Source organism: Scyliorhinus canicula, chromosome 1, assembly GCF_902713615.1.
Source record: "Scyliorhinus canicula chromosome 1, sScyCan1.1, whole genome shotgun sequence".
NCBI lineage: Eukaryota > Metazoa > Chordata > Chondrichthyes > Carcharhiniformes > Scyliorhinidae > Scyliorhinus > Scyliorhinus canicula.
This window is the reverse complement of record NC_052146.1, coordinates 183,418,572-183,490,476: the sequence shown is the minus strand read 5'-3', so window position 1 is coordinate 183,490,476 and position 71,905 is coordinate 183,418,572. Positions and strand designations below refer to the sequence as shown.

Here is a 71,905-nt window from a genome sequence, read left to right as displayed (position 1 = left end):
CCACCCCCACCTGAACCTCCCCCGTATCATTCACCTCGAGGTACCCCTCAATACTTGCTCGGACCCTCCTACACACCTCCTCCTCCGCCAACAACCCCACATCCAACCGCCACAACGGGCGCTGGTCCCGCACCTCCCCCATCTCCAACTCTATCAAATGCGGAGCGTGGTCGGAGATTGCAATGGCCGAATACTCGGCCTTCTCCACTCTCGGAATCAGTCCCCTACTCACCACGAAGAAGTCTATCCGAGAGTAGACCCTATGTACGTGGGAGAAGAAAGAGTACTCGCGTGCCCTCGGCCTCACAAACCTCCATGGATCCACCCCACCCATCTGGTCCATAAACCCTCTCAGTACCTTGGCCGCCGCCGGCCTCCTACCCGTCCTAGAGCTGGACTGATCCAGTGAAGGATCCAACACCGTATTGAAGTCCCCCCCCCATGATCAGACCTCCCGCCTCCAGATCCGGGACCCGTCCCAACATACACCTCATAAAGCCCACATCGTCCCAATTTGGGGCATACACACTAGCAAGTACCACCTTCTCTCCTTGTAGCCTGCCCCTAACCATAACATACCTACCCCCCTTATCCGCCACCACCTCCGATGCCTCAAACAACACATTTTTCCCCACCAGAATCGCCACTCCCCGGTTCTTCACATCCAACCCAGAGTGGAAAACCTGCCCCACCCATCCCTTCCTCAGGCGGACCTGGTCCGCCACCTTCAGGTGGGTCTCCTGAAGCATTGCCACATCTGCCTTTAGCCCCCTCAGATGAGCAAGTAGCCTCGACCGCTTCACCGGCCCATTCAATCCTCTCGCATTCCAGGTGACCAACTGAATCAGAGGGCGTCCCGCCCCCCTCCCCCGTCAACTAGCCATAGCCCGTCGACTGCCCGCCCAGGCCAGCACCCCCCGCCCGACCCAGTCCCCACAGCGACAACACCTCACCTCTGTCCCCCCGGCTCCCACCAGCTCCTTCCTGACCCTGCCAGCAGCAACCTGGTATTCCCCCCCCCCCCCCTCCAGGCTAGGAACCCTCCTAGCCGCGAACCGACCTCCATTGTACTTCCGTGGGTCAGCTAACTTCTGCTGACCCCGGAAACTCCCGACAATAACCCGACCCCTCCCAAAGTGGGATCATCCCCCAATCTATCCCTCCTCCAGGCACCACTCCAGCGCGGGGAAGAACCAGTTAAGGCCCCACCTCCCCCATCATCATCTCCCCCCCCCCAGCCCCGCAGCGCAGGAAACCAGAGGAAAGCCCGCGCTTTCGCACTGCCCCACCACACCCTTCTGACGCAGCTCCCAAATACCAGCTCCACTCCATACCCCCAACCCGACATAGAATACAACAAACACCCCCAACCCTCCCCGCAAGATACAAAACTCAAGCAGTGCCCCACAGCAAAAAAAAACATAACAAAACAACACCCCCATAAATAACCATATCAAAATTGCAAAAGTACAAAAAAAAACAAAAAAAGAAGAACACAGCAACAGCAGAATCCAGCACTAAGATATTACAACCGACCCCGCAACCCCCAACCCCTAGTTCAAGTCCAGTTTCTCCGTCCGCACGAAGGCCCACCCCTCCGCTGGGGAATCAAAATAATAATGCCGGTCCGAATAAGTTACCCACAGGCGCGCAGGCTGCAGCATTCCGAACTTTATCTTTTTCCTGTAAAGCACCTCTTTCGTCCGATTAAATCCGGACCGCCGCTTAGCCACCTCCGCACTCCAATCCTGGTAGATCCGTACTACCCTATTCTCCCAATTGCTGCTCTTCACCTTCTTGGCCCAGCGCAGCATACAAAGAACCGAAAAGTCCGTTTAAAACGGGAGCTCCCAAATGTGTGGCTTCCTACGTCATCGTCACCACCGGAACTTGTTTTAGATATGTTAACTACATTCTTATAATAAACTTTGTTTCGATTAAAGTGTCTAGAAAGTCTGATGAATTCACCTGAAGTTAAGGCTCTTGTGCTCATCCTAGCCAAATTAAACATAAAAGTTATAGGTCAGGTGAGCTTCATAACACACTTTGGAATATCTAAGCTCTGGCCCGTATCAACCCTTTGGAATGGCTATAAGTCTCTCTCAAAAGTCAACTTTCTGACATCTTCCAAATCCCATTGGACCATTCTTACAATTCCCACATTTTAGTTTTTCACTTTCTAAAGTTCTACAAGGAAACCTTAGTCATTCCCATCAGCATATTTGATTTAAAAGGGGATCAAACTTTTCCCCCCAATTCTGAGTGCGCAGTCTTACATTGAAATTTTAAAAATATATAGATTTAAAGTACCCAATTCTCTTTTTTCTCCAATTCCCCCACAACGAACAATTCCTCAAATATGGTCAAGAACAGTCCCCCACCGTTTCTTAAAGCCCTCCGCTGATCCCCTCAATTCAAACTTAACCTTATCCAGCTGGAGAATGTTGCTATGGTCCCCCAGCCAAGCTGCTGACCGCCGTGTTGGCGACCGCCAATTCAACATCCTTCGCCGGGCAACTAGAAAGGCGAAGGCCACAACATTGGCCTTCATCCCCTCCATCAGCTCCGGTATTTCCGATACCCCAAAAATCACCATCATAGGGTCCAGCCCAGCCTCTACCCCTACAATCTTTGATAATGTCTCAAACACCCCCTCCCAGTATCTCTCCAACTTCTCTCAGCCCCAGAACATATGTGCATGATTTGCTGGTCCTCGCCCACACTTCTCACACTCGTCCGCCCTCCTAGCAGAGCCTACTCATCCTCACCCATGTCATATACACCACCTTAAACTGAATCAAACTCATCCTCGCACAACAGGACTCCTCCTCTATCCTAACCCATTCTAACCCCTCACCTTCCCACCACTGCCTCACCTTCTCTGCGTTCACAGCCAATAGTGGTGCAACAGATTTGGTAACGCCAACCCCCCTTTCTGCTTCTGTCCCTGCAGCAGGGCCTTCTTCACCCTAGGTACCTTCCCATCCCATATAAACTCTGAAATCGCTGCAGCTAGTTTCGGGAAAAAGGCCTACAGAATGAAGGTTGGGAGGGTCTGGAATACAAACAGGAACCTTGGCAGAATGTTCATTTTTATCAACTGGTAGCTGCTCGTCAGTGTCAGGTGTAATGTATCCCATCTCCTAAAGTCCTCCCTAATCCCATCCCCAAATTTGTTAGGTTCCATTTGTGCATCATCGCCCAATCTCCCGTAACCTGAATCCCCAAATACCTCACCTGTCTCTGCCAACCCTAAATGGCAACACCCCCCAAATTGGCTACCCGACCTCTCTTATTCACCGGAAACACCTCACTCTATCCGACATTAAGCTTATAGCCCGAGAAGACCCCAAACTCTTCTAGTATGTCCATAGTTCTCCCCACACTCTCCAGTCCGTCCATTGCTAACAGCTTCAGGTGACAACCGGTGTTCCCTACTCCCCCTCACAATCCCCTGCAACTCTACTGACCCCCTGAGGGCCATCGCCAAGGGCTGTATCACCAGCGTGGACAGTAGCAGCGATAGCAGGCACTCCTGCCTCGTTGCCCTCTGCAACCCGAAGCTCCGTCAACTCATCTCCTTTGTCCTCACACTTGCCACTGGGGTCATTTACAGCAGATGCGCCCATGCCACAAACCACGGCCCGAATCTAAACCTTCCCAAAATCTCAAACACGTGCCTTCAAGGTACCATCGGGCAGCACAGTAGCACAGTAGTTAGCACAATTGCTTCAGAGCTCCAGAGTCCCAGTTTGATTCCTGGCTTGGGTCATTTTCTGTGTGGAGCCTGCACGTTCTCCCCGTGTGGGCGTGAGTTTCCTCTGGGTGCTCCGGTTTCCTCCCACAGTCCAAAGATGTGCAGGTTTGGTGGATTGGCTATGATAAATCTCTCAGTTGTAGGTGGAGAGTTCGATCCTCCACCTCAGAATCTTGTCATTCTTCATTTTGCCCCGCTGTGTGCTATTAAACATGAAGGCAACCGACCGTTGGTCAGTGAGGAGAGTGAATCGCCTGCCGGCCAGGTAATGCCTCCAATGTCGCACAGCTTCTACAATGGCTTGGGCTTCCTTTTCAATGGAGGAGTGTCGAACTTTGGAGGTATGGAGGGTACGGGAGAAGAAAGCCACGGTCCTGCCTGCCTGGTTGAGGGTAGCGGCCAGGGCAATGTCGGACGCATCGCTCTCCACCTGGGACGGAATGGACTCGTCCACAGCGTACATCGCGGCTTTGGCAATATCTGCCTTGATGCGGTTGAAAGCCAGGTGGGCTTCAGCGGGAAAAATGGTGGATTTAATAAGTGGGCGGGCCTTGTCCGCATAATTGGGGACCCACTGGGCATAGTAAGAGAAGAATCTCAGGCATCTCTTCAGCACCTTGGGGCAGTGGGGGAGGGGAAGTTCCAGGAGGGGGCGCATGCGGTCGGGGTCGGGCCCTAGGACTCCGTTTTCCATAACGTAGCCAAGGATGGCTAGGCGGGTTGTGGGGAAAACATATTTCTCCTTATTGTATGCGAGGTTAAGGAGCTTAGCGGTGTGGAGGAAATGCCGGAGGATTTTGTCATGGTCCTGCTGGTCATGGCCCCAGATAGTGACATTATCTAAGTACGGGCCCGTACTGGTCAACCATTCGGTCCATTTCCCGTTGGAAGAACGAGACCCCATTGGGGACGCCAAAGGGAACCCGGAGGAAGTGGTTGAGCCGGCCATCTGCCACGAATGCAGTGTACAGGCGGTCCTCCGGGTGAATAGGGAGCTGGTGGTACGGGGACTTCAAGTCAACTGTGGAGAAGACTCAATATTGCACAACCTGATTGACCATGTCAGATATGCGGGGGAGGGGGTACGCATCGAGCTGTGAGGACCGATTGATTGTCTGACTGTAATCGATGACCATCCGGTGCTTCTCCCCAGTCTTGATGACCACCACTTGGGCTCTCCCGGGGCTGATTCTGGCCTCAATGATTCCCTCTCGTAGGAGTCGCTGGACCTCCGACCTGATGAAGGCCCTGTCCCGGGCACTGTATCGTCTGCTCCTAGTGGCGACGGGCTTACAGTCCGGGGTGAGGTGAGCGAGGGTGGGGCGACCTTAAGGGTCGTGAGGCTACAGACGGTGAGAAGGGGCAGGGGTCCACCGAACTTTAAGGTAAGGCTTTGGAGGTGGCACTGGAAGTCGAGCCCCAGTAATAGGGCAGCGCAGCGATGGGGGTGGATGTAGAGCTTAAAGTTAGTGTACTCTACGCCTTGTACCGAAAGGGTGGTGGCACAGTGCCCCTGGATTCCTATGGAATATGATCCGGAAGCCAGGGAGATTTTCTGGGTTGTGTGTGGGTAAAATTGGGAGGGAGCAGCGCCTTACCGTATCTGGGTGGGTAAAGCTGTCTGTGCTCCCAGAGTCGAAGAGGCAGGCTGTCTCGTGCCCATTGATTCGGGCGGTCATTGTGGATTTTGTGAGGTGATGAGGTCGAGACTGGTCGAGTATGATGGAGGCGAGCCTCGGAAGGTGGTCGGTGGACCGGTCGGAGGTAGCGGTGGCCAGCATACGACCGGGTGAGTAGGGGTCCTGGGAAGGGGTGGAGTGTTCCCAAGATGACGGCCCCCATGGGTCGCGGGTGGCATCGAACGTGGTGTCAAAGATGGCGGCCCCCATGGGTTGAGTGTGGCGGGCGAAATCGAAGATGGTGGCCCCCACGGGTCGCACATGGTGGGGCCGCGGCAGTTGGGGCGGCCCTGACAGGCAACCGGCAGCGCTGCTGGGCCTAGGAACTTTAGGGACAGGTCGGGCCTGGCAGACTTTGGCGAAGTGGCCCTTCCTCCCACACCTGTTGCAAATCACGTTCCGTGCAGGGCAGCGTTGTCTGGGATGCTTACCCTGGCCGCAAAAGTAGCACTTCGGGCTTCTGGCGTTGGTGGGCTGCTGCGCGGCACAGGCTTGCGCCGCACTCGAGTAGGATGATGGCGGCGTCCACAAGGGTGCTGCGTGGTAGGAGGTGTCGGCCTCCATGTTCTGGAAACCATTTCCTGCGGGTTTGAGAGCTGCACTGTCTCTGGGAGGCCGCGTGTACCCCCTTCTAGCAAGCACTGGCGGATGTAAGTCGATTTAATGCCCGCAACATAGGCGTCCCTGATCAACAGCTCCGTGTGTTGGCTAGCCGATACCAACTGGCAAGCACAGTTCTGGCCGAGTACCCGCAAGGCACGCAGGAATTCGGCTTGTGATTCTCAGGGGTGTTGTCGCCTCGTGGCAAGGAGGTGCCTAGCATACACCTCGTTTACTGACTTTACGTATTGTCCCTTCAGCAACATTATCGCCTCCGTATACGAGGGGGCGTCTCTGATAAGAAGGAAAACTTGCAGGCTCACCTGTGCATTGAATATTTGCTGCTTTTGGAGGTTGGTGACGTCTTCGGTGGAGGATCCAAGGTAAGCTTCGAAGTAGCTTAGCCAGTGCACGAATGTTGCAGGGGCGTCGGCTGCTTGTGGGTCCAGCTCCAGGCGATCAGGCTTGAGTGATGAATTCATCTTAAAAGTTTAGTTTATTAAATTGATGTGCCATCAATGAACACAAGACGAGTAGTGAACAAAACTGAGGCTTTAATAAGCTAAACAGAAAGCCTCCTGGCTTCTGATCCCGAACTGAGGCAGGGCCGCAGGTCAGCCACCTTTATACCGAGTCCGAGGGGAGGTGGAGCCATCAGGCAGTGGTTTAACACAATACATGCAGTACAGTAACCGTTTACCACAATACATATGATAAATTAACAGTGGTTTACCACAGTGATCCACACACCAATGGGTCCTTCCCCTTCTTCGGTATTAGCGTGATCGGTGCCTGGGTCAGTGTCTCCGGCAGCTGCCCCTTTTTCCAGTGCCTCGCTAAACATCCCCAATAAATGTGGTGCCAACTCCGTCGCAAACTCCTTAAAGAACTCCGCTGGTTAATCGTCTGGTCCCGGAGCCTTCCCTGACTTCATCTCTTTTATGCTACCTATCAGCTCTCCAGCTCTAGCGGCTCCTTCAGCGCCTGCGTCCTCTCATGTTATGAACCTTACCAGAGGCTTGCGCCTCCATTCCCCTCTACTGTCCTCCATCCTCGCCTTCCAGTTCTGCACCCTTTAATTTCGCTCTAAATTTGGCCCATCCAAGATGGCTCCTTCTCCACTCATGACCTCGTTGCTACTCCAACACTGCCCCATGTCGCATCCCCCCTCCCCCACTTGGCCAACCCCTCGGCCACCTCCCTCATCTCACTTCCGTTCACCAGTATTACCTGCCAGAGTGGCAACTTCTGCCCAAAGGCTCCTCCTATCTACCCCTGCACCCCTTCCCCCACCCTTCCATCCTTGGTCTGTGCAAACGGCTCCCTGTGGACCCCACCCTCCCCCACACGAACAAAGACATTCAAAACCACAGGTCACCCCCTCCAAAAATAAAAACGCCACAAACGGTGCCGGATAGACATTTCTACCCCTCTTCAGCTCTGAAGAAGAGCCACACAATGCAAATTGTGTAAAAGTAATTACACAAAATAGAGATCCCCACCGATTCAACTTTTCACACAATAATACAGTGCAGAAGAGGCCCTTCGGCCCATTGAGTTTGCGCAAACTCATGAAGAACATCTGACCTGCCTACCTAATTCCATTTGCCAGCACTTGGCCCACAGCCTTGAATGTTATGACTAGCCAAGTGCTCATCCAGGTACTTTTTAAAGGATGTGAGGCAACCCGCCTCTACCACCCTCCCAGGCAGTACATCCTAGACAGTCACCACCCTCTGGGTAAAAAGGTTTTCCCTCAAATCTTGGTTGGATAGACTTTCAAATGAATCACACAAGTAACGCAATAAGGTGTAACCTTCACAACACTTCAAGTTTCCAGATTTGTTTGATAAACATGACTTGTTGCTTTTTATTCTTATGTTCATAGTCGTATGTTCAAATTCAATACTCCTGGCTAAAATGGAACACAAATTCCATCTTTGACACAATTAATGTGTCTTGTGCCTCCGAGTTAGGCAGAGGACATACTTAATAATAACAATAATAATAATCTTTATTAGTGTCACAAGTAGGCTTACATTAACACTGCAATGAAGTTACTGTGAAAATCCCCCTAGTCGCCACATTCCGGCGCCGGTTCGTATACACAGAGGGAGAATTCAGATTGTAACTCACCTAACAAGCAGGTCTTCTGGACTTGTGGGAGGAAACTGGAACATCCGGAGGAAACCCACGTGGACATGAGAAGAGCATGCAGACCTCACACAGACAGTGACCCAAGCCGGGAATCGAACCTGGGACCCTGCTGCTGTGAAGCAACCAATATAACTACTGTGCTACCATGCCTTTATGTGTGTACATGAGTTTTATTCATTGTTCTAAAATGTCTACTCTCATACTTACAGCAGCTTGCCTCAGTTACTTTATTATGCTAAATGACCACACCCAGATTGAACTAAATCAGACACATTGAGCAGTCAACATTTAACAGACACGTATCCATAGAGTACCTACAGTGCAGAAGGGCCGACCCTAATTAGGCCCACTCCCCCTCCCTATCCCTGTAACCACACCTAACCTGCACAGATTTGGACACTCAGGGGCAATTCAACATGACCAATCCACCTAACCTGCACATCTTTGGACCATCAAACACCAAACAATTGAGTATTAATTGGTTTAATTGGGGTTGGTTTAACTCACCAGGCTAAATCACTGGCTTTTAAAGCAGACCAAGCAGGCCAGCAGCACGGTTCGATTCCCGTACCAGCCTCCCCGGACAGGCGCCGGAATGTGGCGACTAGGGGCTTTTCACAGTAACTTCATTGAAGCCTACTCGTGACAATAAGCCATTTTCATATTACATCTTTCCTGCTTGTTAAACTAAAATACATTATTTTAAATTAAATCATCCAAAAGAACAAACGCGTGCATTGAGTAATTTCTTAGAGGTGAGCTTATCCATTTGCTTGAAGTACAGAAATAGCTTTTAAGATATGAAGGTCTCTGATGACGGTGCTGAGATCTTCAAATTTGAGGTTGTGATTCTCAATGATCAGCCCAATGAGGCAGATGATCAGCTCGATGGCTCATTGGAAAGGTAAATGTATCTTCATAATCATTGTCCTCAAATATTCTGGCCTGCTCACGATCAAGTGTCTTGCATTCGACATTGTATTTCCATCAACAGATAAATGTTGCTATCGAGTAACCACTTGATCTGCTTTAGTCTTGAGAGGGAAGATGCAAGTTTGTGACTGCGATTTGGCAGTTTGGTGAAAACCCATTATCCAGCTTCAAATTGTAATTTTCTTGCATGTGTTTGCTTGTCGATGTACACCTTCTTTATCTCGTTTGTTGATTTGTGATTTCTTTTACTTGCATTCTGACATTGCTGTGCTGCATTCCCTCCAAAGTCAATATATCCTTTTGTGGTAAAATGAACAGTGTCATGAATTTTAGGCCCGATATAAGATTGGACACTTGAAATTAAGAATCGTAAATTTTAAATTAAACCACGGTAAGCTCCAGACCAGTCTGATGGGAATTTGAACTTGTCGAAGATCAAATGCACTGAACACAGGCAGACTGCCAGGACATGTCTGGATCAGCTTGAACTAGACGAAACCTCCCATAAATACATCACTATTAACACCCAGAAGGGCCTGTACGAGTATACTTGCCTGTTCTTTTGGGTCTCGTTGGCATGCACCATGTTTCAGAGAGTCGTGGAGAAGATGAAAATGGGCGACATGGTGGTACAGTTAGACCAGAAGGCATAGGAGCAGAATTAGGCCACTCGGCCCATTGAGTCTTCTCTGCCATTCAATCATGGCTGATATTTTTCTCATCCCCATTCTTTTGCCTTCTCCCCATAACCCCTGATCCCTTATTGATAAAAAACCTAGCTATCTCTGTTTTAAAGGCACTCAGTGATTTGGCCTCCACAGCCTTCTGCGGCAAAGAGTTCCACAGATTCACCACACTCTTGCTGAAGAAATTCCTCCTCATCTCTGTTTTAAAGGATCGTCCCTTTAATCTGAGATTGTGTCCTCTGCTTTCTAGTTTTTCTGCAAGTGGAAACATCCTCTCCATGTTCACTCTATCCAGGTCTCGCAGTTTCCTACAAGTCTCAATAAGACCCCCCACATCCTTCTAAACTCCAACGAGTAAAGACCCAGAGTCCTCAACCGTTCCTCAAATGACAAGCTCTTCATTCCAGGGATCATTCTTGTGAACATCCTCTGGGCCCTTTCCAAGGCCAGCACATCCTTCCTTGGGGCCCAAAACTGCACACAATACTCCAAATGGGATCTGACCAGCGCCTAAGATTGCCTCAGAAGTACATCCCTGCTCTTGTATTCCAGCCCTCTCGACATGAATGCTAACATTGCATTTGCCATCCTAACTGTCGACTGAACCTGCACGTTAACCTTAAGAGAATCGTGAACAAGGACTCCCAAGTCCCTTTGTGCTTCTGATTTCCTAAGCATCTTTCCATTTAGAAAATAGTCTATGCTACCATTTCACCTTCCAAAGTGCATAACCTCACACTTTTCCACATTGTATTCCATCTGCCATTTCTTTGCCCACTCTCCGATACTGTCCAAGTCCTTCTGCGGCCCCTTGCTTCCTCAATAGTACCTGACCCTCTACAGATCTTTGTATCTTCTGCAAACTTAGCAACAGTGCCTTCAGTTCCTTCTTCCAGGTCATTAATGTATATTTTGAAAAGTTGAGGTCCCAGCACCAACCCCTGAGGCACACCACTAGTCACCGGCTGCCATTCTGAAAAAGACCTCTTTATCCCCACTCTCTGCCTTCTGCCAGTCAGTCAATCCTCTACCCATGCCCGGATATTACCCTTAACATCTTAACTTATTTAACAGTCTCCTATGTGGCACCTTGTCAAAGGACTTCTGGAAATTTTAATAAATTACATCCACTGATTCTCCTTTGTTTAACTTCCTTGCCCCTTGTAAGGGGCAGCACGGTAGCATGGTGGTTAGCATAAATGCTTCAAAGCTCCAGGGTCCCAGGTTCGGTTCCCGGCTGGGTCACTGTCTGTGCGGAGTCTGCACGTCCTCCCCGTGTGTGCGTGGGTTTCCTCCGAGTGCTCCGGTTTCCTCCCACAGTCCAAAGATGTGCGGGTTAGATGGATTGGCCATGATAAATTGCCCGTAGTGTCCTAAAAAGTAAGGTTAAGTGTTGGGTTACGGGTATAGGGTGGATACGTGGGTTTGAGTAGGGTGATCATTACTCGGCACAACATCGAGGGCCGAAGGGCCTGTTCTGTGCTGTACTGTTCTATGTTCTATGTTCTACTTCCTCAAAGAACACGACCCACAGGCAGCTGAAGCCAAAGGAATCTTTGCACACTGGCTCCGCTGCTTTGAGGCCTACTCGCCGCCTCCTCCTCGCCCACCGCCACTGAGGCACAGAAGCTGAGTCTCCTCCACGCCCGGGTGAGCCACGGAATCTCTGTACTATTTAAAGACACGACCACGTATGCAGTCGGTCGCGATCCTGAAAATACATTACGTGAGGCTGGTGAACGAAGTGTTTGCATGGCATCTCCTCACCACACATCGTCAATGCCCCAGGTAACAACTGGAGGAATATCTACGTGACCTGAGGTTACTCGCTCGAAACTGTAACTACAAGGACATCACGGTCCCACAGCACATGGAACTTGCCATCCTGGACACCTATGTGGCTGGAGTCCGGTCCAACTATGTCAGACAGCGCTTGCTCGAAAAGGGCGCCCTCGACCTAGAAGAGACGGTAAAACTATCCACCTCCTTAGAGGTAGCCTTCCAGAGCCTAAATGCGTTCCCCTCCGACCACGCGATTTCCTCGTGGGCGCCAGAGGCGCGACCATCACCCGACGCAAGGGTGTCCCAGGCCTGTGCCGCGTGGCTGCCCGCCCAACCTGGGGGTCGCCTTGCTATTTCTGCTGTCAGAACCAGCACCCAAGGCAGCGTTGCCCAGCTCGGAACGCGACCTGCAGCGACTGCGGCAAGAAAGGACATTTTGCCAAAGTCTGCTTGGCCTGACCCAAAGTTCCAAAATCGCAGGCCCGACTCACAGACTCACAGGCCCACAGACGCTGCAGCGTGGCTGCGTGCCTGCCGGTACAGCCCTCTTCTGATGTGTCATCCGCCATGTGCTATCCGTGGGGGCCGCCATCTTTAACTCTACCCAACACGTGCGACTCATGGGGGCTTCTAGCTTGGCCACCATCTTTAACTCTACCCGACACGTGCGACTCATGGGGGCTTCCATCTTGGTTTCCATCTTTAACTCTACCCGACACGTGCGACTCATGGGGGCTTCCACCTTGGCCACCATCTTTAACTCTACCCGACACGTGCGACTCATGGGGGCTTCCATCTTGGCCGCCATCTTTAACTCTACCCGATACGTGCGACTCATGGGGGCTTCCACCTTGGCCACCATCTTTAACTCTACCCGACACGTGTGACTGACGGAGGCCGCCATCTTGGCCACCATTTTGGTACACCAAGGTACCACCGACCACGCCGGCAACCCACAGCTTGGCGCTGTCACTCTCGACCAGTCACGGCCCAAACACCTCAAGAACTCCATGATGACTGTCCGGGTCAATGGGCATGAAACGGCCTGTCTGTTTGACTCTGGGAGCACGGAGAGCTTCATCCATCCAGACATGGTAAGGCGCTGTTCCCTCCAGATTCCCCGCGGTTCCCAAACAATCTCCCTTGCTTCCGGATCACATTCAGTGCAGATCCGGGTGTACTGTGTCGCGAACCTCGCGAGACAGGGTGCCGAGTACGCCAATTTTAAACTCTATGTCCTCCCCCACCTGTGCGCTCCTCTCTTGTTAGCACTGGATTTCCAGTGCATCCTCATAAGCCTGACCCTGAAGTTCGGTGGACCCCTACCCCCTCTCACAATATGTAGCCTCGCAACCCTTAAGGTCGCCCCTCCCTGGCTCTTCGCGAACCTCACCTCCAACTGTAAACCCGTCGCCACCAGGAGCAGGTGGTACAATGCCCAGGAGAGGACTTTTATCAAGTCGGAGGTCCTGCGGCTCTTGAGGGAGGGGATCATCGAGGCCAGTAATAGCCCCTGGCAAGCCCAAGTGGTGGTCGTCAGGAGTGGGGAAACGAACTGGATGGTTGTAGACTACTGCCAGACCATGAATCGGTACACGCAACTCGATGCGTTACCCCCTTCCCGGCATAACAGAATGGTTAATCAGATTGCACACTACCGGATTTTCTCCACTGATCTGACGTCCGCATACCACCAGCTTCCGATCCGCCCGTAAGACCGCCACTACATTGCCTTTGAGGCAGACGGCCGCCTCTTCCACTTCCACAGGGTCCCCTTTGGCGTCACCAACGGGGTCTCGGTCTTCCAAAGAACGATGGACTGAATGGTTGACCAGTACGGGCTGCGGGCCACGTTCCTGTACTTGGATAACGTCACCATCTGCGGCCATGATCAGCAGGACCACGACGCTAACCTCCAGAAGTTCCTCCAAACCGCCCAAGCTCTGAATCTCACCTCCAACAAGGAGAAATGCGTTTTCTGCTCAACCTGACTAGCCATCCTTGGCTACGTTGTGGAAAACGGAGTCCTAGGGCCCGACCCCGACCGCATGCGCCCCCTCCTGCAACTCCCCCTTCCCCACTGCCCCAAGGCCCTGAAAAGATGCCTGGGGTTCTTTACATATTATGCCCAGTGCGTCCCCAACCATGCGGACAAAGCCAGCCCACTTATCAAAGCCACCATCTTTCCCCTGACGACTGAGGCCCGCCTGGCCTTCAGCCGCATCAAGGCAGACATTACGAAGGCCGTGATGCACGCGGTGGACGAGTCCATCCACTTCCAGGTGGAGAGCGATGCGTCAGATGTTGCCCTGGCCGTTACCCTTAACCAGGCAGGCCCATGGCCTTCTTTTCCCGTACCCTCAACACCTCCGAGATTCAACACACCTTTGTCGAAAAGGAAGCTCAAGCAATTGTGGAAGCTGTGCGGTATTGGAGGCACTACCTGGCTGGTAGGAGGTTTACCCTTGTCACCGACCAACGGTCAGTAGCCTTTATGTTCAACAACACACAGCGGGGCAAGATCAAGAATGATAAAATCTTGTGGTGGAGAATCGAACTCTCCACCTATAATTACGATATCGTGTATCGTCCTGGGAAGCTCAATGAGCCCCCAGATGCCCTGTCCCACAGCACATGCGCCAGCGTGCAAGATGACCGACTTCGGGCCATCCATAATGACCTCTGTCACCCGGGGTCACCCGCCTTCTTCACTTCATCAAGGCCCGCAACCTGCCCTACTCCACCGAGGAGGTCAGGGCCGTGACCAGGGACCGCCATGTCTGCGCGGAGTGCAAGCCGCACTTCTATCGTCCAGACAAGTCCCACCTGGTGAAGGCATCCCGCCCCCTTTGAGCGCCTCAGCATCGATTTCAAAGGGCCCTGCCCCTCCACTGACCGGAACGTGTATTTTTTCAACGTCGTTGACAAGTACTCCCGTTTCCCCTTTGCTATTCCATGCCCTGACATGACCGCAGCCACTGTCATTAAGGCTCTGCACAGCATCTTCACCCTGTTTGGTTTCTCCACTTACGTCCACAGTGACCGGGGCTCCTCGTTTATGAGTGATGAGCTGGGTCAGTACCTGCTCGGTAAGGGCATTGCCTCGAGCAGGACTACCGGTTACAACCCCCGGGGAAACGGACAGGTGGAGAGGGAGAACGCGACGGTAGGTAAGGCCGCCCTTCTGGCCCTACGGTCTAGAAGTCTCCCGGTTTTCCGCTGGCAGAGGTCCTCCCCAACGCGCTCCACTCCATTTGATCGCTCCTCTGCACAGCCACGAGTGAGACCCCCCATGACCGTCTATTTGTCTTCCCCAGGAAATCCACCTCCAGGGTATCGCTTCCGTCCTGGCTGACAACACCGGGGCCTGACCTCCTCAGGAAGCACGTGAGGAGCCATAAGTCCGACCCCCTGCTCGAGAGGGTCCAGCTCCTACATTTCAACCCTCAGTATGCCTACGTGGTGCACTGTGACGGCCGACAAGATACAGTCCCCCTCCGGGATCCGGCACCCGTCAGTTCCCCAGCGACCATCACCCCCATACATCGAACACCGCCCCTGCCCCTACACGGCCTACACCCCCCAACGAACCCACCGTGATAAATCTCCAGACGACATGCTCCAAGAGTCAACGGGCCCAACATCCGTGCCCACAGCGAAGTCAGAGCTAAGGCAGTCACAGAGAACGATCAAGGCACTGGACAGACTCGATCTGTGAGCCCACTTCACCCCCGCTGGACTTCCAATTTTTTAACAGGGGATGAATGTGGTGAACGTATTGCTCCTACAATTCACCACTGTATTATATTGTATGATGTTGATGCCCTTGTGGGCTCCGCCTGTGGCTCCGCCCCCTCGGGGGTGGTATATAAATCTGCAGCTTGTAGGTGGCACTCAGTACAGAGCAGTTGCAGGCAGGCACAGATATAGCTTATTAAAACCACCGTTCACGTCTACTAATCGTCTCGTGTGAATTGATGGCCGCATCACAGGGCCTGTGGGGAAAAAGATCAGAGAGTACAGACAGTCCAGGGACTGTGTGGAAATGTCAGAGAGTAGAGACAGTCCAGGGGCTGTGGGGAAATGTCAGAGAGTAGAGACAGTCCAGGGACTGTGGGGAAATGTCAGAGAGTAGAGACAGTCCAGGGACTGTGTGGAAATGTCAGAGAGTAGAGACAGTCCAGGGGCTGTGGGGAAATGTCAGAGAGTAGAGACAGTCCAGGGACTGTGGGGAAATGTCAGAGAGTAGAGACAGTCCAGGGGCTGTGGGGAAATGTCAGAGAGTAGAGACAGTCCAGGGACTGTGGGGAAATGTCAGAGAGTAGAGACAGTCCAGAGTAGAGACAGTCCAGGGGCTGTGGGGAAATGTCAGAGAGTAGAGACAGTCCAGGGCTGTGGGGAAATGTCAGAGAGTAGAGACAGTCCAGGGGCTGTGGGGAAATGTCAGAGAGTAGAGACAGTCCAGGGGCTGTGGGGAAATGTCAGAGAGTAGAGACAGTCCAGGGGCTGTGGGGAAATGTCAGAGAGTAGAGACAGTCCAGGGGCTGTGGGGAAATGTTAGAGAGTAGAGACAGTCCAGGGGCTGTGGGGAAAAGGGTCAGAGAGTAGAGACAGTCCAGGGACTGTGGGGAAATGTCAGAGAGTAGAGACAGTCCAGGGGCTGTGGGGAAATGTCAGAGAGTAGAGACAGTCCAGGGGCTGTGGGGAAAAGGGTCAGAGAGTAGAGACAGTCCAGGGACTGTGGGGAAATGTCAGAGAGTAGAGACAGTCCAGGGGCTGTGGGGAAATGTCAGAGAGTAGAGACAGTCCAGGGACTGTGGGGAAAAGAGTCAGAGAGTAGAGACAGTCCAGGGGCTGTGGGGAAATGTCAGAGAGTAGAGACAGTCCAGGGGCTGTGGGGAAATGTCAGAGAGTAGAGACAGTCCAGGGGCTGTGGGGAAATGTCAGAGAGTAGAGACAGTCCAGGGGCTGTGGGGAAATGTCAGAGAGTAGAGACAGTCCAGGGGCTGTGGGGAAAAGAGTCAGAGAGTAGAGACAGTCCAGGGACTGTGGGGAAATGTCAGAGAGTAGAGACAGTCCAGGGGCTGTGGGGAAATGTCAGAGAGTAGAGACAGTCCAGGGACTGTGGGGAAATGTCAGAGAGTAGAGACAGTCCAGGGACTGTGGGGAAATGTCAGAGAGTAGAGACAGTCCAGGGGCTGTGGGGAAAAGAGTCAGAGAGTAGAGACAGTCCAGGGACTGTGGGGAAAAGAGTCAGAGAGTAGAGACAGTCCAGGGACTGTGGGGAAATGTCAGAGAGTAGAGACAGTCCAGGGACTGTGTGGAAATGTCAGAGAGTAGAGACAGTCCAGGGACTGTGGGGAAATGTCAGAGAGTAGAGACAGTCCAGGGACTGTGTGGAAATGTCAGAGAGTAGAGACAGTCCAGGGGCTGTGGGAAATGTCAGAGAGTAGAGACATTCCAGGGACTGTGGGGAAATGTCAGAGAGTAGAGACAGTCCAGGGACTGTGTGGAAATGTCAGAGAGTAGAGACAGTCCAGGGACTGTGGGGAAATGTCAGAGAGTAGAGACAGTCCAGGGACTGTGTGGAAATGTCAGAGAGTAGAGACAGTCCAGGGACTGTGGGGAAATGTCAGAGAGTAGAGACATTCCAGGGACTGTGTGGAAATGTCAGAGAGTAGAGACAGTCCAGGGGCTGTGGGGAAATGTCAGAGAGTAGAGACATTCCAGGGGCTGTGGGGAAATGTCAGAGAGTAGAGACAGTCCAGGGGCTGTGGGAAATGTCAGAGAGTAGAGACAGTCCAGGGGCTGTGGGGAAAAGTCAGAGAGTAGAGACAGTCCAGGGACTGTGTGGAAATGTCAGAGAGTAGAGACAGTCCAGGGGCTGTGTGGAAATGTCAGAGAGTAGAGACAGTCCAGGGGCTGTGGGGAAAAGAGTCAGAGAGTAGAGACAGTCCAGGGGCTGTGGGAAATGTCAGAGAGTAGAGACAGTCCAGGGGCTGTGGGGAAATGTCAGAGAGTAGAGACAGTCCAGGGGCTGTGGGGAAATGTCAGAGAGTAGAGACAGTCCAGGGGCTGTGAGGAAAAGAGTCAGAGAGTAGAGACAGTCCAGGGGCTGTGTGGAAATGTCAGAGAGTAGAGACAGTCCAGGGGCTGTGTGGAAATGTCAGAGAGTAGAGACAGTCCAGGGGCTGTGGGGAAATGTCAGAGAGTAGAGACAGTCCAGGGGCTGTGGGGAAATGTCAGAGAGTAGAGACAGTCCAGGGGCTGTGGGGAAATGTCAGAGAGTAGAGACAGTCCAGGGGCTGTGGGGAAATGTCAGAGAGTAGAGACAGTCCGGGGGCTGTGGGGAAATGTCAGAGAGTAGAGACAGTCCAGGGGCTGTGGGGAAATGTCAGAGAGTAGAGACAGTCCAGGGACTGTGGGGAAATGTCAGAGAGTAGAGACAGTCCAGGGGCTGTGGGGAAAAGGGTCAGAGAGTAGAGACAGTCCAGGGGCTGTGGGGAAATGTCAGAGAGTAGAGACAGTCCAGGGACTGTGGGGAAAAGGGTCAGAGAGTAGAGACAGTCCAGGGACTGTGTGGAAATGTCAGAGAGTAGAGACAGTCCAGGGACTGTGGGGAAAAGGGTCAGAGAGTAGAGACAGTCCAGGGACTGTGGGGAAAAGGGTCAGAGAGTACAGACAGTCCAGGGACTGTGTGGAAATGTCAGAGAGTAGAGACAGTCCAGGGACTGTGGGGAAAAGGGTCAGAGAGTACAGACAGTCCAGGGGCTGTGGGGAAAAGGGTCAGAGAGTACAGACAGTCCAGGGGCTGTGGGGAAAAGGGTCAGAGAGTACAGACAGTCCAGGGACTGTGTGGAAATGTCAGAGAGTAGAGACAGTCCAGGGGCTGTGGGGAAATGTCAGAGAGTAGAGACAGTCCAGGGGCTGTGGGGAAAAGAGTCAGAGAGTAGAGACAGTCCAGGGGCTGTGGGGAAATGTCAGAGAGTAGAGACAGTCCAGGGGCTGTGGGGAAATGTCAGAGAGTAGAGACAGTCCAGGGACTGTGGGGAAATGTCAGAGAGTAGAGACAGTCCAGGGGCTGTGAGGAAAAGAGTCAGAGAGTAGAGACAGTCCAGGGGCTGTGTGGAAATGTCAGAGAGTAGAGACAGTCCAGGGGCTGTGGGGAAATGTCAGAGAGTAGAGACAGTCCAGGGGCTGTGGGGAAAAGAGTCAGAGAGTAGAGACAGTCCAGGGGCTGTGGGAAATGTCAGAGAGTAGAGACAGTCCAGGGGCTGTGGGGAAATGTCAGAGAGTAGAGACAGTCCAGGGGCTGTGGGGAAATGTCAGAGAGTAGAGACAGTCCAGGGGCTGTGGGGAAAAGAGTCAGAGAGTAGAGACAGTCCAGGGGCTGTGAGGAAAAGAGTCAGAGAGTAGAGACAGTCCAGGGACTGTGGGAAATGTCAGAGAGTAGAGACAGTCCAGGGACTGTGGGAAATGTCAGAGAGTAGAGACAGTCCAGGGGCTGTGTGGAAATGTCAGAGAGTAGAGACAGTCCAGGGGCTGTGGGGAAAAGAGTCAGAGAGTAGAGACAGTCCAGGGGCTGTGGGAAATGTCAGAGAGTAGAGACAGTCCAGGGGCTGTGGGGAAATGTCAGAGAGTAGAGACAGTCCAGGGGCTGTGAGGAAAAGAGTCAGAGAGTAGAGACAGTCCAGGGCTGTGTGGAAATGTCAGAGAGTAGAGACAGTCCAGGGGCTGTGTGGAAATGTCAGAGAGTAGAGACAGTCCAGGGGCTGTGGGGGAAAAGAGTCAGAGAGTAGAGACAGTCCAGGGGCTGTGGGAAATGTCAGAGAGTAGAGACAGTCCAGGGGCTGTGGGAAATGTCAGAGAGTAGAGACAGTCCAGGGGCTGTGGGGAAATGTCAGAGAGTAGAGACAGTCCAGGGGCTGTGGGGAAAAGAGTCAGAGAGTAGAGACAGTCCAGGGGCTGTGAGGAAAAGAGTCAGAGAGTAGAGACAGTCCAGGGACTGTGGGAAATGTCAGAGAGTAGAGACAGTCCAGGGACTGTGGGAAATGTCAGAGAGTAGAGACAGTCCAGGGGCTGTGGGGAAATGTCAGAGAGTAGAGACAGTCCAGGGGCTGTGTGGAAATGTCAGAGAGTAGAGACAGTCCAGGGGCTGTGGGGAAAAGAGTCAGAGAGTAGAGACAGTCCAGGGGCTGTGGGAAATGTCAGAGAGTAGAGACAGTCCAGGGGCTGTGGGGAAATGTCAGAGAGTAGAGAAAGTCCAGGGGCTGTGGGGAAATGTCAGAGAGTAGAGACAGTCCAGGGGCTGTGAGGAAAAGAGTCAGAGAGTAGAGACAGTCCAGGGGCTGTGGGGAAAAGAGTCAGAGAGTAGAGACAGTCCAGGGGCTGTGGGGAAATGTCAGAGAGTAGAGACAGTCCAGGGACTGTGGGGAAATGTCAGAGAGTAGAGACAGTCCAGGGGCTGTGGGGAAATGTCAGAGAGTAGAGACAGTCCAGGGACTGTGTGGAAATGTCAGAGAGTAGAGACAGTCCAGGGGCTGTGGGGAAATGTCAGAGAGTAGAGACAGTCCAGGGACTGTGGGGAAAAGAGTCAGAGAGTAGAGACAGTCCAGGGGCTGTGGGGAAAAGAGTCAGAGAATAGAGACAGTGGGCTGGGTTCTCCCGCCCCGCCCGCCGCAAGAATGTCACCGGTGAGCCGGGTAGAATGGAGACTCCACTCTCCTCGGGCGGGGATTCCCCGATCGTTGGGCGGACGCGGCCGGAGAATCCTGCCCAGTTTGTGTTTGTTACCTGTGTGGTAGATAACATGTGCTACTCAAACCTTGGTTAGTGATGAGGTCTTCTGAATCTCGATGAAGACTCGAACTCGTCCAGTAGTAACAAAAGGTTTATTGAGTAACTTTAACAATAATTGCATGCGTTCTTTACTTCCACTTTGATACTCATGAAATTAATGAAAATGAAATGAAAATCTCTTATTGTCACAAGCAGGCTTCAAATGAAGTTACTGTGAAAATTCCCTTGTGAGAAGGTTAACAAGATCTAACTACGGTAACTATACGTAACTCCTCTAACCATCTGAACAATCTACTATTACCTTGGTCACAGTGCACCCAAGAGAAAGAGAGACCCAATGTGGCTGCCTTTTATACCCCTGTTGGTTCGGCCCTCTAGTGATCATGTGGTGCTACTGTTTGCACATTAACCCCTTGTGTACATGCACATATAGAGATCACTACATCCCCCTATTTTTTGTGTTACATATTTTCTGTATGTTGTAAAGAGAATTGAACAAATATAATGGATGCAGTTTGCAATACATTCCATAAAATCAATTAGTTAGTCCGTAAACTGTGGCTAACATTTAGCCCCTTAGATTTTGTTGCTGCATTGAAATAGGTGACAAATGATGTTATGTACAAGTTGTGATGATCTTGATGATTATATAAAGCCAATTAATATTTATGAGTCCAATCTTAATTTTAAAAACAATTTTGTGAATCCATACTTTACGAGTTTGTTCGGTTGACGGTTGAGTTGCTTTCTTCTTCTGTTGTTGAAGTGGTGATATTGATGTTGTTATTTCTTTGTGAACGTCATCAGTGTTCCTGTGTTTAAGTAACCAAGAAGTCATCAATGAGGTATTTGAATGCTCGAATTACTCTGTTGTCTGATTTATGCTTTTTTTCCCCGATGCTTGCGGTAGCGATTCTGTGTTACATCTTTGTAGTCTAACCTGGATTTTTTCCAGTGTTTATGGCATTGATTCTGTATTTCATCTTTGTTGTCTGACCTGGACTTTTTCCTGTGTTTGTGGCATTGATTCTGTATTTCATCTTTGTTGTCTGACCTGGACTTTTTCCTGTGTTTGTGGTATTGATTCTGTATATCATCTTCCTTGAAAGCTGGTTTTCTTGTTTGTTGTGGCGCAAATGTGAATTTGTGAGATTTGTTGCCATGCCATGGCATGTTTGTACTCTTGCCATTGTTTTGCAGTGTGCTGTGGCATTGTCCTTCATGTGCAGAGTTGTACCATGTTGTACAGGTTGTTGTTTCATTGTTGTTGTTTCTGTCTTGGTAGTTTTCATCATTGTTCTTGTTGTCGTAGTTCTTTTTGTTGTTTTTGTCGTGCTTGTTGTTTCTGTTTTTGTTGTTTTCGCTGTTCTTGTTGTTTTTCTTGTCGTGCTTGTTGTTTCTGTTATGCTTCTTGTTGTTTTTGTTGTTCTTGTTGCGCTGCATGTTGTTTTTGTTGCTGTTGTTGTTCTTGTTTCTGCTGGGCTTCTTGCGGGTTTTTGTTGTTCTTGTTGCGCTCAATGAGTGTTCTGTGTGGATGATTTGAGTTATTGTCACAGTTATTGTTGTCAGTGTCCTTTGTGGTATCTGTTACATTGAGCGTTTCTTCTTGGGAATTGTGAGAATGATCTGATGTTGTCATTTGTGGTGGATTTGATTCCTCTTCTTTGCTTCCTTGGTACTCCTCTTTTGGAGTCATTTCAGGTTCATTTGAATCATATTTAGTTTCTTGGTGCTCCTCTTCTGGAGTCAAAAGCTTCAAGATTTCTATTGACGTGGTCTCTCTGGACTCTTGGTGCTCCACTTCTGGAGTCATAATCTTCAAGGTTTCAATTGATGTTGTCTCGCTGGACTCACGGTGTTCCTCTTCTGGAGTCAAAATCTTCAGGATTTCGATTGACGTGGTCTCTCTGGACCCATGAGTAGCCCTCCTCTGATTGTTGAGTGCTTCTGGACAGACAAGCTGAGATTTGTCAGTCTCTCTGTGATCTTGCGCATCCTGTATGTTGATTGTGATCACATTGTCACTATTTTCACATACAGCGGGTAGACATTCAGTGTCTTCTTGTTGGTTAAATGAGCTGGGTAGACTTTCATAGTCCTTCTTCTAGTGGCTCAAATAAGCTGGGCAGACTTTTATAGTCTGCTGCTGGTTTGCGCAGATTAAGGTGGATAGACCTTCATAGTCTTGTTCATCCATTGCGTTTGCTATGGAGTGTTTGCTTGCTTCCATTTCTGAGTCTGTCACCGAGCTGTCTGTGGAGGCTTGCGTTGCTCACTCTGTGGAATCTTTCATCGCTCTCTCTGTGGAGTCTTTCATCGCTCTCTGTGTGGAGTTTGTCATCACTCTCTGTGGAGTTCTCGCTGTAGAGTCGGTCTGTGCTTTCTCAACAGAGTCATCCTGTGCTCTCTGAGTGCATCATCTTCTTCTTGGGTATTTGACAAGTTGCTGTCATCCAATGTATCGACGATCTGCCATGGCATCACGGTATTGGAATCATCTATCATGAGTAGAGTCGTGTTGCTGATGCTGTGATCAGCATATCCGAATAACGCAGCCATGTCTGAGTAGTATTGTATGTATTGTTCGGTAGACAAATCATCCTCGTTTTGTTTTCGGATGTGTTATGTCCTCTTTCATGTTCAATGAACAAATCTTCTGGGGTTTCGGGTTTGTTATTGTGCCCTCCACTTTGGGTGGTCCAGACTGCTTGTTACAAGGTGTTGTGAAAGTTATTTTCACTGCTGGTGTAAGTTTGGGCATTGTTCTGTCTTTTGAGGGTAAGAAAATTGGGTTTTGCAGCTTTAAATATTTAAAAAAATTTTGTGCATTTCCCTTTTAAGTGGGCGTGGTCCGGGTCCTCTGACGTCATGCCGCTCATGACATCATGCGTAGGGCTCGATTGCGCATGCGCCATCTGAGTTTCCTTTACTGTGCGCTCTTTTCGCAACTGCGCATGCATGGCATCTTGCGCATGCGCAGAACCCTGTTTCGCCAGTTTGCATCTTTTAGGTAGTGTACAGTGCGGGCCTGGCCAGACTGGACATGCGCAAGATGGCTGCCGCTCAGAACTTCCATCTTCTTCTGTTTCAACCCTGCCTCTGCCTCCTGGTGAGTTTTCGTGCCATTTTTACCACTTTTGTTTTCTAGGTACTGTGTTTCTGTGTTTGTAAAGACTCAAAGTGTTGATTTTGTTTTTGTTCATAAGCAAGGCATTTTTGTATAGCAGTTTCTACAGTTAGACACTTACCTTGTGAAAGTTCTTCCTTCAAATTTTTGTCAGATAATCCATAAATTAATTGATCCATTATCATAATGTCTCTGAAATCAGCATAATCACAGCCTTGTGGTATTAACTTGAGATTTGTAATAAAATCAGTGATGGCCCTCCATTTATCTGGCATTTATGGCAAGAGTTAAATATTTCCAGCATCTCACCAGACTGATTCATACAGTGTTCATCACAGTTTTTGAGTATTACTTCTAATTTGGTGTAGTCTTCACCTTCTACGTAATTAAAGCAATTATAGATTTCTCTAGCTTCATGCCCTCCTGTTGAGAGTAGTAGTGCTATTTTTGTTACATCAGAGACCATGCTTAAACCATTAGCTGCGATAAATATTTGGAATATCTGTTCAAATCTTTTCCAGTCATAACATAAATTACCGGTTGTTTCCAGCTGCTCTTGAGGTCCAATGAGTCCCATAGTTAGTCGTCGAGGATCCATTTGCTGCGAAGTCTTCCACAGTGTTGCTCTGTTATCTGGTTCTAAATGTAGTGGTCAATATGGTCGCCTTCCTTAATCCTAATTATATTTGCTCTAGAGTTGCCAGGTATCTTTCGATACTGCCACAAGGTTCGAACCCGAATACTGATCAAAGAACCAATGCACCAGTTAGTTAGTTCAAAGTCAATACTATTTATTTACACACACAGTAATATCTACTCATGCACAAAATACCATTAACTAAACTATCTCTAACGCTAACGCCTATACTTAACTTTGGGTTCCCACTCAGTCAGAGGAACAATGGCCGTTGTTCGGATCTGAGGCTGTTGGGTATGAAGGTGTAACAGGAGAACAGCTAAGGTCGTCCATCTGATGGCGAGCGTTGACCTTGGACTTACTCGCTTCTGGTGCAGCTGGTGGACGGGTCTCTCCGCTTCGAGAGCCGAGTCCAAGAGAGTGATTCTCTCTCGGGGGCTTATGCTTAATACTGAAGGGGCTTCGCACGCTTTTGGGTGGGCCTTGAACTTGGCCCCGATTAATTGGGCCGTATCTTGATCACTCGTATTGATCTTGACCAATAAAGGGGTGGGTGCCCTGATGGCTGGGCGTGTCTTTGGTGGCCGTTGGCCTTGCTTTGTTTGTGTCTTTCTGGTGCCGGGGTGTCTGCTACAGTATCGGTTACTTCAGTGTCATTCCTTTGTTCCCGGAGATGGGCCATCAATATGCTAATTGCCTTACAGTTTCAGTCTCGTCTGGGAGCTGCCTTCTCAATACGCATACAGGCTCTGTGCCTGCTTGCTTTCTTAACATTGTCCATATTTCCCTACAGTCATTGCGATCATCCATTTTGTATTCTGGAAGTGGCCATCCCAGATGGTTCCTTGTGATCCTCAACACGAAGCGTGAAGGATCAAATTACTGCATCTACTTCGTCCTCCTCCTAAGTCGGGCACCCATAAGTAAGGACAGGCCCTACACTACTTTTTCCTCTGAATTGAAACTTTTCCCTAAATTACTTTATGTACATACATCATTATAAAATTCTACGGTGCGCTATGACATTCAGGCATGCATTAAAAAATTTTAAAAATTGGAACCTCTAACTATACTTACTCAATCAAAAGAATTTACAATATTTTAAACTACAATAGCAGCAATACAGGTCTCTCTGGCTTGGCAGTCAAGCACAGAGTTTTACATTTCTTTATTAGAACAAACAAAACACACATAAAAAAACGGATGCACTTTAATTGACTTAAAGCGGTTGGGGGGTTTGTTGAAGTCCGAAAATAGGGGATCTAAATGAGTATATCGGAGTGCGGGAGGCTTTCCTCCGCCATTTTCTCAGTCTTAGGGTCTGAACGACACTGCAGAGTATCACAAGTACTAATGGTGATTCCACAACGTAGGATAGGGAATACCACGTCATGAACTTGTCACACCGGGTCGGTGTATTGGTTACTGTCTCGGGGTACAGTGTATGGCAGGAGTGGGAGACATTCACGACCTGCGTGGTAGGGGTCAGGGGGGTAGCGTCCGCGCGCAACTGGAGGGATCCCGCTAAGATCCAACTGGAGAGCATGATGGTTGTCTTCATCTTTTCTTCTTTCTTCCTCTTGAGGCTTCTGTGGTTCTATGTGGTTCTATGGACACAAGCATAATTTCTGTTATTATCTTGTTTAAGATCTCATATGTCTGTCTGTCTGTCCTCTTATTGCCAATTACCCGTTATAATTGGTCACCATCTGTGACACCCTCACTTTTTTAAAACCAAATCTTTGGGACAAGACCTCCGAGAAAAAACTGACACAGTGCGAGCAGTCTCGCAGCCTGTGCAATCTACCATCCCAGTGTTCGAGGATATAAATGGCATTTGGAAGCAACCTAAGGGTCGCCATGAACAAACATAAGAGTTTTGAACTAAAAGCGCCAAAATGGGGTGTGTATGGGCCGCGGCGGGTAAGAATGGGTGGAATCCCCGGGTAGAACGGTGACCAGTGCCGTATGTGCTCTACCCGAGCGTAACTGACCAGGGGATCCTCAGACAGGGCGGGGACCAGTGCCGTTACTCCACTGCCTGAACCACCGGACAAGAATGGGTAAGAGTGTGGTCGTGGTGGTGGTTGCAGTTATGCTATCTCCTGCCTTCGAAGCAGAAGAGCAGTTATGAACGGTTGTCTATGGACAGAATTATTCCTTTAACTGCCAGTGGGCATCAAAGGAGTGGTGGTGTGGGGCCATTGAAAACATGAAGCAAACAAACAACATTCAACATTGACAGTAACAAACATTTAAAAAACAAACTAACAGAACAAAATCGTGCAGGTTCCATCAGGAAGGACACCGTAAATCTCCATCGGTTCCTTTTTACCATCATCTGGACACCACATTGCTCTATAGCGAACAGAGTTGCAAAGGGGTTTGTTTGGTGGGAGTCAGACTCTAAGTCATCACCTTCTCCCAGTTGCCATACTCTTGACTGGAGTAGTCGTGCTAAAGCTGCGTGGGGCGAATTGGGGTCCATCTCATCATTCTGGATGAGCCTGAACGAATTGTCTAGGTGCCAGTATTTAGTATCGAGGTTGGAGCTGCTAGGGGTCAATCCGTAATGGTCGGGCGGTGGGTCTGGATCAGGGGCTTTAATATACGTAATTTCAAAGGGGTCGCTGGAATCATGGTCGGAGTCGCTGGGAGTGGGGCCTGGGGCAGGGGTGTAATCGTAGCGTGGTGTGCTGGGGCTGTCGCTATCGCTGTCGTTGTCGTTGTCGGTTGGGGAGGGGAGAGGCGGAGTCATGCCTCTGGGGGTGGAGTGGAAGTTGTGTCTGAGGAGGGGCTGGACAGTTTGGGGGAGGGCAGGAAAAGGTTGTTCGTGGGCGCGGCGTGCTCATCTGCTGCTGCAAGTGAGATGTGGTGTGAATGGTTGTTCTGCGAGCCATAAGCCTAAACTGGTTTATGTGGAACCACGCAGACTTGCCATTAGGATATGTGATCTTATATACGGAGGGGCTGACTTTATCAGGGTAGGAGTATGGTCCGACAAATTTGGGGAGAGGAACAAACTGGGGTTGTATAGGGCGAGCATGACTTGCTGCCCTACTTCAAATTCCGTGGTGTGTACCGTATTATCGAAGCAAACTTTGCTTTGCTTCTTGCGGGTTTCAAGTCTAACAGCTGCTGCAAGCTGGGCGGCCTTTACATTTTCAATAATCTGTTGTATTGCTTTCTCATGGGTGAGGGCGGTGACTGTGGGGCTGGCCAAATCCAGTCCTAATAAATATTCTGTCCCTTTCATGGGGCGTCCGGTCATGAGGGTGTGGGGGGGGGGGGGGGGGGGGGGTGTATCCTGTCAACGTGGAAACGTGTTTCATATGAACATTAGTGCAAAGGGGAGAACTGTGTCCCAGGTGCTATTGTGCTGTTGCACCATTTTTCTGAGGGTCGCTTTCAAACTTCTGTTCATCATTTCTACTATGCCGCTTGACTGGGGGTGGTATGCGATATGGAACTTTTGTTTTATTCCAAAAATTGTAAGGACGTTTTTCATCACTTGTCCTGTAAAATGGGAGCCTTGATTGGACTCTATACTGTGGGGAAGTCCCCCATCTTGTAAAGATATGCTGAGTGAGGATTTTAGCTGTCGTCTTGGCTGTGTTTGTTCTGGATGGAACGCTTCCACCCATTTTGTGAAGGTGTCAATGACACCAACACATAGTTGAAACCATTCCTGCAGGGGGGTAGGGGTCCTATATAATCAATCAGCAAATTCCTCCAGGGGCCATTAGTGGGGTGGGTGTGACGAAGCTGACCTTTCCTTGCGTATCTGTCCGGATTGTTCTGGGCACAGATCAAGCAATTCTCAATGTAATGTGTCACATCAGTTTTTAAATCAGGCCACCAGCAGAGAGGTCTGAGGTGGGCTAGGGTGGGTTTAATGCCCTGCTGTCCATGGTTGTCATGGAATGACAAATAATCGATTCCTGTCCTGGCTGGGACTACATAAATGCCATCTTTTAAAATCACACCTTCATGTGTGGTTAACGAGTGTTTAAACTTATCATAAGGGGCTGGGAAGTGGCCTTTTAAAACTTCCCTGAGTTTTTCATCTTCGTTTTGGGCCTTCGCTAGATCTTGAATGTTGGTCTGTGAGACCTGAACCGCGTGTACTGGGGCACTCCCGGGGGGGGGGGGGGGGGGGGGGGGGGGGTGTTCCAAAAGTGACCGTATCTAGAACCTGCCTTTGCTAGGGCGTCTGCCTTAACATTACCAGGGCGGGAAGAACGATGATGGCGGCGAACTTTAATAATGCCATATTTCCTATCTTTAGCTGTCTCCAGCATATGCCGGAGTAATGGGGCTGAGGGTAGGGGTTTTCCGTCTGCGGAAACGAATCATCTAGTTTCCCACAGTGGTAGGAATTCGGTTAAACTGATACAGACATATAAACTATCAGAATATATGTCGGCTGGGGTCAGGAACGGGTTGGGGTGGTCTACAATATAAGCTATGGCTGCCAGTTCTGCTGCCTGCGAGCCTAAGTGTCCTGCCAATTGCTGTTTTTACCTTGCTCGATAGCTGTACAATTCCCGATGACTGTGATAAAATAGTATTAACCAGACAGACTTGGGCTGTTTGTCCTATGCTGTTTGTCCTATCCTTAACCCGATCTTTACATGGGTTTATTTAGAACTTTTCCTGGCAGGTGTAAAACCTACTCAGCATCACAGCTCTAAGTTAATCAGCAGGAATGTCAAAATGATGAGACGGGAGGGGGAAATGAGCATTGTTTGGGGGTCAGGGAGAGTGGTGGTGAAGGTCAGAGGATGTGCATTGTTCGGGATGTGAGGAAGGAGAGGGGGGTTAGCATTGTCAGGGTGAGGGAGGGAGTGAGCACTGTTGGGGAGTGGGGCTGTGCAGTGCTGCAAGTTGACAGGTCCATTAATGATATGAAGACAGCCCTGCAGGGCTGTTCATGATGAATGAAGGGGCTTGACTTGGCTGGAAATATCCTAATAAAAGCAAATTACTGCCGATGCTGGAGTCTGAAACGAAAGGGAAAATGCTGGAAAATCTCAGCAAGTCTGGCAGCATCTGTAGGGAAAGAAAAGAGCTAACATTTCGAGTCCGATGACTCTTTGTCAAAGCTTTGACAAAGAGTAATCAGACTCTAACCATTAGCTTTTTTCTTTCCCTATAGATGCTGCCAGACTTGCTGAGATTTTCCAGCATTTTCCCTTTCGCTGGAAATATCCTTGTTGGAGGTCTCCCAATTCTGCGTGGAGCTGGGACTGGAAGGTGCATTAAAAAATGGTGAGTGGTCAGTTTAAATTGCAGTCAATGGCGGGAGCACCATTCTGCCGCTGACTGGAAGATCCACGACAAATTCTATTCCCAACAAAATGGCACTGGTGTACATGAAGCTGGGTTTGAATATAAGGATTGATTCTTGGGTAACATCTAGGGGGCATTTAGGGGGCAGCAGGGTAGCATGGTGGTTAGCATAAATGCTTCACAGCTCCAGGGTACCAGGTTCGATTCCCGGCTGGGTCACTGTCTGTGTGGAGTCTGCACGTTCTCCCCGTGTGTGCGTGTGTTTCCTCCGGGTGCTCCAGTTTCCTCCCACAGTCCAAAGATGTGCGGGTTAGGTGGATTGGCCATGCTAAATTGCCCGTAGTGTCCTAATAAAAGTAAGGTTAAGGGGGGGTTGTTGGGTTACGGGTATAGGGTGGATACGTGGGTTTGAGTAGGGTGATCATGGCTCGGCACAACATTGAGGGCCGAAGGGCCTGTTCTGTGCTGTACTGTTCTATGTTCTATCTGATGTCGTGTGGGAATAGTTCTCCCAAGAAAGCTCAATTTAATCATTAAATGATTGGTCCTTTGGCAAATAAAGCAAAAATATTTTGTTTTCTTGATTCACTGAATATTTCAAACATCTGCATCAATTTTCTCCAATGGATTAAAATTTTACTTTTTAAAAATAAATTTAGAGTGTCCAATTCATTTTTTCTAATTAAGGGCACTTTAGCATGGCCAATCCACTTACCCTGCACATCTTTGGGTTGTGGGGGCGAAACCCACACAAACACGGGGGGGGGGGGGGGAACGTGCAAACTCCACACGGACAGTGACCCAGAGGCAGGATTAAACCTGGGACCTCGGTGCCGTGAGGCAGCAATGCTAACCACTGCGCCACCGTGCTGCCCTAAATTGTACTTCTATTCTCAGTTGTCATTGGAGAGAGTTTCTTCCAAGTTTAAACCACTCTTGTTGGATGAAACTCACCTATCATTCTGGAAATGATTACCTCCACCCCTGTCCTGTTCCGTCCTGGGAATGTGCATCTTCTGCCCTCAGTTCTCAATTCACCCACCAGAATCCCTGGATTCTGTTTTCTTGATTCACTGAATATTTCAAACATTTGCATCAATTTTCTCCAATGGATTAAAATTGTACTTCTATTCTCAGTCGTCATTGGAGTGTGTTTCGTCCAGATTTAAACCACTCTTGTTGGAGAAGACGTGACATGATAAGTTTAAGTGACGAGGGAATAAATCCTGGAACGGCAATCTAATTTCCAACTATTCATTTAATCTTTCAGAAAATATTTTGCAACTTTGTGGTTCTTTCAGTCCCTTGGAAAGGAGAAACGTCTCTGATAAAGATGATGTGCAGACCATCAAACAACTGAATTTCTGCATTGCAGCAGATTAATTTACATTTGGATCACGTCTGTTTAATATGTTAACTGAAAGCTCCCACTGTGCTTTTAAGTTGTATACTAATAGCAACTCTTGCCCTTATTTTCTTATCAAAATCATGTTGTACAAATGTTAAATGCATCACCTACACAGTAAAATTATTGTTGCTTCCTCTAAAGCTAAATAGAAATGTCAAACACTGAACTTGAAGAATATGAAAGCGGTATTGCTGTATGTCTTTATGTACCTGCATGTATTTTCAGTGTAATAAACCCTGACCTACAGAAAGCCAGCTATTGCCTGTATTTTCTCCGAAGTAATTTTCAACTTCAGTTTCTGTTTTATACCTTGCCAGCTTGCTTTTATTTTAATTTTAGTGGAGTCTCCCAAAGTTTCTATGGATTCTATTGGATGGAGGAAACCTTTAAAATATGATGGTTTAGCTCAGTGAGCTAGACAGCTGGTTTGTGATGCAGACCAAGGCCAGGAGTGTGGGTTCAATTCCCGTACCAGCTGAGAATTCTGAATTCTCCCTCTGTGTACCTGAACAGGTGACGGAATGTGGCGACTAGGGGCTTTTCACAGTAACTTTATTGCAGTGTTAATGTGAGCCTGCTTGTGACAATAAATAGATTATTATTATGATGCTGAAACATTGTTTCCCCCTAAATAAACTGATCATGTGTTTATGTCCTTTGGGGATAGATGAAATGCAGCATCAAACTACTCACAATTCCAGAAACAGTGACCTCCAGTAGATTTTCCTACCTACTCTTATCATGGTGGCTAAGGGGATTGTATGAATTTTTATTGTGTTCTAATTCTTGACTAGAAACGTAGAAAATTGGAGCCGGAGTAGGCCATTTGGCCGTTTGAGCATGCTCAATCATTCAATGTAGTCATGGTTGATCTTTCATCTCATTGCCATACTCCCACGGTCTCCCCATAATCCCTTAACACTGTTAGAATCTCGGGCCGAGGTTCCCACTCCTGTTCGGTTCGGGTGGATTTGGTGACAGGAGCAGAATCTCATGAGAGGCCCAAATTGGGTTTTACGTTGGCGAGACGTCTTGTTGCGAACCCTGCAAGTGATGTCATGAGAATCCCACCATGCAATGTCAGGGACTTCCATGATAATAAATTTGAATGTAATTCGTGGGGCTCTATGCCTGATCATTCCTCCCATCCTGATGGATAGGATAATTCATTCTTGTCAGTGTGAGGGTACCCCGGAATGAATTATAACTGGCCTTCCATGGGGCCCACTCACATGTCTCTAGGGCACTGCTGGGGCGGGTGGGTGGGGGGGCGGTGGGGGGGTGTCCACTCTAACCTTTGTGTCCTCGAGTGGCCTTTGAATATTGCACCTCGATCTTAAAAAACAGAGTCCTATTTCTCGCCCCATTTCTCCCCCCCCGCCCCCCCTTTCACATGATGTCATGGCACTCGGCCCTGCAAATAAAAAAAAATGAAAGTTCCAGGCAATACGGCAGAGAAAGTGCTCCAAAGACGCTTTTCCCGTTTATTCCAGGCTGCCAGAGCAAGGGGAAATTTCCGCCTGGAAATTTTATCTACTTTCTTCTTCAATATATTCAGCGACTTGGCCTCTATAGCCTTTGTGGTACATAATTCCACAGGTTTACCACGTTTTGAGTGAAGAGGTTTCTCCTCATCTCAGTCCTAAATGGCCTACCCCTTATTCTGACTCTATGACCCCTTGTTCTGGACTTCCAGTCAGAGGAAACATCGGCCGGGATTCTCCCTTCTGGGAACTAAGTCCCCATGCCGGCGGGAGTACCGGCGCCAACCACTCTGGCGTCAACAGTCCCCGAAAGTGAGGAATTCTCCGCACTTTCGGGGGCTAGGTGCACGCCAGAGTGGTTGGCGGCACTCCAGCCAGTGCCGAAGGGACGGCGCGAGTTCACGCATGCGCTGAAGGGCCGGCATGATCTTGCGCATGTGCGGACCGCTGGCGTGGTTCCGCATGCACGCAGAACGGCCGGCATATTGTGGTGTATGCGCGGGGGCTTCTCTTCTCCACGCCGGCGCGGAAGGAAGATGTGCCCCCACGGAACAGTCCCGCCCGCAGATTGGTGGGTCCTGATCGCAGGCCCGGCTACCGTGGGGGCCCATCCTGGGGTCGGATTCTCCCCCCCCCCCCCCCCCCCCCCCCCCCCCCCCCCCCCCCCCCCCCCCGAGGACTGCCCCTGCTGACTTATCCCGCTGGTACGTGAGTTGAGTGATTCACGCCGGCATGACTGGCCAAAAATGGACGGCTGCTCGGCCCATCGGGGCCCGGAGAATTGCTGGGGGGGGGCATTGCCAACGGTCCCCAACCGGCATGGCGTGTACCCCGCCCCCGCCCGAAACACGGGGCCGGAGAGTTTGGCAGCCGGTGTCGGGGTGGGTTTCGTGCAGCCCACCCCCCCCCCCCCCCCGGGATTCTCCGACCCGGTGGGGGTTCGGAGAATCCCGCCCATCATCCCTGCACTCAGTTTGACCAGCCTTGTCAGAATTTTGTTTTTATTAAATCCCCTCTCATTCTCTTAAACTCCAGGAAATACAGGCCTAATCGACCCAATCATTTGTTTTGTTTCAGAACAATACTTTATTCATAAAATATCTGAAAAAACATTACAAACATTTCAAAATGGCCATCACACAAAGTGCAGTAATAGTCAGCTTCTCTACATAAACCATGTTGCACTCTTGAGGTGCTTCAATACAGTCAAAGATTTCAAAATGGTCATTACAAATGGTGCAAAGGTATTTAAGAGGTAGACCTAGATCAAGTTGCGTTACATGTAAAATTCACTATACATTCAATGTAAGTCATACTGCTCAAGGTGTTCTAAACACAGAATCCCTGCAGTGCAGAAGGAGGCCATTCAGCCCATTGAGGCTGCACCAACCTTCCGAAAGAACATTCCACCCAGGCCGAATCCCCCACCCCATATCTGTAACCCCATAACCCACCTAACCATTGGACACTAAGAGGCAATTTAGCATAGATAATGCACATAACCTGCACATCTTTGGACTGCGGGAGGAAATAGGAGCAACTCGCAGAAACCCATGTGGACACAGGGAGAATATGCAAACACCACACAGTCACCCCAGGTCCAAATCGAACCCGGGAAATACAATTCCCAACCTCTCAGTTCACTATTGCTGAAAGGTTTGAAACAGCCACCTTCCCAGATTTCGCCTCTGCAATAGCTGCCCCAAGCTTTAGTGCATCCCTCAGCATCCTGGACTTTGGAATCTGCCAGGCTTCAACACTTGGTCAGTGACAACTCTTTGCACTGGAAGACCAAGATGTATTGGGCAGACCAAAGAGCATCTATGACTGAGTTGATGATCCTCCAGCAACAGCCGAAGTTTATCTCGGTGTGCATCCCTGGGAACAGCCCTAGTGCGTAGAATCCTATGTTATGGAGCTGCTTGGGATGAACCTATGCAAAGAAAACACTCCCCAGACCTTCTTTGCAATGGGACATTCCATCAGGAGGTGAACAACTGGCAGCGTGCAGATGGGTCCGCGTCAGACCCCATTTGGAGATTGTGGAGTATTGTGAGCATTTTTGGGCCCCGTATCTAAGGAAGGATGTGCTGGCCTTGGAAAGGGACCAGAGGAGGTTCACAAGAATGATCCCTGAAATAAAGAACCTCTCGTATGAGGAACAGTTGAGGACTCTGGGTCTGTACACGTTGGAGTTTAGAAGGATGAGGGGGGTCTTATTGAAATTTACAAGATACTGCGAGGCCTGGACAGAGTGGACGTGGAGAGTATGTTTCCACATGTAGGAACAACTAGAACCAGAGGACACCATCTCAGACTTAGGGCCGATCCTTTAAAATAGAGATGAGGAGGAATTTCTTCAGCCAGAGGGTGGTGAATCTATGGAACTCTTTGCCGCAGAAGGCTGTGGAGTCCAAATCACTGATTGCCTTAATATAGAGATAGATAGGTTCTTGATTAATAAGCGGATCAGGGGTTATGGGGAGAAAGCAGGAGAATGGGGATGAGAAAATATCAGCCATAATTGAATGGCGGAGCAGACTCGATGGGCCGAGTGGCCTAATTCTTCTCTTATTTCTTTTGGTCTTATGGTGGGACTCCAGCTGTGCAGGAGGGATCTGATGTGGAGGGCCTTTTCCACTTCTAGCCAAGCCAGGTCTTAGTACTTGAAAGTTCTGGTGATGAGACATTCTGCCAAATGACCTTGATAGTCTTCTCAGGGAACCATCCAACAAGATTAACCATCTTCTTTTCCCGAAGGGATGTTACGTGCAAACCACTGCCTGATGGATTTGTGGTCAAAGGTGTTCCTCTGCATAAATGTTTCCACGAAAGGCAGGTGGTACGGCAAGGTCCAACTACTTGGACCGTTCCATGGCAGTGTGCCAATCCATCCTTTGCAACACTGTGGATAGGTGGAACCTCAGCACATAGTGACACTTGGTGTTTGCAAACAGAGGATCTAGGCACAGCTTGATGCAGCCTCACACCAAGGTGGCCATCAGGATTAGGGCAATGTTGGGCACATTTTTCCCCCTTTATCCAGAGGTTTGTACATCATATCTCTTCGGATGTAGTCCATGTTTGACCCCCAGAGATGATTGTCTTTGATAATCGCCACAGCATAGGAGTGAGTGAGTGGGTCAGACTTGCACCACATAACATTGAGAGTGCCTCACACCTGATGACCAGGTTCTTACCTGCAATGAAGAGGGAGCATCGCTCCCACATACCAGGTTTTTGGTTCATTATACCTACTCGCCCCTTCCAGTTTTTAATGCATGCCGTGGTCTCTCTGAACATATCCCCAGCACCTTCAGCGACCTGATCTGATGGTGAAGGAGACAAGGGAGCGGTCAGCCCTGTTCCCAAGCAACAGAGGCTCACTGTTGCCACAATTTATCTTGGCATCCGAGGTCAGTTTGAACTGGTCCCAAATGTTGATCAGTCTGTGCAATGACAACGAATCCAAGCAGAAGATGGTGGCATCGTCTTGAGGGCCTCCATTGCCTGGGATCGTCCCCTTATGCCCACATCCTTCCTGATGTACTCAGCAAAGAGTACAACACACGAACAGGACAGGAGAGTGAGGGCAGGCCTGCCTGATATCAGATTTAATTGGAAAGCTTTATGATTCCCACCCGTTGATTGAGACTGCACTCCTGATGTTTGTGAAGAATAGTTGGATCCAATTGCAGATTCCTTCCTCAAACCCCATTTTGGAGAGCGGGAGAGCACGTGCATTATGTAGGTATGTGATATTCTGTCAAAGACATCTCCTGGTCCAGGCTGATGAGGCAGGTTTCAACATCCTTGTCCCTAGCATAGGAAGCAATTTAATCAGCTCATTACGCCCAATTTGGTGATGCGCCGAGACCGGTGGCCTCTCGTGAGATTCAGGGCTCTTAAAGCACCTTGCGAGATTAAACAAAATCTTGTGAGACATTGTAATCTGGATCTCACCCTTGTTGGGTGATATCATATATACATATTTAAATGAGCCATTAGGGTCTGGGCCATATTCTCCTGCGGCCTGGGAAATAATGGGCTCGCCTGGGCATCCTCGCTATGGTGCCGTTTAGCACTGGCCCACATAAACATGGACCAAGCGTAACACCATCTAGGGGGTTCTCCCAGGCCATGGGTGGTGGTCGGGCTCTGGGCAGGGTGGTACTCCCGCTGACATTCAGGCACCTTGCCACTGCCACTCAGGCACTCCAGCAGTGTCACCCTGGCACTGCCATGTTGCCTGGGTGGCATTGCCAGGCTGGCTGGGGCACTGCTAGGGTGCCAGATTGGTAATGCCAAAGTGCCCGAGCCAGGGATCTGACCCAGGTGTGCCCTGCACTTAAAAGGTGTGATGAGGGAATGGGGTGGCTCAGTGGGGGTCAAAAGATTGGGTGCCATTTAAAATTGGTGCCCAGAGGACGGCAACATGATGCAGAGGTTAGCACTGCTGCCTCAGGGCCCTAAGGTCCCAGATCCGATCCCGGCCCCAGGTCACTGCATGTGTGGAGTTTGCACATTCTCACCATGTCTGCATGGGCTTCATCCCCACAACCCAAAGATGTGCAGGGTAGGTGAATTGGTCAAGCTTAACTGCCCCTTAAATGGGACAAAACATTTAAAATTTAAAAATTAAAAAGAAAACATTGGTGCCCAGATCTGTGAATACTCTTCCTGCACTGGCGAGTTGAGCTCGTCAATGCACCTGGGAGTTTTTGTTGGCCTCTTACTGGGTGGGTAGTGTCTTGATGATCACAAATCAACCTGGCTTCTTGGACTTCCCTATCACAAAAACTGGCAGCTTTTCAGTGCCATCCATGTTGGCACCGACCAGAGTAGTGACACATTTCTCAGTCCACCTTCCACCATTAAATGTTTCACATCAAACAGCAGTTTGGTTTCATCTCCATTAAAAAGACTCTTGATATACATCTGTTCAAGACATAGGCAAAATCATTGTGGAGCTTGAATCAACTTTACCTGCTTTCTGATTGACAGCAATTTTAACTTTCCCACAGGTTTAGCCAACTTTGCCTGTCTTTCCAAAGGGAAAACTTGATGTCAAATGATGGTTTGCCCAGCGCTTTATGATTTTGTGCTTGTGTGTGGTCTATCTCTGCTCTAGTTGGTGCTGTCATATAACATAAGCTTATAATATAATATAATGCTTATAATATAATATTTATGTAATATAATATATATAATATAAAATATATCATAATATAAGCTTGGGCAAATGTGGCTAATGTGAAGTTACCAGTATTGACTTTTGGCTTATCATGGGCATTGTTCAATGGGATTTGCTACTCTTCCGGCGGGAATGGCTGACAACTTCAACATAACTGGAATTCTGTGTCATTCGAGTTTGACTCATCGTGATTTTGCTGCAGTTGTCCCCATTGTTGTAAAGGATGAATCTTCTAGTTGGACTGTGTTGTACCACTTATCCCTCATGGAAATGTTTGCACCCAACCACCTGATGATGGAAAAGGCTGCATGCCCCAGCCTGCTGGGATCTAAGCCCCCTGGGGCCCAAACTCCTATTCCCCACAATGCTTCTTGCACTTCCCCACCATTATGGATCCAAGTAATGCTGGCTGAGAATAAACCACAGCTCCCCACTTACATTGCAATATTAGTGACAAGGAGCTGAATCCAGTGGAGAAATCCAGTTGATGTGAGGCGGGGGAGTAATACGCGGAGAGGGGCTTCACTGAGTCTTCTGTCATCATGGACTATGGAGAGTTTGGCTGAAATCTCACAGGGAGCACGGTAGCACAGTGGTTAGCACTGTTGCTTCACAGCGCCTGGGCCCCAGATTCGATTCCCGGCTTGGGTCACTGATGCACGATCAATAACTACTGCAACGAGGATGTAGTCCGAATTGAAGGCTTTAATCAACAAGATTCCCCAGCAGCCCAAGTACAGAAAGAAGGCCGACTGCTGGGAAACACAAGTCCTTATACCCCACACCTCACTGGGCGGAGCTACCTTATGTTCCGACCAATGAAATGCAAATACTTGGGCCAATGAGCAGTGAGCCTTCTCCACCAATGGTAGCTCACACTCCCAGGTACCATAGTACCTCTAGTCATACTACCACATTCACCCCTTGTTGAGAAAGGGACCGGGAGGGGGGGGGGGGGGGGGACGGGGGGGGAGACTGCGTGGGCGTCCAGCCATGACTGGTAGTCCGGTGCGGGTGGGATAATTTACTGGTAGTATGACCAGCGGTATGGGACTATACCTCTCTTGAACGGCGGCTGCCCACTGGCCCGTAACTACGTACAGAGTCAGGAATTGTGTTATCAACATGGCGCACTGGCCCGTAACTATTTACAGAGACAGAAAAAAAGTCCATTGAGAGTTCACATTGGCTCGATCAGACGATCGGGGGGCCTTGGACGTCCTCTGCGACCGATAGAGCTTCGGCGGAGATGTTGATGGAGATGCGGGCATCCATGACTGTACTGGCGATCGCTCGCGCGGATGGGGAGCTGGTGGTAGGCCGACTTCAGGTCTACCGTGGAGAAGACCTTGTACTGTGCAATCCTGTTGACCAGGTTGGATATACGGGGGAGAGGGTACGCGTCCAGCTGCGTAAACCTGTTGATGGTCTGACTGTAGTCTATGACCATCCTATTCTTCTCCCCGGTCTTTACCACCAGAACTTGTGCTCGCCAGGGGCTGTTACTAGCCTCGATGACCCCTTCCTTCAGTAGCCGCTGGACCTGATGAAGACCCGGCCCTGGGCACTGTATCCTGGTGGCGACAGGTTTGCAATCCGGGGTGAGGTTTGCAAACAAGGACGGGGGATCGACTTTAAGTGTCGCGAGGCTGAAGACAGTGAGGGGAGGTATAGGGCCGCCGAATTTAAATGTTAGGCTCTGGAGGTTACACTGGAAGTCTAACCCTAGGAGTGCGGCCGCGCAGAGGTGGGGGGGATGTAGAGCCTGTAATTTTTAAACTCCCTCCCCTGGACCATGAGGTTCGCTATACAATACCCCGTGATCTCAACTGAATGGGAGTCAGAGGCCAGGGAGATTTTTTGCTTTACGGGATAGACAGGGAGAGCGCAGCGTCTTACCGTGGCAGGTATGAAACCCTCCGTGCTCCCAGAGTCCAACAGGCAGGACGTTTTGTGCCCGTTGAGCAGGACCTTCGTCTTCGCCGTAGAGAGGGGGCGGGGTCGAGACTGGTCCAAGGTGACTGATGTGAGTCGTGGCAGAAGATCGGAGTCGTTATTGGGCGGTGCGTAGTCACCTGCGCCGGGGTCCTCGGAGCCAATCCAAGATGGTGGCGGCCACTGGTCGCACATGGCGGGGGATGGACAAAATGGCGGCGCCCATCCCCTGCACGCGGCGTCGGAAAAACAAGATGGCGGTGCCCGGAGGCCGCACGTGGCTTTGGGGGATGGGGACGGAGAAGTTCGTGAGCCGCACGGGGCCCTCGGAAAGAGATGGGGCGGCATCCCGCAGTCGCTGCCCGGGACCGCAGCGACTGCCTTGGCCTGGCAAACCGACAGAAAATTACCCTTCTTACCGCAGCCCTTGCACGTTGTCGATCGGGCTGGGCAACGCTGTCAGGGGTGTTTTGCCTGTCCACAAAAATAGCAACGGGGCCCAGCGGAGTTTCCAGGCGTCTTGCCTGGAAATTTCCTGAATCTTGAGGCGATTCAGAGTCCGTAGGGGAAGGGGAAGCTGAATGCCATGCTGCCCAGGGGGCCGCCGCGCAGTCGAGGGCATATGAACGGGCGTTTATGTACACAACATCTCGAGAGTTTGCGTGGGGGCTGAGTTGCAGACACTCCGGCTTGATGCAGAGCACCATCTTTAAAAAAAATTTTTTTTTTTAGAGTACCCAATTATTTTTTCCAATTAAGGGGCAATTTAGCGTGGCCAATCCACCTACACGCCACATTTTTGGGTTGTGGGAGCGAAACCCAGGCAAACACGGGGAGAATGTGCAAACTCCACACGGACAGTGACCCAGAGCCGGGATCGAACCTGGGACCTCGGCACCGTGAGGCTGTAGGGCTAACCCACTGCGCCACCGTGCTAGCAGAGCACCATCTTTAAAAACTTGTTGATTAAATTGATGCGCGATCAATAACTACTGAAACGAGGATGTAGTCCGAATTGAAGGCTTTAATCAACAAGATGTTTCCCCAGCAGTTCGAATACAGAAAGAAGGTCGGCTGCTGTGAAACACGGGTTTTTATACCCCGCCTCACTGGGCGGAGCTACCTTACGTTCTGACCAATGAAATGCAAACACTTGGGCCAATGAGCAGTGAGCCTTCTCCACCAATGGTAGCTCACACTCCCAGGTACCGTAGTACCTCTAATCATACTACCACAGTCACTGTCTGTGCGGAGTCTGCACGTTCTCCTCAAGTCTGTGTGGATTTCCTCCGGGTGCCCCAGTTTCTTCCCGCAAGTCCCGAAAGATGTGCTGTGAGGTGAATTGGACAACCTGAATTCTCCTTCTGTGCACCCGAACAGTCGCTGGAATGTGGCGACTCGGGACTTTTCACGGTAACTTCATTGCAGTGTTAATGTAAGCCTACTTGTGACAAAAAAGATTATTATTATTACTGACATGGGTACATAAATAATAACATTTGTACAAAATACTTTGAAAGCACATTTTCATATTTTTGTGAAGTATTATGGGCGCGATTCTCCCAAAACGGGAGAAATCGTAAGGCTGGCGTCAAACCCGGGCGGGTTTGACGCCAGCGCGCCCCTTCCCGACCGGGAACCGATTCTGGTCCCCGGTCGGGGCTAGCAGCCCGACGCTGCAAGCTCCGGCATCACGGGCTTAACGAATTTCGTTAAGCCCGCTTGCCGGAGTTAGCGCCGGCTGACGCGTCATATGACGTCAGCCGCGCATGCGCGGATTGGAAGACTACAACCCGCGCATGCACGGATGACGTCATCGCGTATTTGCGCGAAACCCGCGCATGCGCGGGCTGGGATGCCCCTCAGCCGCCCCGCGAATGGATACTGCGGGGCGGCGGAAGGACAAATAGTGCGCGGGCATCGGGCCCATGGCACCCTTGGCACGGCCGTGGTACTGCCGTGCCAATCGGTGCCATGGTTATAAAAAGCGAGTTGTTCCCGCCGTTTTTACGAACGGCAGGACCAGGTCTGTTTGCCGTTCGTAAAAACAGAGTAAAGGGCTGGGACTTCGGCCCATCGAACAGCTGTGAATCGCTGCCGGCCGTAAAAAAACGGCGGCAGCGATTCGTGTCGGGAGTTGGGCGGGGGGGGGGGGAGAATAGCGGGAGGGCGGGAAAAATGTCGGGAAGGCCCTCCCGCTATTCTCCGACCCGTCGTGGGGGTCGGAGAATTTCGCCCTATATGTCTATCTATAACATGAAAACATTAATAATAACATGTTCAATGTTACTATGCTGCTGTATTGTTGTTTTGTCGTCTGGAGTTACATTAATTTTCAAGAGTTTTAGTTTTTGAGTCATTCAAGGGATGTGGACATCGCTGTCAAGACCAGCCTTTGTTGCCCACGGAAAAGTGGTGGTGAGTTAAAATGAGGTTCATATTGGAAAATAATTTGTGATGCCATTGTCCTTTGCTTCGCCCAATATCTATATAATTCAGCAATTACAGATCATAAAAAATGCTATAATTACACAATTCACTGTCAAAAATAAATTTCACACAGTTTTGTTTTCAGTCACTCACATCCCTGGTCTGTGTAGAGATGCAGTGGTTTTTGTCGAGGTTTATCTCAAGCAGCTCCGTAATACAGGAGACCAGTGCCCAATGGGCTATTCCCACTCTGAGATAAACATCAGCTGCTGCTGAAGGACTGCCACCCTGCTAAGAGGTGCTTTTTGGTCTGCCTGACTATTGCTGAGAGACACACTAACACTTGGGGCAGCCACTGAACAGGCTCAATGAGGAAAGGCACTTCTAAAGTACGCCAAGGCTTGGAAGCCATGCAAATCCCTCAGGCTGTAAATACAACCTGCAATGGCAAGTGTAGGGAGGAATCTCATGTACTGTACAGAAAGATGGATCCGTTTTTACACTTTATGTAATATCATATTTGAACTGTCATGCAATTAGCTTTTATGAATAAAGTATTTTTGCTGAAAAAATAGTCGACCATCCAGATGGACATTATGTCCGTGTCGTGTGGTTAGGTGAAAAGGAACCTCATTGCAATACACATTGTTGAGCATCAGGTGACATGACTTGATATCACAGATGGTTCTACACTTCAGTGGGAGAAATAAGCATTTGCTTCCCGCCCTGCTGGGAAAGGCTTTCAGGATGGTCGCATGAAAATGGCTCCAAAAGCCGAGCCTGATCACCTTGGGTCTATAGCATAGCAAGCTGCATGAGTTCATTGTATGACAGTAATGTTCACGTATCTGAGTAATTAACCTGCATTCGGATAGCACACTCAAGCCCGAAATAGGAATCACTAAGTTTAAGAATATTCTTTACATAATGGCGCCCCTGTGTGGTTCGAGTAAGTGGATTGAAAGAAACACAAGTTGTGTTGCTGGGTACAGTTCCAATGGGAATTGTGCAGTTTGTGACTAGGCCCAAATTAATGGATTGTCCTCAGCTTATTTGAAGGGGGCTAATTTCCAACCAAGTGAAATAGATTGGTGGACTATCCTTGATGTTTGAAAAAAGGAATATTTGTGACTAGTTGAAAGGTCATCTCTTTGTATTAAGTTGAGTATTACAGTTATGTACCATGGCCAAGATTTTGTCTGTATTATTCAGAGAGATAGACAAGAAGCTAAGAGTGTATAGATGATTGGTGTCTGAGGTATAAAAGATTATGGAAGGAAAAGAAAATTAAATAGCGTGATTGGAAAGCCTTGATTATTCTATTTTATGGCAAACACCAGAAATAACCAAATTAAAAGAGAGACGAGGAGTAGAGATGTCAATGCAGAGATCAATAAGAGTAAGTTGTACGAGTTTGAGAAGCTCAATGTTAGAAACAGCATTGTAGATCTCTTTCTGGATCACTGTCAGGCTGAGATTATTTGCAGTGTGAGGGAGAATAGAAGGGACTGGGTAGAACAATACCACAGTGAAACCGACTAACAGCCGAATGTTCTTAAGCAGCAAGTGGAATAGCAGTAAGCAGCTGCAAAGGGAAGCAATCAAAACATTTGTTATAAATAGATTTGTGAACAGATAGATTGTTTAAGCAACAGCAGGATCTTATATTTGCTGTCTTAGGTCGGCAGGTCGTTCAGGGAAGAAGTAGAATAAAATGATATAGTACATGCAGTGTGGGAATTTAGAAGAAAAGAATGGGGCGAACTGAATGTAAGTTGTGATAACGCTGGCCTAGAAAGAAACGGGGTGAATGATACTCCTTAGGGTAGTGTGGTAGTCACCACTATATATCACATATATGAGATGTAATACGGTAAGGCTCCTGTACTGCAGGTACGGGGGTAGATCCCTGCCTGCTGGCTCCGCCCAGTAGGCGGAGTATAAATATGTGTGCTCACCGAGCTGCAGCTATTTCGGCAGCAGCTGTAGGAGGCTACACATCTCTGCGTAATAAAGCCTCGATTGCACTCTACTCTCATCTCGTCGTAATTGATAGTGCAACAGGTTGCAAAGAAAGGGGTCCAACCTCGGTGGGGCATAGTGACCCTCCCCGGCAGCACGGGGACGGTGCCGGAGCCTGAGGGGGCTGTCCGGAATCCGCTCCGGCGGCTCGTGGTCCTGTCGACGCACGTTGTGGGGGGGGGGGGGCAATTCTCCGATCACGGGACTAAGTGCCTACGCCGTCGTGAACGCCGTCGCGTTTCATGACAATGTGAACAGGCCCCCGCCGCGACCAATTCAGTGCCAGAAAAGGGGCCAGCAGTGGCGCCGTGAGAAACGCGGTGGGCGTTGCGCAGGACCGGCGTCGTTATCACGTGACGCCAGGATGACGCCACACTACGTATAAGGAAGTGCGCGGATCGGTGCACACACACACCGGGGCCTGACATGGAAGGGTCCCGTCACGCTGCTCCCCGCTTCCGGGACAGCGACCTGGAGGCACTTCTGCAGGCAGTGGAGGAGCGCCGGACCATCCTCTTCCCCAGACTTGGACACCGGCAGCCATGCAGCACCGTGAGGCGTGGATAGCGAGAGGTTGGGGCGGCAGTGGGGCACATCCTCCGCACGGGAGACCAGCGCAGGGAGAAACTGCACAACCTCACGAGGGCAGAGAGGGTAAGTACCCTGACACTGCCCCTGGGCAATGCACCACCCCCCCCACCACGCCGGGGGTGGGGGGGGTGCTGGGGCCCCTCGTTGCACCTGGGACACATGTGGAACCCCGCGCCCCATCCAGTGGGCAGGTGCCATGGGATGAGTCGTAGTGTCCCCACCTTGTGATAATGTTGTGTTCATGTGTGCGTCCAGCCAATACCCGCCTAACCCTGAGGGTCATCTCCTTCCCTGACCGTCTATGAGCTACGGGCACTGGACCTTGCTGGGAGAGCCGCCAGCTGGGAGGTAGCGCTGTGCAAGGTCGGAGGCGAAGCTCCAAGTGAGAATCCACTGTATGCATGCAGACTTTCATCCCATCAGTAACCCCACCCCCACTCACACCCCACCGCCTGACACAGCACCACCCCCCACAGTCTACACCCTCACACCCCACCGCCTGACACAGCACCACCCCCCACAGTCCACACCCTCACACCCCACCGCCTGACACTTCACCACCCCCCACAGTCCACACCCTCACACCCCACCGCCTGACACTGCACCACCCCTCACAGTCTACACCCTCACACCCCATCGCCTGACACAGCACCACCCCCACAGTCTACACCCTCACACCCCACTGCCTGACACTGCACCACCCCCACAGTCCACACCCTCACTCCCCACCGCCTGACACTGCACCACCCGCACAGTCTACACCCTCACACCCCACCGCCTGACACTTCACCAGCCCACACAGTCCACACCCTCATACCCCACTGCCTGACACTGCACCACCCCCACAGTCCACACCCTCACTCCCCACCGCCTGACACTGCACCACCCCCACGGTCTACACCCTCACACCCCACCGCCTGACACTGCACCACCCCCCACAGTCCACACCCTCACTCCCCATCGCCTGACACTGCACCACCCGCACAGTCTACACCCCACCACCTGACACTACACCACCCCCACAGTCTACACCCTCACACCCCACCACCTGACACTGCACCACCCCGCACAGTCTACACCCCACCACCTGACATTACACCACTCCCCACAGTCTACACCCTCACTCCCCACCGCCTGACACTGCACCACCCGCACAGTCTACACCCCACCACCTGACACTACACCACCCCCACAGTCTACACCCTCACACCCCACCACCTGACACTGCACCACCCGCACAGTCTACACCCCACCACCTGACACTACACCACCCCCACAGTCTACACCCTCACTCCCCACCGCCTGACACTGCACCACCCCCCCACAGTCTACACCCCACCACCTGACACTACACCACTCCCCACAGTCTACACCCTCACACCCCACCACCTGACACTGCACCACCCGCACAGTCTAGACTCAGTCTCACAGGCCCAGACGATTATTCCGCCCCCTCTGGCCGATCGCATAATAGCTCTGGATGCACCGACGCCAGCCCCTGCAATTGATGGATCGGGTGCTACTTCCTCACCCCCGACACCCGTTAGAAAAGGGAAGCCCCATTATACATGACCGATTAGCTGGAGGACCCGATCTCGGACTATGAGAAAGGGATCTGAGACCATCCGGAAACAATTACACCTACGACCTAGATCCCTTAAGGCCAAGATGACATGACAGAAAATTCTGTTACAACGGGACAAGAACAGGGTAACTTTCACTCTCACTACTGAGGCCCTCGAAGCCTTCCGCCTCTTAAAGCCGGCCTTATTACAAGCCCCAGCCCTGTGCAGGCACTTATATGACCGACCGTTCCAGTTGTACTGTACTATTTTGGAACGACGATACTAACCCAGCAACATGGAGATAAGCACAGACCGATGGCAGACTACTCTTCCAAACTTGATCCGGTGGCGCAGGGACACCCTATTTGCACCCAGATTCTGACAGCCATATACAACAGTTTACAGGCCGCTGCCAATATAACACTCCAACAAGACATTACCGTGTACAGCTCCCGCTCGGTCACTGCACTGTTGGGGCAGCTGCAGACTCAGCATCTCACTACGGCTCGTCAGAATAGGTACGAAATATATCTCTTAAATAATCCTCGGCTGAGATTTAAATATTGTACCACTATCAACCCAGCTTGCTTTCTTAGCAGCCCCACTGATCATGAAGAGGTGCCAGGCCACGACTGTCTGACCCTGATTCAGGAAGATACAATACGGGAGGATTTGAACGATACCCCGTTAGATCAACCTGACATGACCATGACCATGTATGTTGATGGCAGCGCGTTGGTCAGCCCGACCGGCCAAAAACTGTCAGGGTACGCGATAGTGGGTCAGGGCGGCCTGATCATGGAATCGGCAGCATTCCAAACCCCCTACTCAGCCCAGCAAGCTGAACTATTCGCCCTCACCCGCACTTGCATACTCGGGGCGGACTGCCGAGTGAATATTTATACCGACTCGAGGTATGCCTTCGGGGTAGTCCATGACTTCGGACAATTCTGGGAAAAATAGGGGATTTCTCACCTGAGTGGGGACTGAGATATCCCACCGAAGGTTAGTTAATGACCTACTGCAGGCCCTCCTCTTGCCCACACAGATTTCTGTTATTAAATGCGCTGCCCATACGAACGGTAAGACCCCGGTTGATGTTGGTCACGGACGCGCAGATCATGAGGCACGGCCAGCCGCACAGACTCAGCAGGTGGTGGTGCCCAAGATGATGAGCTAGACCAAAAGCTCTGAAAGACACAAGTCTGCCTCTGACAAGCCAATGCCAACCATCTGAGACATCATAAGGTTACAGGAGGACGCTCCTGAGGGTGCTCAGCAAATGTGGAAACAGTTAGGTTGTGGATATGACCCTGTATCCTGTTCATGGACCATTCCAGCACATCAGACTTGCATGTCCGATACGCGAGCATTGTGGGTCATCGAATGTGTACACTTTGCAACTCATTGTGGGGCTCAGGGGACGAGCGACTTGCTACTGGACCCTTGGTGGCATCCCAAAATACAGGTGCTTGCCCAGCGTATAAGTCCCAGCGTATAAGTAACCGGTGTCATAATATACATCCATGTATCTGATGGAGAGCAGACAGGCAGTGATTGACACACAGGATGACCAGTGAACACACAGAACACAGCAGCCAATCACCAGACAGGACACGACCACAATAAAGCCAGAGGGCACCAGTTTTCCCGCTCTCTCGGGATCCAGCCTCTGAGACAGTCAGAGCTCGTGAGCAGCAGCCAGTACAAACACCATGTGATAGTCAGTTAGTCTGGTCAGGTTAGCCTCAGGTCTCCAGTCAAGTCAGCATAGTGTCAACCCACAGTTAAAGTATGTATGATAGTTCAGAGTTCAATAAAATCGAGTTGCATTTCTTCAAGTGTTGGAAGCCTGTCTCTCTCTACACTACATCAAGCGCAGTCCACACAGACCCAGCTTGCCCAACACATCAATCGGTGTTTGATTTGCCAGCAGTATAACACCGGCAAGGGTATCCCTTGTGAGATGAGGAAAACCCCATTGCCCAGTGGTCCCTTTGAAACGCTCCAGATGGATTACATTGAGTTGGAAAGATGTCAATGCTATAAATATGTTTTGGTTATTGTGGACGTATTCAGCAAATGGATTGAGGCATATCCGATGACTGATAACAAAGCTGCTACTGTGGTTAAGGTTCTAATGAGAGAAATCATTCCCCGGAACGGAATACCCGCTCAGTTAAGTTCCAACAATGGGCCCCACTTTATGGGTCAGATTAACAAGGAGTTCTGCTCCCGACTGGGCAAATGGCAACAGTTACACTGTGCATATAGGTCACAGGCCGCTGAGCTCGTTGAAAGACACAATCAGACTCTCAAAACCAAGTTGGCTAAACTGAGAGCGGAAACGGGGTTAACATGGCTTAAGTTGCTCCCTGTCGCCCTTTTCCAGTTGCGGGTTACACCGGCCCGACTCTCTCCTGCAGGGATCCTTAATGGCAGGCCCCTCAAAACCCCCGGGAACAAAAAGGACCCCAAACTGGTCCAGTTTCACCACATGACTGAAGAAATGATGACTTATGTCTTATCCCTCATCAAAGCTCTCAAGGAACTCCATGGCCAGGTTAAAGTGGCTCACTTGATACCGACCCTATTGTCTAGCTCGCCTCAAGTGCAGCCTGGAAGTTATGTCATGGTAAAAAATTGGGTTTGGAAAGGGTTGGAACTTCGGTGGGAGGGGCCCTTCCAAGTTCTCCTTACTACCCCCACTGCAGCTAAAGTAGAGGGAGGAGTGCTTGGGTCCACCTCCACCACTGCAAGAAGGTTGGTCACGAACCTGCCTCCTGTCCCCAGCATTGTCTTACAGGTTTGGAGCATGTCAGTTTGGATGTGGGCCGCCTGGGCCGTCTTCTACATCGTCCCGATCGTCGTACTCCCACAGGAAGGAATGGGGAGGGACAAAATTATTTCATTCTGTCGTCGGGACCAATCTTCAAGGACATTTCACCTATGCAGAGGTGACGTTCTCCACTGCCCTCACGCACAGGGGCATGATACCGGCTCATAGAAGGTCACCAGGTTAACGAACTAGGAGGGACTAATGAAACAACTCCATCGGCCCAGTCGATTGGAAGGAAAAGCTGATGGACATTGCCCTGTTTTTGGACTAAATGTACATTTGATTTTGGATGTAACGAGACTGGTACCATAAAGGTAAAATCATGCCGAGAGGTGGGGATAGGTGGAATTGCACGGGCGGAAGGGAAAATCGTGATAAAACGGAAAGGGCAAAACGGGAGGCATGACGGGAACACGGGTTATCGGAAAGCCTACTCACTTCACTTAGGACCCAAAAAGAAGGGGACCTTGGGACCATGAATCTCTTCCTCCAGACCTATCACCGCGTGTATGGCCAAGGACGGGTTGTCTGTTACCCGGACCCCACCTCGGTGGCCAGATTACTTTCGGTTTCACCACTCTGGGGAACTCCCAAGTGGTGGTTGACTGCCAGTGTTCCCAGCCACCGCCCAAGCAGGTTACTCTCCCTTACGACATTGATTCAGCCCCACCGGCAATTTGCCTTCCCCTTCCCCAGGATAATTCCCATTCACACTATGACAAGCTCCAAAGGTGGGAGGCATACATACCCAACCACTTCTCTCCCAATAGAGACCCCTGGTCGTACGAAAACTGTTTTGTTAGAAAGGGGTACGGATGTATGGTGGTAGAGGTGGAAGAGGATATAACATGTCTGTTCTCCACCTGCACTGAGCGGAAGTGTCATGTAACCCAGACGTTAGGTCAATGCGTCTGTCACAACACCACCTGCGTTCCGTTGAGGGCAGGCCTCCAGCTCCTTTGTGGTTGGGCAAATGTCTCTCACATAACTGCTGGAAGCAGGGCCTTCCGCAGTTGCCTAGGTCGAATGGCCATCCAGAAGCTGGATGAACTGGCCACTGGGAGATCCCTGATCAACCGATACACTGGCTGTGATGTTAGCTTGTACACAGACAACGGATTCTTTAATGGCACAGCGACCAATGTTTTGTCACCCCCATTTCCCCGATAAATCGCTATCGGAACTCTAGCCCACACCACAGTCCCCTCCCCCTCTGAGTGAACCCATCACCATCGATTGGCACACTGGGCAGTCCCAGCAGAATTCTGCGAGAACTGGAAAAAACCCCAGCTCCTAGCGCCCGACCGGGGCCACTCAACAGGATGGGGAATCCCAAGTGTCCTGACGCTGGGGGGCATGGGGGTTTCTGTGGCGGACTACTTCATCTATGGCCATTTCCCAATCCCTCGATCAGGCACTAAGTGTCTTTTAAGGAGGGATTCCCCTCCCAGCAGACAACCAGAACCCACTTCAGGTTTATTTGTTGTGCTCTGCACATGACGACAGGTCTACCCTCAGCTGGGTTAATACTCATGGCCACAGGAGGAACCCCAGACATGGTCATTAATTGTCTGAGTGCAAAGGTTAGTCGTGAACCTACCCATCCTAGACTTAATCAGGGTGGAGGAGGAATTGCAGCAGTGTATCAGACCCCGGCCAATTAAATTCTATGATGGCACGGCTGCCTCACAGCACCAGGGACCCGGGTTCAATTTATTTTGTCGTTGCAGGCTTGATGGGCCGAAGGGCCTCTGCTGTACAGTATGATTCTATGTAACGCCCTCCCTGCCTCCAAACACGTCACTGGAGAGAGCAGACGATTCCGCCCACTGATTTCCATTTCCCATTGTTTTGCCCGCTCACTTATTCAGTCCGTGTCCCTTCATAACTTCACGCTCCAATCAACAAAATTAATTGTTATCAGCTACTTAACTTAAACTGGGACTAAAGAACCAGAAGACAAAAATTGGTGAGACTGATCCAACACTAGAGATGAGAAGAAGTGTTTAACTCTCCAGGGTGAAGGAGAGGTCTGTGAAAGGGGATCAGAGTTTGTCATTCATTCTAATGAAAAAGTGTTGAAAAAATCTCTAAGGATAGGGTTATAGAGTGAAGGCAGGCAAATATATTCCATGAACAATAGTATAACAAGTAAAGAGTCATGTTTGTTATAAATCACTTGAACTTTGCTGAGGAGCATGCAAAACTTTATTACCAAGTAACTGGTCATATCCAAGCAATGAATTGACATTTTACAACGCTCAGTGATTTGTGATTCTTCTTTCACTGGTTAGATATACAATTATGTAACTATCTTCATGTCATCGCAACAATCAGAGAAAAGGCAATTGCACATTTGTTTTTACAAATGCAGAATGTCATTCGAGATTGACTCAGGTACGTTTTCTTTATTGCCACACTTCGTACCGGACACATTACAGGATCAGTTTCTGGCATTTACTCTTCAATAGCTGTTGTTTTTCAGCTGTAGCAGGTTTCCACGCAATAAAGTGGCACAGGAAGAACTAGGAGGAAAACAAAGCACATAAACAACAATCTGTATATAAACATGAGGATGTCTCCCTTATCTAACGCAGCTTCAAAGGAAACAGGACCAGGCAAAGGGCTGGATTCTCCACTCAGCCAGCCATACGTTTCTCGGCAAACAGCCCGATTCTTCCCGACGCTTGTCAATGGGATTTCCCACTGTAACCACCTCATGCCACCCGGGAATCCCACGAGTGAGGGCGCGCTGCCGGCGGGAAATGTGCATCGTAACTCCCAGAGAATTCCGGCCAATGTTTCACTCACCTCTGATTGCCCTTCAGTCTCAATCACACGGCATTCTCTCCGTGCAGTTTCGTGCGTGACGACCGGGCAATTGGTTTTCCCCAAGACAATGTCAAAGATGTACACGGCTCCTTCAATCATCTAGTGCAGAAATAAAACACATTTATTTTCAATGTTTCTATTTCCAATGCTACCTTTAACCTTTAACCTATCGTGTGCGGCATGGTAGCACAGGGGTGTGGGAGGCACAATAGCATAGTGGTTAGCACTGCGGCTTCACAGCGCCAGGGTCCCAGGTTCGATTCCCCGCTGGGTCACTGTCTGTGCGGAGTCTGCACGTTCTCCCCGTGTCTGTGGGTTTCCTCCGGGTGCTCCGGATTCCTCCCACAGTCCAAAGATGTGCAGGTTAGGTGGATTGGACATGATAAATTGCCCTTAGTGACCAAAAAGGTTAGGAGGGGTTATTGGGTTCCAGGGATAGGGTGGAAGTGAAGGCTTAAGTGGGTTGGTGCAGACTTGATGGGCTGAATGGCCACCTTCTGCACTGTATGTTCTATGTTCTATTTACGAACAACAGCACATTCATCGCATCAGTTTGCTTATGTCAGAGGAAGCAAGATAACATATATTTAGCCATTACACAATTACATTTTTAATAGACATTTCAGTTAAAGTGACAATAGAGGTTGAAGTTAGAGTTCAAATGGTATTTGCGTCATTAAAGTACTTGTCTAATTCCAAACTTATACAAGCAGCACATATTGCAGAGAATAATGCTCATTAAAGGCAAATACACTGTCCTTTTTAGTCATTGTAAAAAGTGTCCTCAATGTTACCTGTACATTGGCTTGCAGATACTCCATAATATCGTAGATCTGGGTAGTCTTTTTGTTGAACTCTTGTAGAGCAAATTCTGCCATAGCCAGAAAACCCTGGTCACTTTTATCAACTTTCAGAACCAAAGGTTTCGGAACGATGTCCTGGTCAGTTTCATGATTTTTTTTTACATTCGGCGAAGGAAAAGCAGAGACTGAAACAAAAACAACAGAGAAAACAGCGAGAAGACACTGCCAGCCAGCCATGATCTCTCTCACTCTCCTGAACGTGCAGACAAGATGGGAGTGAGCGAAGAGTCAGCCTGTTTTTATACTCTCTGCTGTCAAGGGTGTGACATTGTGACTATTTCCTATTGAATGCTTCATAGCCACAGACTGAAATAATAATGGATAAGATATGAAATTGCAACAGTTCGCAATTATAGTTTTTGAATTTAAATATTTAATCGTTATGCTTATTTGCAGGACTCCTTGAACAAACAGCAGTGTTCCACGTGTTTTTATCTTTTCCAAATGCCAAAACTCATGAATCATCACTCAGATCCACTTCCAATATCATTCAGTGCCAAACTTCTCTCTCCATCGATGCTGAGATTGTCCAATATTTTCTGTTTTGGATTCAGATTCCAGTATCCATCATCCTCAGCATCCATCATCAGCAAACCACACTCAGCTGGGTCCCAGGACCCGATCTAACAGAAAAGTGGCAGCGAGTGGAATTGCCAGGTGTTTCCTGGCGGCCAATCCAGCAAGACCGCTCCTGGTATCTAACGCCAATTAGAGCCGATAATGATGCCCCACAGGCTTCACATCGGGAATAACTGTCCCGCCAGCTGATTCACCTGGATCGCACCCGCCAGACCCCTGCTAACGAGGTGGAGCAGCTCTTAAACCAATCCCGCAGAGCAAACCCCAGACAGCACGCAGACATGTCACCAAGGAGACATGCACCACGATTGGGAGATGCCAACCTGGCCAGACTGTTGGATGCTGGGGAATGTTGTATGGGATGCTCTGTTCCCCCGAGGGGATTGGAGGGTCAGCCACAGGCCAGCCAGTGCCACCTGGGAGGCAGTGGCAGTGGCCATCAGCACCGCGGGTGTCAACGTGAGGACCACCACCCAGTACCGCAAGAAGCTCAACGACCTCCACCGGACGACGTGGGTGGGTTGGCATCTTCCCCCTGGCACTGGTCCCGCCTGCCACCCCCGGCTGCCCCCCAAGACCCTGTGGCCCAAGACCACACCCAGTACAACACCCGGCACCAACCTGTGCACTCCACCCATCACCAGCAGCGGTGCCTAGGCCTGTCCCCCACCATAGCTCCTTCCCCACTCCGCAATGCATGAAGCATGTGGCCAACGATGCCCTCTCTTTGTCCCCGCAGGAGACAAAATAACAGACAGGAAAGGCCCAGATAGGTGACTGGGTGCCGGACATCAGAGTCCTCACCTCCTACAAGGAAAGGGCCCTGGAGGTCACGAGGGTGGCCGAGGACAGATCGGCCACCACATCGAGATTGGACTGTGCCACACAGGTGAGCATCCACCGCCCCCACCTAGCTGACCCATCACACATGTATTGTTCATGCCAGATATAAATATCCTTCCCCCTCACTGACCACATGTCCATTCTCCCCCAGGATCTCCATCTGATGGTGCCGGCCCATCCGGAGCGGCCCTCGCCCCGGCCTCCCAAGAGAACACCTTGGAGGACAGCTCTGAGGATGCCACCATCGAGTTGTCACAGCTTTCATCTCCACACTCCTCCAGCACAGAGACACACACCTCAGTGGGTGAAAGTAACGGACAGGCTTCTGGGGCACATCCTGGTGAGCACCACCCAGTTGGTGATAGACATCAGGTGGAGGCAGGAACATCCAGGAGAGACAGTAGTCGGAGGTCTGCTGGATCCCAGGACCCAGCTGGGTCCCAGTCAGATGTCGAGCCTCTAGACCATGTTGTCCCGGGGCCGATGCAGACACTAGACTGCAGCCGTGAGATTCAGAAGGGGATGTCAGCGACACTCCAGCCGGTCCATATCCAATTGGAGGAGCCCCAAAGGCTACAGGTGCAGGAGATGGTGCTGGTAATGTGTCACATTGAGGCAACACTGCTGGGGTGGTGACCGCAGTAGAGAGCCTTGTGCACGACATCGGCAACATGAGTCTGGTATCCAAGACATGGCCAAGGCTGAATGCCTCGACAGCATGACCCAGTCTCAGGTGGGCATGGCTGAGGCATTCCAGAGCATGTTCTGGACATTGGTGAGGCACTGCAGAGTGTGGCCTCGTCACAGAGCTGCACCGCTGAGGGCATCAACACCATGGTGCAGGCAATGGGTAGCCACCAGGGCTGGCAGGTCCAGATGATGCAGGGACCTCTGGAGCTCAATCTACCTGCCCTTCCATCCCGACTTGACTCCCAGGGCCCTCGGGGCATTGTCCAGGAGGACGGAGTGCTGGAGGCCAGCACGGAGCCTCCCTGCAGGTCAGCAAAGGCGGTCACCATCTCCCGGAAGTCCCCCTCTCCTGACAACGGCCCATATTGGGATCAGTGACCAGAACAGGGTGGCACGGCAAAGCATGTGCCACCAGTGAGTTGGCCGGGGCCCTCTGGCCTGAGCTCCTCCTGAAGACGCCCGGCAGGGACATCAAAGGTCACCGGGTGCAATAAGCAGCAGGATCCAGCTACCTCTGACGTGCATCCTGGGGACACACCTAGTCGTAGCCACAGAGCACGCAGGGCTAAGAATCTTGAGGATCACCGAGAGGGCACTGAGGGGTGGTGAGGTAGTAGCAACGGTAGCTAGGGACACTTAGGGTCATGATTGTACACCATTAAAACACATTACACCTGAGACATTTGACTGCCACTTAATTCCGCACTGTGGGCCAGTCTGCACCTACCCCCCCAGGTTGCCCTCCACCAGCCCCAGCTCTACAGGCAAGGTGGTCTTAGATCTGGTAACCCTCCCATCCCCAATTCATACCATGTGCAGGTGATTGGTATGTGTACTGTCAGCAGACAGACAGGAATCAGACTTGTAATGATATGTATATATGTACATAACTAAAGGGTTAATTATAGCATCTAATTGTAACACGGCCATTAGAGAGCACCACTAGATCCCACTATAAGTATCAGCTCCTCGAGCATCTTGGTCTCTTTCACCCCAGGAGTGACTAGACAACAGGGGCGTGATTCTCCGACTCCCGCCAGGTCGGAGAATCGGCGAGGTTCGGCGTGAATCCTGCCCCCGACATCCTCCAAATTCTCTGGTCCCCTAAAAATCGACCCGGCATGAATCGCGCCGCCCGCCTCGGAGAAAGGCGGGGACCGGCGCGACTCAACGGGCTCCAGGGCCGCCCAAAATCTCCCACCTGCGATGGGCCGAAATCCCACCCGTTTTTTGCCAGTCCCGCCGGCGTTAATTGGAATAGGTCCTTACCGGCGGGACCTGGCGGCACGGGCGGCCTCCGGGGTCCTTGGGAGGGCACTCGGGGATCTGGCCCCAGGAGGTGCCCCCACGGTGTGCTGACCTGTGATCGGGGCCCACCGATCCGCGAGTGGGCCTGTGGAATGGGGGCATTCTATTCTTCCGCATCGGCGGCTGCAGTGGTCCACCATTGCCGGTGCGGAAACGAAGCCCTCTGTGCATGTGCGGGAATGACGCCAGCACACACTAGCGCTAGCGCTCCTGCGCATGCGCCAACTCGCGCTGGCCGGCGGAGGCCCTTCGGCCACGGTTGGCATGGCGCCAAGCCCCTTTCCCACCGGTCGGTGGATTTTGGGGCAGCCCGACGTCCGACTGGTTCATGCCACTCCTCGACGCTGGGACCACCCCGCCCCGCCGGGTAGGGAAGAATCCTGCCTCAGTAGTGTATGAGAGATAGATCACAGCATATTAGCACGAGTAGTTTTGAATCAGTTAATACATTAATATTTAATGACTTGATTACTAGTGCTAGTTCTGTAGAGTGTCAAACTCAATTATAATTAATCGTTACTCATGGTTTCTTCAGGATCACACCATCAGACCCTTCTGGATCAACAGCAACTAGGAACAAAATATATTACTGAACCAGTAATGTAACAAGACAATGGCATAGATTGGGAACCACCAGAGCTCAGCTCACAGCCGGTTATCATCACCCGCCGACCTGATAAAGTGACCTGCTGATCAGCTGGGGGGAGGGGGTGGTCAGGTTGGGGTTAGAAGGTGGGTGGGATGGGTAGAGGGGGCGAAATGATGGACGAAGCCACGTCCTATCAGAAGCAGGCGAGGATAAGGGCCTTCCTGGCCTTCCAGGCATAGTGGGCTTGACGTCATCACCGTGAGACCTCCATTTTCCAGCTGCTGCTGTGGATCTTCCCCTGGCTTGTCCTTCAGCCCCTCCTGGTCCAACATCTCCTCATCCTCCTCCTCTGACGAGGCCTCATGTTCATCCTCCTCCACCTCCAGCATGTCACCCTGTGCTGTGCCAGGTTGTGGAGGACACAGCAGACCACCACAAAGTGGGCGAACCTGCGGGGGGGTGGGGGCAGGGTACTGCAGGGCACCACTGGAGAGGTCAAGGAATCGGAACCGCATTTTAAGCAGTCTGATACCCCACTCAATGACAGCGTGGGTGGCCACATGGGCCTCGTTATATTGGGTCTCCGCATGGGTCACCATCATCCACGCTACTGTCATTAGCCAGGATCAAAGCGGGTAACCCTTATCCCCCAAGAGCCAACCGGCCATCCTGGGGTGTCCCAGCATCACAGATGTCAGTCTTCAGCCAATACAATTCACTCCACGTGACATCACGAAACGGCTGAAGGTATTGGATACTGCAAAAACTATGGGCCCTGACAATATTCCAGCAATAGTACTGAAGACTTATAATCTTAAACTTGCCATACCTCTCGCCAAGCTGATCCAGTGCAGCTACAACACTGGCATCCACCCGGCAATGTGGAAAATTGCCCAGGTGTCCTGTACACAAGCATCCGTCAAATCCAACCCAGCCAATTACTGCCCTATCAATCAATTCTCTATCATCAGCAAAGCGATGGAAGGAATCATCAACAGTGCTGTCAAATGGCACTTACTCAGCAATAACCTGCTCATGGACGCTCAGTTTGGATTCTGCCAGGGTCACTCAGCTCCTGACCTCATTACAGCCTTGGTTCAAACATGGACAAAAGAGCTGAATGCCAGAGGTGAGGTGCGAGTGACTGCTGAATTTAAATCACCACTTTTATTCGAAATCTCCCCCTAAACCAAAAAGGGTCAAAAAGATTTTCTAAATGGTGTAAAAGGATTTTCACTCCCTGACTCCTTAAGAAGGTCAAACTAATATTTCAAGTTATTCCCTGTATAACCTATATCTACAAATAAGATTTTATCTACTTTCCACTCAGTATCTTCGATCCTGAGTTCAGCTTTTATGAGGCCATAGTACAACAGATTTTTCGATATTTTGTAATAACCACTATTTCAGGTTAAAGTGAGATTTTAACTTACTTTATTTTATTTCAAAAGATAGCATCACTGTCTTTACAACAAGTTAAAAAAAATCTTGCTTCTGGAATTTCCATTCCGGTTGTTCGGACTTTCGTGGCCCCCTTGACAATCTCTTCTTATCTGTGGGTGTTCTCAGTAACTTCAATTCCCTGTTCGGCTCCTGCATTCAGTCATTCCCATCTACCGAAGCAGCTCTGAGCGCTGGGAATGATGATGGCTGCTAGCAATTCAGGATATTTATTACCCTTCTAACAGCCATGCTGGTTACATGACATTATCTTCAAGTAATATATTCTGCTCATTTATGTAATTTTGTTTGTCCATTGTATTCATCTAGTTTCCATCATGTCTAACAAGAGGAAGTTTCAATGATAAGCATTGGTAAAAAATGCTTTGATGCTTGTCAAATCTTAGAGAGGTGATACATTCGGTTCTTGTCATGTTTAAACTGATTCCCGCTCGGTATTAATTTATGCCTTAGTAGACGCAACCGTTATCTCCAGACTTCCACTTCTAACTGATGACATGAAGTTTCTATTATTCACAAATGCACATTATTTCACGTAATTCACTTAATATTCTGGCAATTCTAATCAATTGTTTGCTAAACTAATCAACTTTTATAAAAGGGTGGAATACTGTTCCATTTACATAACTAAAAAATTTAATTTGCTAGAATTTCTCTCCCTTGAAAGAAAGGTATTAGATTACAGCATAAACTGTTTTAGAGCCGTTCTCTTAACACCTGTGTGATAAACCTTCTTTTCTGATTGCTGTTAACCCTTTGTGGGATTATTGCTTGCTTTTTCTCATATTCCTTCGGGTTTTATCAGACCTTCATGTTTGAAATGACATCTTTCCCATTTTACTTTACACTGCCCTTGACATCAAGGCCGCATTTGACTGAGTATGGCATTAAGGAGTCCTCGCAAAACTGGGGTCAATGGCAATCAGGGGGAAAACGCTCCGCTGGTTGGACTCATACCTGGCACAAAGGAAGATAGTTGTGGTGGTTGGAGGTCAATCATCTCGGGGAGGAGGGGATGCGAGGGTTCCTGGATGGGTTCAAATTTCCTAAAGGAAGAGGAGCTGGTCCAGGGCCTGGCCTGGGCTGAGGGAGGTGATGGCTAGTATGGGGACGATGCAGTTGGGTATGCCCCAGGGCCGGATGGGTTTCCGGTAGAGTTTTAGGAAAAGTTTGGGACTGCTGGTGAGGGCGTATAATGAAGCGAGGGAGATTGCCACAGGTTTCCATCTTCTTGATTTTGAAGAGGGACATGTACCCGGAGCAGTGTGGGTCATACCACCCGATATCAGTATTGAATATAGTCGCCAAGTTGATGGCAAAGGTGTTGGCATGGCAAATTGAGGACTGTGTGTCAGACATGATAGGCGAGGATCAGATGGGTTTTGTGAAGAGAAGGCAGCTGTCAGCAAATGAGCAGAGGTTACTCAATGTAATAATGCCTTCGGTGAGACAGGATGTAAAGGTAGTGGTGGCGATGGACCCAAAAAAGGCTCTTGTGCGGGTGGAGTAGGCGTATTTGTTGGAGGTAATGGGGTAGTGTGGGTTTGGGCAGGGGTTAGTGGATTGGGTCCTGCTGCTATATAAGGTGCCGCACGGGCGTATGGACAAACCGAGTGAGTTCGGGGCACTTTGGACTACACCGTGGATGAGGCAGGGGTGCCTGCTCTCCCAAATTGAACATGGGAAAAAATGAGGTATTCCCGATTAATGCTGGAGGGCAGGAAGGGAGATTACAGTAATTGCTGGTTGGGGTGGTGGGGGCGAGTTTCAGGTATCTGGGTATCCAAGTGGCGCAGAGTTGGGCGCAGTTGCATAAACTGAACTTGGCTTGATTGGTGGAGCAGATGAAGGTGGACTTCAAGAGATGGGATATGCTGCTGCTGTTGCTGGCAGGGCGGGTGCAGACAGTGAAAATAACGGTGCTTTGAGGTTTTTGTTTGTATTTCAGGACCTCCCGATTTTGTCCTCAAGTCATTTTTTAGGAAGGTCAATGGGCTGACCTCTGGGTTTGTGCAGGCAGGGGAAACCCCACGGGTGCGACAGGCTTTATTGGAGCGGGGGTGAGGGGATGGGGGGCTGACGTTGTCGAATGTCAGAAATTATTACTGGGCGGCGAACATTGCAATGGTGAGGAAATGAGCCATGGGAAGAGGCAGCATTGTGCAGGGTTACGTATTTCAGGGCTTCGCGTTGGGCCTTTACCATTCTCGCCGGCCAGGTACTCCGTGAGCCCAGTGGTGGTGTCAGCGTTGAGGGTATGGGGGCAGTGGAGGCTGCATCTGGGGCTGAAGGGTGCCTTGGTGTGGGCGCCGATCTGTAATAGCCTTGGCTGTTTGGGTAAAGGGAGTGGCGCCGCTTAATCTGTATCTGTTATCGGTTACCTGAGTACAGTACTTTTGTTCTGGGGAAATGGGCCATTAGAATGCAAACGAGCGGGGGTTTCGATTGCGTCTAGCTATCTGGGTTGTAAATACACACACAAGCTCTGAGTGTGTCTGAGTCCTGGCTTGGCCATAATTCCCATGGTCCTTTGTAGGTGTCCATCTGAGATTGCATGTTCAGGACTTTGTGAGGAAGGAGGTGCTGTCCTTTCCTGAGCTGCCACAAGATGCGATGGGCTGTTGGTGTCGGGGGGGGGGGGGGGGGGGGGGGGGGGAGGTGGGTTGTGGTTATTTATTGAGTTGCTTTGTTGTTCTTCTGATTTTTTGTGTGTATGAGAAAATGCCTTGAATAAAATATTTTAAAAAGATGAGTGACAGGCAATGACAATCTCCTACAAGAGAGGGTCTAACCATCACCCCTTGACATTCAAAGGCATTACCATCACTGAATCCCCACAATCAACATCCTGGGGGTTACCATTGATTAGAAATTGAACTGGACTAGCCACATTAATACTGTGGCTACTGGAGCAGGTCAAAGGCTAGGAATCCTACGACGTGTAACTCACCTCCTGACCCCCAAAGCCTGTCTACCAACTATAAGGCACAAGTCAGGAGTGTAATCCACTTGCCTGGATGAGTGCAGCTCCAACAACATTCAGGAATTTGACACCATCCTGGACAAAGCAGCCCGCTTGATTGCTCCCCCTTCCACCAGCATTCAAACCCTCCACCACCGCCGAACATCTACAAGATGCACTGCAGTAATTCGTTAGGCAACACCTTCCAAACCCACGATCACTACCATCGCGAAGGACAAGAGCAGCAGATATCTGGGAGCCCCACCACCTAGAGATACCCCTCCATGTTGCTCACCACCCCGACTTGGAAATATATTGCCGCTCCTTCAGTGTCACTGGGTCAAAATCCTGGAACTCCCTCCCTAACAGCACAGTAGGTGTACCTACACACAGGGACTGCAGCGATGCAAGAGGCAGCTCACCATCACCTTCTGAATGGCAACTAGGAATGAGCAATAAATGCTGGCCCAGCCAGCTACGCCCACATTCGGTAAATACATTTTTTTTTAATGTATTTAACTGAGGAGATGTATTGATTACCCATGTGATGCACTGGTGAATTGCAGGCTGGGAAATTTGACTCAGGTCTTCTGCTGCTGCTTCTAGCCTATAGTCAATCAAAGTGGTGGTTAGCACTGCCTCACAACGTCAGGGAACCAGGTTCTGTATGGAATTTGTACGTTCTCCCCGTGTCTGCATGGGTTTCCTCCGGGCGCTCCGGTTTCCTCCACAGTCCAAATATGTGCAGGTTAGGTGGATTGGCTGTACTAAACCTTTCCTTTAGGGTGCGATCTACCAGCCGTTTTGCACCCGAAAGGCAGTGCAGCGCGGCCAGTAGATCCCTCTTCCGGGATCTACCCGGCTCGCCATACCTTGTATGATCTAACACGATCTCGCTAGACATTGCGATCTGAATCCTGCCAATTGTGAGCAGAATCACCGTTTTACAAATTTGCATACTAGAGCGAGACAGCTAGTCTCACTCTAATATGCATTTGCGCTACCTACTAAGGCATTGGGATCTAACTCCCTTACCTTGCAGACCTTGGGCAAGCGCCGTTCAGTACTGGTTGCCACAAACGGGGACCAGACGGAATTGCACTCGTGAGGGTCTTCCAGGGGATTGGAGGCCCCCCCACGTGCTTATCCTCTGGGCGGGATGGCACCTTGGCTCCTGGGTATGTTGGCACTAGTAGACTGGCACTCTAGTAGTGCCACCTGGGCCCAGGCAGCACTTTTCTTATGTTGGAGTTTGGGCCAGGGAGTGCCCTGAGCGGGTGGGGAAGGCCTGAGGACACGTTTGGGGTTTGCGTCAGGGTATCGGGATGCCATTTAGAAATGTCGAACCAATTGCTCCCGGCACTGAGTTCCATCGAGCGGGGCTCCTCAGTGCAGGAAACAAGACTAAGTGCAGCCTCGCTAAGGCCGAGAATTGAACCCAGAGACCCGGTAAATAGCATGGTGTTTCTAGCCGCTGCGAGCATCGGGAAACACCCAGCGAAACGCACCTCGTCCCGGGACTCTGTTTCTATTCGATTAGATTGCGTCCAAAGTGTCCAAAGATTTACAGTTTAGGTGGGGTTACAGGGTTAGGACAGGGAGTGGGCCGAAGTAGGGTGCTCTTTCAGAGGGTCGGTTCAGACTCAATAGGCCAAATTACTTCCTTCTGTACTATGGGGGTTCTATGGAATCGTCCACCGTCACTTTGGCAAGCACCGAGAGTTATGATCCTGGCTCAGAGGTGGGCTCCAAGTTTAGCTGCACGGCACATGGTAGTTTAGAGAGCTTTCAACAATAACAGCTCTGAGAATGTGCCATGGTGCCAAGACCTCATTAACTATTACCTGTGGCCTTACCGAGCCCAGTACAAACTTTATGTGTAGCCCAGAGCTCTGCCCATCAAATCAGTGGCGGGCAGAGGGGGGGGGGGGGGGGGGGGGGCGACGGTGCGTTGGCCCCGGGCATCCATTGGATGGGGGCATTCAATCAGAGAAGGAAATAAGATAGTAATTTTAAAATTTCGGCCGTGATAAATCAATTTTTGGAGGCTCACCGCACTGCAGAGGCAGTTGTTAGCCCTTTATTCCTTTAACATGGTGTACCCTTTCTGTCTAGAGAAAATGGTGCTTCTCCCCATCCCCCCACACGCATGCGCATGATGTACGTGGTGCAACCATCAAAAGCAACAAGCAGACGTGACTGTTCGTTCCTGCGTTTCCTCGAGTCATAACTCGTCTTTTCTTCAGCTTTTTGTGCATCTAGATTAGTTCTTTTATCTACTCAGGTCAGTGAATAGCTCTAGAATGGGTGCAACTACGTTTTTTATAGGTTTTTTGGTGATATTTAATGAAATATTTACGTGGGATGTAGTAAGAGTGAAGCCTGGATGATCAGAGGAATGCTATGGCATTTAATCTCGGAATAGGAGACATTTATTCCTTAACATGCTAATATTCGAATACAGATACCACTAATTTGCAAGTCTATGATATAAATTGCACAAAATTATCAGTGGAGAATCAGTGTGAAATAATTTGATACGAAGGAACAAAGAAATGAAATATGGTTTATCCGTCTGCAACTGACCGATTGTTTACCATTTTCTTCCCATTTTCTCATGCGTCTTACGGTTTTTGAGATAGAAAATGAAATGTTACGAGTATTTTGTGTACAACCGAGTGGAGCACAGAACAGGAAAAAAAAGAGGGCCAGAGTCGAAGAAGAGTCCCATCAAAGAGGGGCATTAGATGCATGGATAAAAATAAGTAAAGAAGAAGTAGGAGAACCTGGAGAAGTAAAAGATGATGTGGGTGCAGAGAAGGATTTTTCTGATACGGATTCAGCTCAGTCAGAACATAATACTCTCTCTCCTCAGTCTCGTTGTCAGGATGATGATCCATGTGAAGAAAATAAAGAAGATTTTAGCATATTTTTGCAAAGAAGCGATTTTGGCTGTTTGAAGAAACCGATTCCAGATCATTTGAAGATGACAATATTACAACATGGCCCTGAAAGATATCAGAATAAAAGTGGTCCATTTGCTGAGAAGGATGGGAGATCATTTTCCAAACAGTGGTTTGATAAAGTTTCCACAAACGGAGAAATTGTGGAGAGAAAATGGTTGTTATACTCTCCATATCGGAGAGCATGCTACTGTTTTGTTTGCTTTTTGTTTTCAAAGGAGCATTTGTCGTCTGTGTCAAACTTTGGAAAGGAAGACGGTTTCTCCACTTGGAGAAAATTAAATCCAAGAATACCTGACCATGAGAAAAGCCCTTCTCATAGAGCTCACATGAGGGAATACCTGAACCTCGTATTTGTTGTAAAATTGGAAGAAGACAAAATTTCCATGAATGACTGTCGTGGTCAAGCATATGATAACGCAGCAGTTATGGCTGGAGTGAGAGGAGGTGTTCAACAAAAAATTCTTGAAGTTAACCCAAAAGCTGTGTTTGTGAACTGCGAGAACCACAGCCTCAATTTGGCCTGTGTCCATGCAAGTGAGGTGCAACCTGTTGTTGTTACATTTTTTGGCATTCTAGAAAAACTCTTTACATTTTTTTCTTCATCTACTTCTCGTTGGGAAGTGTTAAAATCATTTGTCACTCGGACTGTGAAAAGACAGTGTGACACAAGATGGAGTTCCAGCCACGATGCTGTGCAAGTAATCCACGAAGAGTGTGACAACATTATTGCAAGCCTTCAACACCTGCTGGAAGGAGAATTTTCAAGGGAAACTAAATCTGATGCAGGATCGCTACTGAACTCTATTCAACAGTTCCCGTTTATAGCTTTATTAAATTTTTGGTACTCAGTTTTATCATCAGTGGAGAAAGTCTCAAAACGTTTGCAGGATCCGAAAATGGGGTTCCATGAAGCTTCTTGTGATCTGAGAGGACTTATTCATATCTTGAATTTGAAGAATGACGAAATTATCCACAATGCAATAGATTTAGCCAATGAATATTGTGAAAATTGGGGAATACCAATTGCACGAACAAGGAGAAGAAGAATAATGCCTGGAGAGTCAGCAAGAGATAGTGGACTGACGGCACAAGAAGAAATGAATAGAGTAATGGTAGAGATTGTGAACAGATTAAAAACTGAAATTGAAGACCGCAGTGTCCGTCTTCAAAGACTCAGTGACCGATTTTCTTTTCTTCTGAACTTGAATTCAGTAGTGATTGAAGATGAACAAGAAAGAGAGAAATTAAAAAAGGAATGTTCAGACTTTGCAAATTATTATGACAATGATGTGGTTGCAATTCAGTTATATGACAAAATTATTGATTTTGTGATGCTCCTTCGAGCTGGAGGGAATAGAGTTCCCCCTGATCCTAAAGATGCTCTGGAGTCTTTACTGCAGTATGGGAGGGATGTCTTTCCGACGCTGTGTGTTTCATACAGATTACTGCTTACAATCGCATTTTCAGTCGCAAGCTGTGAAAGGTCATTTTCAAAACTGAAATTAATAAAAACATATCTGAGGTCTTCTATGTCACAGGAGCGACTGACCAACCTGGCTTTAATAAGCATTGAAAAAGAATTTCTCACAGCTGATGTAAAAAGTGAAGTAGTTCAGGTGTTTTGTGACAGGAGGTATCATTTGGGGAAAAAAACTTAATAAATTTGATTGATTTATATTAAAATCGAATAAAACGTTTATTTCATGTTTCATCTGTGTTTATCTATTCAAAATGTTTTCCTTTCTCATAATATTTCTCAGTATATTAGGCCTTATACTTGGGTCTTTGGGGCATACAATCAAGATTTGCCCCGGGCATCACCAGACCTCTGCACGCCACTGCATGCAATGCACAATGCGTGTTGAGCAAGAGTCAAGCATCAATGCCACAGGTGGCAATAGCCCACACCCAGCCCACTCATCACTGAACAGCCCATTATCAGCTCTGCTGTGTGCACCTATTTACTGATACCATTCAAATGCCCCATATTCAATCTTATCATAAATATTGCCATATAAATCAAATATGAATACCAATTTCTGAAAATCTGTGGCTCATTGTAAATATTTGCACGTAATTCATTATTTTATTTCATATATTGAAGTTTAATTTGATTTGCACTTAGTCACACAGTATAAATTATCATTTTTGGCACTTTCATTATCACCAGACATATGTTTGATTTGTCAATGCCAACCTTTCATTGGGCATTATCGCAAATATTTATTTTGCCTCAACTCGAAATGTTCTCAAATGCTTTCCTTTGTTAAATGCTTTGTCCAAACCCTGGCAAGTGTAATGTACCACATCAACACGGCCCTATCACGCTAACTGTATAGCCTGTCAGTTAACCTGTCAAGGACATCTGGTCGAAACAGCCATTGAAAATGGTGTCAAATAATGAAAAGTACCAAGCCAAATTTGAGACTCAAAGTGAAGTGAATTGGTCTTTCATTGATAATGTGCAGTCTGCGTGCGAGAGAGAAATCCCCAATTGCTCTGTGAATGTATCTGTTTCTCAGTCAGCTGTGCTCACTGAGCAAGTGGGGAAGGAGAATCGGGCGTGAGAGCCTTTTGCCTGGTTCCTGCTCACAGCATAAGGAGCTGCATATTGTGACCAGGCACTGCCTGCTGCCCAGAGAACTGATGCTGTTTCATGAAACACCCTCAATAAACCTCCACCTGCCTATCACTGTCCTTGCCAAATTTTACACGTGTCCTTTTGTAGCCGGAGCCACAATGAAGTTGGTGTGGAGAGTCAGAGCCATTACTAATGACAGCAATTTGTTTTGCTGCTGGCTTGGGTTCTTTGGTCCTCTTTTCAAATTTATAATTTCCTTTGCAGCAGCCGCCAATGGTGGAACGATTAAAATTGCTAATTTGCAAGAGTGCAGAAATCTCAGGTTTGTTGCATAGCTGGAGGAGGTTTCAGAGATAGGGAGAGGGTGAGGCCATGGAGTAATTTGAAATCAAGAATGTGAAGGCTAAAATTGAGGCAGTGCAGATCAGTGAGCACGGAAGTGATGGATTTGGCATGAGCTAGGGTACAGGCAGCAGAATTTAAGATGAGCTCAAGTTGATGAACGGTGTAAGATGGGAGGCTATCTTGGGGATTACTAAAAGATTATTAAAAGAGCCAAGTCTAGAGATCACAAACATTCAATCCCTCCACAACCGAGGAACAGTGGCAGCTGTGTGTACCATCTGCAGAGATGCACTGCAAGAACTTGTCATGGTTCGTTAGGCAGCACCTTCCAAACCCATAACCATGACCATCTCGAAGGACAAGAGCAGCAGATACCTGGGAGTCCCACCACCTGGAGGTTCCCCTCCAAGTCACTCACCACCCTGACTTGGAAATATATCACTGTCCCTTCACTGTCACTGGGTCAAAATCCTGGAACTCCCTCCCTGACAGCACTGTGGGTGTACCTACACCTCAGGGACTTCAGCGGTTCAAGGCGGCAACTCACCACCACCTTCTGAATGGCAACTAGGAACGGGCAATAACTGCTGATCCTAGTGATGTGCCGTCAATTACCACAAGACGAGAATGGTGGAACAATCGAGGCTTTATTGAACAAGATGTTGTGCCTCCTGTAGCTGGAACCAGAATGGCTGCAGCGCAGGAGAGCACACACTTTTATACGCCGTCTGCTGGGCGGAGCCGGCAGGCAGGGATTTACCGTCGTACCTGTAATGTACGGGCAGTGCCGTAAAACATACAATATACCACTAGTGGTGTTTACCATACCTAGCCAGCGACGCCCACATCCTGTAAATTAACTGAAAAAGCTTACCAGCATGAGGGTCAAGCCCTTACTACCAACCGTACATTGAGCAGCTGAGGAGCAGGAACATGAGGAGGAGGGAGAGGAGCATGAGGAGTAGGAAGTGGAGCATGAGGAGCAGGGGCATGAGGAGGGAGGAGCATAAGGAGGAGGGAAAGGAGCATGAAGAGGAGCATGAGGAAGAGACAATGAGGAGGAGCATGCGGTGGAGGAGGAAGAAGAGAGGAGGCCATATTGATGACCCATCTCTGACCGGGTTGTCCAAGTAAAATTCATTGAGAACAACACCAGTAACTACGAGCCCAATTCCCTTTGCACCAACAGACCGATACCTCATCTGCCCTTTGTCACTGAATCCACTTGGCCACAATACAAAAATAAAAGCCAGTACAAAATAAAGATTCCACCAAATTTATAAATGACGTCATGCCATATTGCAAACAAGGATCAATAGTCCCCCTTGTGCCTGTAATCCGTGTGCCTTTGCCTGTCCTACTACTACATTGTAGTGCTACCCCAGGGGCTGCAGCTTGGCTGGTGAAAGGTTTGCAGTGCAGGATTATCTCCAGTTCCGGAAGGGGATACCCTTGGTAGGGTTCTCTTTCAGATGGTCGGTGGCGTCTTGATGGGCCGAATGGCCTCCCTCTGCAGAGTAGGGATTCTATGATATACCGGGGCCCTTTCCAGGGTCGCATTGACCATCACGTATCACTCCTCTGGATCCGTCACTGTGCTTGTCACATGAATAAAACTGCCTGTTGATGAGTATGGTCACCCCTCTCGTACGGCCTTGAAACATGAAGGAAACATTTGTCCCACACAGCCCTTCCTTATCTTATAGTCATTTTCTTTCTCGAATTGTGTCTCCTGTAAGAAGGCTTGCTCATGGGACATTCAAGATGGCCACCAACTGCATCCTCAGTCTCACCATCTCCACGTGTTGTCTGCTGCAACCAGCACTCTGCCCTCCCCCACCCCCCTCTGATTTTGCCCCCCTGTATCTCCCTAACTTTGTGTTCCCTCTTCCTCGTCCCCTCCTCCCCACCTTGGCTCTACCCCTCTCTCTACCTCTCCTGACCCCCCTCTTATTGCCTTTGTTTCCTCTGAAGTTCTGTTTTTCTCTCTCCCTCTGCCAGGCGCTCCCTCACTCCCGGGAGGCGCTCCCTCACTCCCGGGAGGCGCTCCCTCACTCCCGGGAGGCGCTCCCTCACTCCCGGGAAGCGCGCCACGGCCCTGTCTTTCTTTGTACTTCTGTACACCAGCATGCTCACTAGTGTAGCGGCCCCCTAGCAGTCAAATTCCCGTATTTAACCCCCTTCTACCTCTTCCCCCTTCTCCCCATCCCTCTCTCTGTTCTGTGGTTGCCCCTGACGATTTTGAATTCTTGCAGCCTGCATTCTGCCATTACTCTCCATCGTTGGCTGCCCAACCCATTTTTCTGGACAGATTTGTTGGTTTCCTCTGGGGCATCAAAGCTCTTTACCCTGGTACTTGACCCTAGCTTGGCAGGGTAGACGATGCCAAATTGCACCCCACTTTTGTATTATTAAGCTATTTTGCTGGTAGGGTCAGGTGATTTTCTAACAGTCGAGCCAGATTGGCTTCAGCAGTCACAGGATGTGGAATTTTATGCTCCTTGAAGAGACCGGAGAGGTCACTCTCTATCTTGCTTTTTGACTTGAACAGTTTTTTATTGAAGGGTGGATTTGGCACAGTTGAATTCTGCCCGGCACTTGGCCAGGTAAGCACCGATGTCCTGGTACTAAGCCGATGGAATGTCTTTCCCACTTGCATCCTCTCACGTTCTTCACCCACCTCAGGATCCGTTCTTTCTCCTGGTACCTGTGGAGCCTCAGGATTATCACCCGTGGTGGTTCCCCAGCCCTGGGCCACTGCCGAATCAACCTGAGGGCACGGTCTACCTCCAGGGCTTGGCGAAGCTCTCCTCACCGGCCAGCTTCCTGAGCATCACTGCTGCGCTAGGTGATTAGGGGACAAAGTTTCCTCCCAATTGGAGGAACCCCACCTAGAAGGGTGGGGAAGAGGACCCTGAGGGGAGTGGAGATAGAGTTACAGGAGAACCTTGTTATATCCTGTTCGTCTGGCGTCATGTGAAGTCGCAGCCTTCAGTCACAACACTGACGACAAGGATGGGATTCACCAGCCAGGAGTTTGCGTCGTTCATGGCGGCAAATGGCATCTGGCATGTTCGTACTACCACTTACCACCCGGCCTCAAACGAGTTGGGCAAACAAACAGTCCAGACCTTTAAGCGGGCCATGAAAAATAACGGCCGCAGGATGGTGGGAGACACGGATTTCCTTTTCAGTTCCTGCTGGACGCCACCACCAGGATCACACCTGGACAATTACTCCTGGGGCGACAACTCAGGACTCGCCTTAATCTCCTCGTCCCCAAGGTCGGGGCGCAGATCCGTCAGTGCCCAGGCCAGTCGATGAAAGACTCACATCACAGGGCCCAAAGATACACACCTTCCAGTCAGGTGACCTAATCTCTGCGTGAAACTCCGGGGTGGGAGCCACAAGGATCCCTGGCGTGGTCTCCCAGACAACAGTCCGGGCCCGGGGAAATGCGGCATCCGCCATCTACACCACGGGGGTGATTCTCCCATGCCGCGCCACCTGGGAGAATCGCTGTTCACGCCAGTTTTTTGAGCGATGCTGGTCCAACGCCATTCCGCCATTCTCTCAACCGGCGAGAATGGCTTCATCGGGGTCGGCGCCGCGCATGCCGGAGAATCCGCCAAGCAGGCAGTAGAGCCGGTTCTCCCAGCGCCCCCGTTATTCTCCAGATGGGCCGAAGCCCCAACGGCGTGACCCAGGTCACGCCGACGCCGTTCACCCCTGCTAAATAAATTTGCCAGCCAGTTGTGCTGGCTGACTAAGCGGATGAGGGAGGTGAGTAGGCGGGCCCATCCCAGCAACCAAGAAGTAGGGTCCACGGCTGGTGATGGTGGGTGGGGGGGTGGGGGAGGGCTGTATGAAGCATTTGCCATGATCCCTCATGGAGTGGGGGGAGGGGGGGGGGAGTGGGCTGGGGGGGGGGGGGGCTTGGGGGTGGGAAGGGGGTTGGGGGTGGCAGGAGGGGGGTAGGGTGGACGTGGTTGGGGGAGTGGGGAAGGGTGGACATGGTTGGGGAGGGGGAGTTGGGGAAGGGTGTATATGGTTGGGGGGAGTGGGGAAGGATGGACTTGGTTGGGGGAGGGGAGTTTGGGATGGGCGACGTCAGGGCTAAGGAGGATGGGTTGTGTAAAGGAGTACAGGGAAGGGGGATGGGGTAGGAGAAGGGTACGGGGGTGGGGTGTGAGAAGTGGGAAGGAGTGGGGGGTGAAAATGATGCCACCATCCTGCCCCTATGGGGGGTGGGGGGCCTCCACGGCTGCCCGCGGGGCCGTGACCCCCAGCTGGAGTGCAGTGGCAGGAAGGTGGCGAAGACATCCCTTCCAAATCGAGGGATGGTGAAGGGCTGTATCCGCTGGAGGAGGTGTCCCATGCGTCACCATGTGTACAGGGACCACATTTCCTTCGAGGACCTAATGGAGGCGGCATGCAGGAGGAGACTCCGATTGAGCGGTGAGATGGTCAGCTATATGGTCGCGACGGGCTCCTTCCGGTCGCCAAGCGGGGATCTTTGCGGTATCAGTCAGGCCTCGGTGCATCCGGGCAGTCACCGATGGCCTTTATGCAGTCACGGCAAGATACATCAATTTCCCAGAGGGCCACGCGCACCAGGCTGCCAGGGCATCGCAATTCACCTCAGTGGCCGGCATCCCGATGGTACAGGGCATCGTGGATGGGGTGCCTGTCAACCTGCATGTACCAACGCGGGACAGAGACATCTTCCTAAACAGGAAGAGGACATATTCGATGAACGTCCATGTGGTGTGTGATCAGGGAATGAGAATAATGCACGTGTGCACGACGTCTTCATACTGGCGCAGTCCTACATCCCCGCCATTTTCGAGGGTCATCCACCCCGGATGAGGAGCTGGTTACTGGGCGACAGGGGTTATCCATTGCGGCTGTGGTGGCTGATGACGCTCATACAGAGGCCACAGACCAACGCGGAGAGCCGGTACAATGA

At 50.0% G+C, this 71,905-nt stretch overlaps 1 protein-coding gene and 1 long non-coding RNA gene across 2 annotated transcripts; one reads left to right on the top strand and one right to left on the bottom strand.

Annotated features, from left to right (window-relative positions):
• The first annotated feature begins 29,345 nt into the window (after window positions 1–29,345).
• Window positions 29,346–31,107, top strand: LOC119977735. The gene is made up of 2 exons (XR_005463272.1): window positions 29,346–29,428; window positions 30,720–31,107. It is a non-coding gene; the product is annotated as an uncharacterized LOC119977735 (long non-coding RNA).
• A 19,985-nt stretch (window positions 31,108–51,092) lies between these two features.
• LOC119969987 (cystatin-like) lies at window positions 51,093–52,818 on the bottom strand. Its single transcript, XM_038803957.1, has 3 exons — window positions 52,544–52,818; window positions 51,729–51,848; window positions 51,093–51,442 (listed from the first exon to the last, which is right to left on the bottom strand). The coding sequence occupies exons 1-3, from the start codon at window positions 52,787–52,789 to the stop codon at window positions 51,353–51,355; spliced, it is 456 nt and encodes a 151-aa protein (XP_038659885.1). The 5' UTR covers window positions 52,790–52,818; the 3' UTR covers window positions 51,093–51,352.
• Window positions 52,819–71,905: the final 19,087 nt, after the last annotated feature.

Excerpts from the sequence above, each read along its gene's own strand:
- LOC119969987 (XM_038803957.1), bottom strand. The coding sequence starts at position 52,789 with ATGGCTGGCTGGCAGTGTCTTCTCGCTGTTTTCTCTGTTGTTTTTGTT. Across the intron at positions 51,849-52,543 it reads ATCTGCAAGCCAATGTACAG|ATGATTGAAGGAGCCGTGTA; the intron begins GTAACATTGAGG and ends TTTCTGCACTAG. Across the intron at positions 51,443-51,728 it reads AGACTGAAGGGCAATCAGAG|TTCTTCCTGTGCCACTTTAT; the intron begins GTGAGTGAAACA and ends TTTTCCTCCTAG.